The sequence below is a fragment of the Cavia porcellus genome, unplaced genomic scaffold, assembly GCF_034190915.1.
Source record: "Cavia porcellus strain 051 isolate PalLab524CR breed Dunkin Hartley unplaced genomic scaffold, mCavPor4.1 scaffold_24, whole genome shotgun sequence".
NCBI classification, from domain to species: Eukaryota; Metazoa; Chordata; class Mammalia; order Rodentia; family Caviidae; genus Cavia; species Cavia porcellus.
The window spans coordinates 41,039,198-41,111,286 of NW_026947507.1; the positions used below are offsets into that span (position 1 = coordinate 41,039,198).

General features: G+C 41.9%; 2 protein-coding genes and 1 pseudogene across 13 annotated transcripts; all 3 read right to left on the bottom strand.

Annotated features, from left to right (window-relative positions):
* Positions 1–3,105: 3,105 nt before the first annotated feature.
* LOC111754461 (nucleophosmin-like) lies at positions 3,106–15,817 on the bottom strand (annotated as a pseudogene).
* Positions 15,818–19,441: 3,624 nt separating this feature from the next.
* Positions 19,442–44,272, bottom strand: LOC134472736 (beta-defensin 1). 12 transcript variants are annotated; one of them, XM_063234935.1, is made up of 6 exons: positions 43,846–44,272; positions 40,978–41,111; positions 38,488–38,579; positions 24,014–24,266; positions 20,331–20,474; positions 19,442–19,681 (listed from the first exon to the last, which is right to left on the bottom strand). In XM_063234935.1, the coding sequence occupies exons 4-6, from the start codon at positions 24,129–24,131 to the stop codon at positions 19,536–19,538; spliced, it is 408 nt and encodes a 135-aa protein (XP_063091005.1). In that variant the 5' UTR covers positions 24,132–24,266; positions 38,488–38,579; positions 40,978–41,111; positions 43,846–44,272; the 3' UTR covers positions 19,442–19,535. The 12 variants fall into 12 exon arrangements, with proteins under 12 accessions (XP_063091005.1, XP_063091008.1, XP_063091006.1 ...); XM_063234938.1 differs by having other exon boundaries at positions 20,331–22,932; XM_063234936.1 differs by having other exon boundaries at positions 24,014–36,321.
* Positions 44,273–45,955: 1,683 nt separating this feature from the next.
* Positions 45,956–47,492, bottom strand: LOC100713433 (sperm-associated antigen 11A). The gene is made up of 2 exons (XM_003479683.1): positions 47,438–47,492; positions 45,956–46,128 (listed from the first exon to the last, which is right to left on the bottom strand). Exons 1-2 carry the CDS (start codon positions 47,490–47,492, stop codon positions 45,956–45,958), a joined length of 228 nt encoding a protein of 75 aa, XP_003479731.1.
* Between the last annotated feature and the right edge of the window lie 24,597 nt (positions 47,493–72,089).

Sequence of the window (72,089 nt, forward strand, 5' to 3'; positions counted from 1 at the left end):
TTCATGTCTGCGGGGTGCGGGGTGCGATACAAAGAATGTGAACTCCTCACAGAGGAGGGAAAACAAATTAAAAACAAGGATGAAACCTTTCAACCTCTGACTGAGATGTGGAAACCTAAAAAGGTTACATTATCTACCATAAAGTCACCAGAAAGTAAAAGGCACTCTCACTCTGGGAAGCCACAAGGTTGGCAGCTCAGGGCTCCACCTGGGGGACCAATGATTTGAAGCAGAATGGGGAAGCCCAGCGTGGTGCACCCGTGATGCCATCCTCAGGCTCTGCAGTGAGCCCCTCTGCTACTCCAAGGAAGAAGGGGGGGGGGCTTTAGCGGGGGTGGGGCAGAGGGGACGAAACAGGAAGGAGCCTGAGTGGGACCAAAAGGCCCTTGGGCTTCCCTAGATGATCAGGGCCACTCTGAATCCAGCCTAGGCTTTGGTAAAGCACTGTCAGGACCTCACACGTGGAGGAAAGGCTGCTAGGAATCAGCTTCTGAACCGTTACTGTTCCACTCCTAAATCAGCCTCAGTCTGCGCCACCCTTAGCTGTGTTACCCAGCTTGGTTCTTCTTCCTTTCCTCATACTGGCTGAAACCTTTGCCTTGGCCCTGTGGACAGCTGTGCTGGAGGAGTGGACGGTAACCAGTAAGGCTCTTTCCCTCACTCTACCTGATTTTGTTGACTGGATTTGCTGTATAAACTGTCTTCCTCATTTAGATAAAGCCTGGGCTATGAGTGGTAATTAGAAAGTGGTTGTTGTTACAAATAGGCTACCGCTTAATGCTGGGGCTTGGATTCTGGCTCTATTCAATTTAACCATGGGAAGTCAAATTCCCACAACCCAAGCTCTGGCTGAGTTTTGTCTGGTAAATACTGACCTCTGGGAGGTAACTCAGTCCAGCATTTGGAATGGACAAGGCCCAATAACTATCAGATTTGATCTTTGCCAAATTATTAACATCTCAGACACACAGATATCCTCTTTTCAAAAAGGGTCCAGGGGACCCTAAGGAGAACCTTCTCTGGTGGCTCTGAGGACAGGTACAGAAACACAAGGTGCAGATCCAGAGCAGAATATAACCAGCCCTCCTGGGAAAGCATGTCCATAGCCTCCCTTTGGGGGAGGGCAGTATCACTCGATCACTTTGATCCTGAAGTAAGCAGAGGACCAAACGTGTACCAGCCTCATGCAATCTGATGCGTTTCTCTCTCTTACTGACCTCAATGATCCCTCCTGGTATCCTGGTCAGACTTGGGGAATGTGACCATGGTCTACAAGAAAAGATCCAGTGGGTTATTTCAACATCCAGTGATTACCTCTGCCCACAATTTCCAAGATGCTGGGAACAGACTACCTTACGGTCACCCCTCAATGAGCTGAGCAAGATGAAAATGAAATAACAGAGGCCATCTTGATTCCCCCAGACATGACACATAGGCTGCGGTCTGCACACTGTGTCCTGATGAATCTTCTGATGGTTGGGTTCATCTTAAGTCCATTCCTCCATTTCACTATGGAATTCCTACCCAAGCACTTCCTCAAAAAGGCACACATGAACATAAAAACTCAGCTGCTGCTTTAGCTTCTCTACCTGTTTATGGAAAGGTAACTTGTGTCCTCCTACCAAATACCTCTGCTGTGCTTCCAGGCATTCAGGCCATCAGTCACTCGGGTGGGGGCCTGGCCACCCCAACAGTAGCCATGTCTCCTGTCCTGATGGAGTAAAAACGTTACTGGACAGTGCCCCAAAAGACACCTGTGCCCTTGTTATCATCTTACCACATTCCAAGCCTGTAAGGGAGAGGAAGGAGTAAGCGTCCTGGCCTGCTCGCCTCTCACAGGTCTAAGGGACTATCCAGGTTGTTCCAAGCCTGGGTGGGATGAGCCTAGCCAGTTCAGTCCAGCAGGGAACAGCTGCTCTAGTTGCCAGGAGAGACGGCTAAACCAATTAACTCAGGCCACAGATCAGGAACTATGAAGTGTACATGATACAATGCTATTGTTACAGGGCCAAATGGACTCTCTTGCTGAAGTCATTCTCCGATATAGAAGGGGCTTAGATTTTGTCTTTTTACAAGGAGGAGTTTGCAATGCCCTGGGAGAAATCTGCTGTTTCTGTGCTGGTAAGTCTTGCCAGAGAAATTAGATAACTGGGCCCAATGACGAAATGAGGAGCAGGGATGGTTCCAAGGCCTATCTGACTTGAGACCATGGCTAGGGCCCCTTTTGGGACACCTGAATTATTCCGATAAGGCCCTGCCTGATTAATTGAATTATTCATTGATCAACAACATAAGTTTCCAAATGGCCCCAAGAGCTACCCCTTCTTATGCAGCTTTAGGCTGAAGCCCCACTGAAAAAGGTTTTTCTGAGTAACAACAAGAGGGGGAAATGGGAGGGGAAAAAACTGTATCAGGAAAATTGTTCTTAAAAAAATGCAAACTTTGTTCTTTTGAAACCGCCGAGCTCTATAACTGCTTTATCGCTTTGTAATCTTGCTCCCTGTAACCATGAGAGGGAAACCAACATGCAGGATGACTGATTGAACCAGCTTTGTGACCATGAATCTAGCCTGTAACTGATGATCTCACCCTGGGAGCTAAGCAGCACTGCCAGACTGTCCTGTGTCCCCTCCGTCCCTCCCTTGTGCCTCCTGCTTATGCATCATGTGAACGTGCTGCCCACGAAAAAATGCTGCCTGGCTTTGCTGGGAGTAACCCTGGCCAGGACCACTGGCATGAGTAAAACTGTTCACTGCCGCCTGCCCTCCTCGGGTGCCATTCCTTCCCCGACTCAGCATCGCTACAATAGGATGCGAGTGAGAGTGTTATTATCATTGGGTTCTTCCGGGGTAGGAGGTGTACCTCTTTGGAGACAGTGGCTCACTGAGGCCTTGACCTGGAAGGGGGGCTGTATAATTGTCCCCAGCCTTTTTCTCGCCCTTCTTGCTATCCACAGTGACATGAGAAATAGTTCTCTACTTTATATTTCCACTGATGCATTTTTATCTGGGAGCCAAACCATCAGGGACAAAATTTTCTGAAAAATGAGCCAAAATAAATCTTTCTTCCTTTAAGTTACAAGTGTCAAGGTTTTTTGTTACACCATTAGGAAGATAGACTAGTGCTGAAAGTCAGCACCAGTGGGTGGGGGCATTGATACAGTTGAGCTTGGCTTCCACTTTTTGAGAGAAACTCTTTTTCTATACTTGCTTGCATTTTCTCTTTAATGTCTTTTATGGAACTAGATTCTTCAAGTGTTTCAGAAATCTTCCTGTTTTTGAGGATTCCTGGCCTTTTGATCTTGATATTGATGGTGTTGAGTCTTTTTCATTCTGGTTTGATGTTCTGTGCATTTTTGGCAGAAGATTCTCATATCCATGTGTTTACTGGCACCTTCTATTCAGTTTCTTCATCAACAAATCATCATCATCATCTTCATCTTTGTTAGCAGCTAATTTTACTTTTTTCTGTGGAATCTTGCTACCATCTCTAGGAGCAAAGATATACTTAAGAGTTTTTCATCCTCTTCCTCTTCCTCCTCATCGAACTCTGCACCTTCCTCCATAGCTAAGTGCTGTTCACTAATATGCACAGTCTCCAAACTACACTTCAACCTTACAATGACAGGTGCTGCAGTTTTAAAACCCCCAAGCAAAACTGTTGTGCAGACATTTTCACAGTTGCCACTGTTTCTTTACCTGGACTGCCTTTGTAGTTCATAATCTCTCCTTTAATAACAGGCAGGAAAGATGTCTACAATCAAATGTTTTCAAGAAAGGAGCAGTTTCACCCTGAGACACTTTTGCCATCTCCATGGAGAATAAGAATGAATGAAATAATCATAGTAACCACTTTATTTACTGTGATAAACTTCGTTTCTGGGCTACTTAGGCACTTATTTCTAAGTACCAGAAAACAAACTACAGGGGATCAAAGCACATTGATCAGAAAAAGAGCATGATTACTAAAAAGGTTAGCATTGTAAAGTGAACTAAATACTTTACAATGGGAAATAGTTACAATGACTGAAAACATCTCAAGAATTAGTCAGACTTCCCACTTCAGAGCTTAAGGTGTGGAAAAGATAATCCCAGGGTGCCCTGATCATTCAGGGATGCCTATCAAAAGATACTCCTGAGTTCAGCCACATAGCTCACAGTGGTAGCTGCAGCAGTGTCAAGGGAGATGGGGACTGCTTCAGCTTACAGCATGCCTAGAGCCACCCACAATGCAGAAGGAAATAGCTACCAGGTCCTAGTGGCTTCTGTATGTATTTCAAAGGAAGATCTTAAAATCCTGGCAGTGTATGCTCAAGGGCAGGCATGAAGCTGGGTGAGTGGGGAAAAAGTTGCAGTGTTGAACCTAATAGTTTGACCCCCCCCCCCGGAAATGCAAAACCTTTGCACAGGAAACCTTCAGGCCATGAGCCAGCCAATAAGAGAGGCTAGTAATGCCACATAGCAGGGCCCATTTTGACCTTAAGAGCTCAAATCTTGCCATAATTGGCGCCAGGTACTAGACAGGGCACTGCCAAATGTAGTATTTGCCCTTCTGCATTAAGGCCTTGATTTTGGATCATTACTTTTCTTACCCTCACAGAGGGTAAGAAATGTTTCTCATTTGCTGACTCAGAACATTTGTCCTGTGCAACAGTACACTGGAAATGTTTCACTTTCTCTGTTGATATCTGCTGTGGCCTACCACTGAGGTTTCCTTCAGGCTCATGGAAGACATCACACCAGCATTTTCAACAACACTGGAGCTCTTAAGATTATAATACTAATAAACATGGATTAATGCATTTTGCATCATGAAATGGACTTGAGACGTTCGAGGCAAGGGTGAGAAAGTTGTTGTTTCAGTATAAAATGCCTTCTAAAATTCTCACGTGTTTGCAAGGTGTTGGGATATTTTAATCATGGAGGCTCTGCACTGATCAGTGGCTTTGTCCAGTTCTGAGTGCAGTGAGTAGAGGTGCTAGTCAGACATGGGAACCATCTAGAGTTTGGCTGGTGGGAGTGTGACCTGAAGGGTCTGTTCTTATCCCAAGATCACCTGCATGTCCTGCTTTTTAGATGCCATGAGCTAAGTGGCTTTCTTTGCCACCTAAGTATTAACTTGTTGCCAATCAACTGTGGGCTTAATGATATAAAGTAAAACAGACTGCTCTTTCTTTAAGTAGTAAGGGCTAGATACTTTGTCACAGCACCAGAAAACCTGACTACCCCAAAATATTTCTCCAAGAAAGAGCAGTTTCTACTAATGAATCATTTATCATCCTCTAAGAGGGTAGGAATAAAGGAGAGAGCCATAGTATATTAAACGTCATCTCTCTGCTATAAAAACAGCTACTTCTGGGCACTGGAAAACAACCCATCTATTTTGAACTGAAAATGCTTCAGTTACCAAAGATTGGACTTGGATAATCAGTGATGTTGACACTTTTAGGACTGTGGCAATCCTTAGAGATGGCGTAAATGGCTATTGTATAAAGGGAAGCACATGAATCTTTTGGATGGCAAGGAAAAAATGTTATCACCTTTATCTAGATGTTCCCCAAAGTCTCATGCTCTAGATGGGGCTTTTTGGAAGTGGCTGTATTTAGGGTGTGTAAATGTGGATTTAGGTTGTGATATTGGGATTAAGAGTGTAGAAAATGAATACCATCCCTAGGTATGGTTGGCACCAATCTCTGGCTTCCAACCTGGATGGAATACAAAGGAACAGAAAGAAGTCAGGCTGCTGCTGCTGCTTGCTTCTCACTGCCTTCTGCCTGCACTGCCATGGACAATTTTTCCTCTATGATGCCCATCTGCTGTGCCATCCTGCCTAGGAGGCAGCCAACTATGGGCTGAATCCTTTATAAATTGAACTGAAATAAATCTTTTATCCTTTAACTTTGGAGGTCAGGTAGTCCAAAAAAGAAACGGAGACACACATCATTCGTTTATATCCTATGATAAGTGAATTTATGGAATCCTTAATATACCTTCCTTTTGTTATTTAATTTATAATAATTGTGGGGTAAGGTCTCCAATGAATGGTGAATGCATACAGGAATAAGACAAACTCTACTCATTGAGAGCTTCCACCCAAGGAGAAAAATACAATGCATCCATGTGTGGACAAGGTATCACTGAATAAACAGCAGTGGTTGAAGGAAAATGAACAGTTATGAAGCACAGAGGATGAAGAGGTCACTTTCTCTGCTTCTAAGAGGAGGTGACCTTGGAGCTGGAATCCCTGGGAAGAGGAAGAGTGTTCAGAATGGGTAAGGCGATGAAGGGAGATGAAGGAGGGGAAGAAAACCCTCATGTAATAGGAAAGCACCAATATTATCTGGCGAAGCCCATGAGCACAGATGCTCATAAACCTTGGAAAGCACACAAGATCCCAACAGTGGTATTAGAGAGATTAGAGAGGGATTAGAGAGGGATTAGTGGGATTGGAGAGATTAGAGCTGACTCCAAACTTCAGATATTGGCTTGTGTGGATCAAACTACAAGACAATCACACTTACTATAGGCAGGATTTCTTGTTTTCAGCAAAGTGATTTAATTTGCTTTAATTTTACAGGTTGGTTGTAAGGAAGAAGATTTTGGTCCCACATTGTCATTGTGGGCTCTTGTCTTCTTCACTATCATCGACAGCACTTTGTCAGAAGCAAGCCACAAGTGCCGATTTGTGTCTGGAATCTGCCACATTTGAATGTGCATGAGCCTCCATTTTTGTAGCAAGTGAAAGGATTATTTATAGCTTCAATAGAATCTAAAAAGAAAACAAAATCAAACATAACTGAGTTTTGTGCATGAAAAATTATTTCAAAAAATGCAAACCATGTGGTTTGGTCCTCTTTTTACACTAGCATGTTCTTTTTTTTTTTTTTTAATCAAGGCTAGGGTTTATTCTACCAGGAGAGTGCAGTGTGATTCAATCATCATCTACACCCAATTATCAACATGGCCTGACACTGCTGCTTTCCATGATATGATATTCATTTTCTTTGAATCAGATGTCAAAGGTTCTGTTCTGTGGCACCTAGTTCAGGTCAGGTAAGAACTCTGCAAGGCAATTAGACCAGTGAACTTTGCCTGTGAGTGACCCCACTTCTGGTTATGCATGCTAGCAGTTTCCACACTGCAGTGGTCAGCAGTGACCTAATTAACTCTCTGTTTTCCTGCTCATTTGATGCCTTAGTTAGTTGGTCTGAGGTAAGAACAAAAAGAATGCAGCTGCAAATATTGAAATTATTTATTAAGAATTTAGTACCTATATAACTTACAGTTGAATGTATTCATTTATCAGGAAAATCAACTTTAATAATATTATTTCTCACATGTATGTGTGGTTTAATGGCATTGCTCCTTCCTTCCCCTTCCTTGTTGCCCTGTATGATTCCTGGTACAGTTCTAAGTGTTGGCTTAATGCACGGGTTGTGGCATCTCTTGGAGCCTCCTAACACTGGAGCCACACACAAAGCTGACAAGAGGGAGTGAGCCAAGTTGATTCACAAGCTCAGGTTGTAGCCTTTGGTTTTCCTTGGCCTCTTTCTATTCCATTTTCCTCCCACTTTCTCTTTGTTCATTTCTTCCATTTTCTGTTTGCTAATTCTTTACATTCCATTTCCATGATGTCAAGGATTAAATAAAGTTCAGACATGCAGTTTGGAAAGCTGCCCTATTCAGTGAGTCCAGCCAACCTCTGGGGCAAGGGAGTCCACATGATGACCTCTGTAAAGTCCAAGGAAAAATCCACCCCCAAGAATAGATTGGCCTGATTATTCTCTGGGATTCCCCAAGGTGCCACAGTGCTTAGCCCTTTGGAGATTTATAAGATCATATTCCATACTTCTTTGTCTATGTGAAGCTGAAATTTCCAAATATTACTAAAAATGTACACAAAAGGAAAGAAGGAAGTTGCCAGAGCGTTTAGCCAGTGGGCAGTCTTAGGGTGATGAGGAGGAGCAGACAGAAACCTACAGCTGGGCTGAGAAGTAGTTTTGAGTTGTAGGAAATGACACGTGGTTCTCTGAAGTACAATAGATTTGGTCCAAAATGTGCTCAAAGGAGAGAATGACACAAACACAGAAGGAAGTGAGAATAGAACTGATAAAGTAGAGAAAGGAAGAATGAGAGAAGTAGAGAAGATAGGTAGAGAAAGGAATATGAGGGAGAGAGAGAGAGAGAGAGAGAGAGAGAGAGAGAGAGAGAGAACAGACTCCACTGTAAACAGTCTTGTTCCCTATCTTGTGGCTGCCTTACCTGGAATGGTGAGCAGGAATACCAAGAAGACAGTGAAGATGACATGCAGGACCCGCATGGCTGATACCTGCTGATCTTCTCAAGCAGAGACTGGAGACGGTCAGAACCTGTCCCCTTACATAGTTCCAGATGCATGGTTCAATGGTAGATTTCTGTACTGGCTACAATGCTAAGAATTACAGTTATTACAAACAATACTTTCCTGATGTGTCAGAAGAATGGCCCTTAGATAACAGGGAACCCACAACCAGACTTGTGGCAATTTGCTCCTCTTCTTGGGACCTGGAGCTTGTTTCTTCCTTGTTCCTTTGGGTTCTGGTATGAACGGGGTAAGGGTTAAGCTAGACTTGAGGATGACTTCAGACTCACTTCTCTGCCATGGAGACTTTTCATTCTGCTAGATTTATGCTGCTCCTATGGGTCTGGGAACAATTCCTCCCTAGTGGGTCATGTCCAAAGCCATGAAGCTAAACTTTCTAAATCCCAGTGTTCCCAGCTGTGGTCCCAGCGTTGGGATCTGAGGGATAAGACAGGAGCCTCTCTGCCCACATTATCAAAATTTCATAAAATTCATGTGAAAAATCTCAGAATCTAAGCATCCACCTAACAGGGCAGGTGCTGACTCAGTTAGGTCTGCTTTTTCCTTCTGTAAACAAAGAAACTGGAAGGATACCATAGTACCCCAAATGCTTCCCCCCATTTCCATGGAGAGAAATCAAGCAGATTGTCCTATCAGTCTGGCCATGTGTGGCTCTAAGAATCATTCAGACTACAGAGCCACGGTGTCTCAGGTTTACCCAGAGATCAGTGCTGAGGGAATTCTGTGACCCAACTCTGAGAGAGTCCACTATCTCTCAGACGATGTCGTGAGGACCAGTTCTGAGAGGGCTCATGGCTCCGGACCGCAGGAGGCCCATGGTTCCCCAGTCTCCTTTGCTGCATTGTAAGACGGAGAAACCTCACTGGTCATGGCAGTTTGCAGAGTCTGGGCTAGAACTCAGGGGTGAGGATTTCCTGAGAGAAACTCAAAAGTTTCTTTCTCCTTTCATCTAAATGACATTCAGGCAACAATTGCATAGACAGATATCTATAATTTATCATTGGTTTTGATTAGAACAATGATGAAGGTTTCAGCAAATTATTTGGTGGCAGAGAAAGGGGGAAGAACTCTTCCTTTACAGTGTTACACTTTAAGAACTTATGTTTTTCTGTGAGACAGAAACATTTCAGTTTAAATTGATATATACACTGATGAGATGTAAACTCATATACACTATATGGCACTATTTCAATGAATTCCTACCCTGCAGTGATCAAAGCAATAATTTCTTTGTAATGAGAACATTGGAAATCCTCTCTTTCAGCTAATTTGAAATATGTATTGAATTAGTCTCAGTAACCCTAGTGTGCAGCACAACAGAAGACTTAATCCTGCTATTATATGTGGCTTCTGCTATATCCCTTTTCTCTGTACACACACACACACAACCTCTCCTGGCCTCTGGTAACCACTTTTCTCATCTAGGGTCAGCTATTTCTAAAGGACGTTGGCAATGATGCTGTGTGTCAGCAAGATGGATAATAACCAACTGATTCGGAGTTCCCTTTGCAATTTATGGATGAATTCCCACTGGACTAGAGCTATAGTCCATGGGGCACCTCAGCCTTGGTCAGGACCCTGTTTCCCCATATGCTGATCAGGTCAGTACTGAGAAACTTGAACCTCGTGTCCTGAATATAGCAGCATTTCTTCATTGATTGACTTCATTGCTTTTGTTCCTAAACCAAGGCTGAACATTGTGTTGGGGAGCATATGGGAAGATTGTGGAGGAGGGCTACTCACCTTGTGCAGTCAAGAAAGACAGAAGGGATATAGAAAGGGAGAGAGGGAGAGAGGCAGAGAGTGAGACAGAAACAGAGACTCGGGGGTTGGAAGGGGAACAATTACATACAGGACACACAATTTATTGTATTATTTATAATGGTCACTCAAGGAGTCAAGTACAAAGAAAGTGCAGGAAATCTGTCCACAACACCAAAAGACCTAGAAAATCCAGCTGAGGACCTGAATCCAATGGCAAAAACCTGTATGAGTTTAGCTGAAAGCCTAGAGCCCAAGAAGATGACCCATGCAAGTCCATTTCATGGATCCGCTCAGGGGAGGCCCAAAGGTCAGTGGTGGAAGCCTGAAAGTCTATACCAAAGGGGTGAAGAATCTGTGCCCACAGGCTGAGGGTTTTGCACAGGCACCAAGAAGCAATGTTCTAAGTAAGGAGCAGGACTCCCCTGAAAAGTACCACAGCCACTCTCAGTGATAATGAGGTCCAGAGCTCCTCCGATGATGGAAACAACTGAGTACATATCAGGAAGCCAGTATTACAAACTTCTCCTGGAGATTAAACAGCACACATATTTCCCTCTGGAGCCAGGAAGCAATACTTAAAGTAATGACCAAAGTGTCCCCAAAGTGAACCACGGCTTTTCTCAGGAGCAAAGTCCCCAGCTCCTCTGATGATAACAGCAGAGTTCATATCATGGGAACCAGCATGATGAGCTCCTCCAGGAGAACCAATGGCTCCAAATGACAATAAGACTTAGAACCCACAATGCCACTCTTCCTCTGTGGATCTCCTTATTATGCTGGCAACAGTCCTCACGTGTGCCCTCCTTACTGGGCACTACACTGATTCAGTTCAGCTGGTGTTAAGATTGACCACCAGTTACCAATCCACTACACAGGGCCTTGACATTCCTTTCCAGCTTTCAGTGAAGATCCACAATCAGGCTCCAATTCCAGAAGTTTTAATCACCTCTAAACAGCAGCCAAAGGGATGGCAACCAGGCTCATGGCACACGACTTTCAGGGTTCACTGGAGATCTAAAGCACAACACATCACAGCGCTGCACCCTAAATAAAATACCTCAGTGAGCATTGCTTAGTTAGAAGAGGAAATTCCTACGTGAGTAACAGTGACACTCAAGTTAGCATTATTTAGTACGCAATTAGTACTCACATTCCCCTCATCGTTTCAACAGGGGTACTGAAGTACTTAAGTCTCCTTGAGCCCTACCTTGAATTAGGTTATATCTCTTTTTTTTCAGCAATGAATCTTTTTTAAAAATGTACAAAAATTTTTGTACATTTTTGCTATACATAATAACCATATTCATCATAGGGAACTGTAATTGTACATAATAAATTTTAATTCCTTATTTCCCATTTCTCTCTTGTTCCTTTGATCTTTCTTACCCTCCTTACTTACAAAACTTTGTTTCCTTTATTTTCCTACTGTTCCTTTTTTATAAAAAAGAATCCCTATTTGCTGTCCTTCCTTTTCCCTGTTCCCTCCCTTGCTCCCTTTTTGATTTGAACATTTTATTCCTACTTCCCAGTATCTATCATTTCCCCCCCTCATTTACCCTTTGGGTTTCTTGTCTAAGAGAAACAGTTTATACTTCAATATGTGTGTCCAATTTATTTCACTGAAAATTATGTTCTCAAGATGGATCTATTTACTAATAATGTCTCAAGTTTGTCCTTCTTTATGATAAATGTCACTCCATTGTATACAAAAACCACATTTTCTTTACCGGTTCATCACTTATGGGCATATGGCCTATTTCCTAGAGTTAGCTACTACAAATTGTGCTTCTGTAAATACAGATGTGCATATATAGCTGTGGTCTCATGCTTTTAACTCTTTTGTAAAGCTATGTAGAAGGGGAATTGTGGGGGCAAATGGAACTTTGAGTTTTAATTGTTTGAGGAATCTCCATACTGATTTCCATGGTGGTTGTACCAGTTTGTACTCCCACCAGCAATGGAGAAGCATTTTTTTTTCCTTACAGTCACACCAGGATTTGTTTTTGGTTGATTTCTTGATGGTAGCCATTCATTCTGGAGTGATATGGAGTCTCAGTGTTGTTTTAGTTTGCATTTCTCAAATGACTAGTGATGTTGAACATTTTTTCATATATTTATCCCCTGTTTATACTTCTTAATCTTGAGAAGTTTATGTTCATTTCATGTGCTCTTTTTTGGACTGGGTCTTTCATTTTGGGGGCCCTGATTTTTAGAGTTCTTTATATATTCTAAATGTTAGTCCTCTGCCTGAGGAAAATCTGGTAAAATGATTTTCCATTTTGTATGTTGCCACTTCACTCTGTTAGTGGTTTCTTTTGCTGTTCAAAAGCTTTTTAATAAGATGTGATCTCAGTTGTTGATTCTTATAGCAGTGAAGCTTAAAGCAGCATTGTAATCCTCTTCTTGAGAAGGAACTTCCTCGGGTTTTGGCAGTTGAATTAACTGAAGTTAGTAGTTCCTATTAGTTCATCTTGTCATCAATCCTTCCTTAATGACTGATGTGCTTACAATTAACAATGCATTTTCATGTTAAGAGCTACCTACATAAGAAGCCAAATTTGCCCTCCACTCTGTCCTGAGCTCCAAGGATGACCCACTTTTGTCCTGCCTGGATCCCAGGGCACGTTGAAGGCTGGTTGCAGAGTGCTATGGTTTAGGTCCAGAATGTATCAGAGTGCTCCTGTGCTTAGAGGTGGGGCTGGCTGTCAGAAGGCAGGTGCATCACAGGAACCCTACTCATCAGAGGATTAATCTGTTATTGAGTGTGTAGCTTAGTGTGTTTTTAGGAAGGAGGTCCCAGTTGGGGGATGTGGTCACTGAAGGTGTGACCAGGATGCATGCATTTGGGTCACGAGCTCCTTCCCTCATTTGCATCCTGACTGCCATGCTCTGAGCAGCTTTCCTCTGCAAGTCCTCCCCACCTTGCCTTCTTTACCTTGGAGCAACTGATCTGGTGAAACCAAATACACTTCTCCTTTAAGCTGTAGATATCAGGTATGTTGTTATGGTGACAGGAAAGCAGGTTAATAATGCAGAGAAGGAGCCAAAGTTGATCTGAAATGTAAAAAAAGTGCTGAGAAATGCATGCACTTAAGAGGAAGAATACCCAGAGGACTCCTGACCTCAACATGGCTCCGTAAAGTGGCTGGATTGAGTTCTCATCAGGAATTCCTGCATTACAGCTACTGCATTTGGCATTGTTGAGGTGGCTCTTGGTGGCTGGGCTTTGCCCTAACAATGAAGCTCACTGGAGAAACCTGGAAGGGGCACCATTTGTCTCCCAAACCCTAGGTTAGTAACTTGACTGTCATAGATAGCCTCACCATAAACCAGAGAACAGGTATTATAGGATTTGGGGATTTGAAAACCTTAAAGAAAATCTGAAGTAATTGGTTTTCATAAGCTCAAGGCAATGCAAGGTTATGGGTTACGTGGTACCCACTGGCCCTGGGTGGGGAAGGACCTCATGGTCCTATTCCTTCCCAGCAAGGCAAGTGATGTGTCTCCAAGTCTCTCCTTCCCCTTGTGACTGGGGACAGAATGGAGATGGTGTGCCTGTGTCAAAGTGGCTTGGGATACCAGGAAAGAAGGAGAAGTCCCATTCCTACTGAGAGACTTTCAGAAAGCAAGGTTTGTCACAATTTAGCCTTTGGAAACTGGCATTTGTCAGTAGCAAGTCCTCAGTGTCGAGAAAGGCAGTTTCCACGGGTTCTCATTGTGTGGCCATAGTTGTCCTCAGGGTTTGGGGGGTGGTGTCACACAGGGACTTGTGCTTGATGGGGGCAACGCTGGATGGCACATTCTTCTGTCATCATAATGATCTTCTTGATGGTGTTTTCTCCGAGGCAGTGTTTGGTGAGTGGAACCCAATGAGACAGTCATACAGGGTCATGAGGAGAGTGAGCAGCTCAGGGTACAGGGTTCACAGACTCAGGCCCAGGGCTCAGAGGTGAGGTTGGCCTGGCTGCCTAGAGCATCCCAGGAGTGGCCTGGACATCTTAGAAGTAAGGCTGCTGACAGTGATGGCAACAGCAGCAGTGACCTGAACCCTAGGGAGAGAGGAGGGTCTCTATGGAGGGGCCTGGGACTCTGCATCTTTCCATCTCCAGAACCATTTCCAGAACATCTGCAACATCCCTAATTCCTGGCCTGAGCTTTAGGACAAGGACCCAGATGTTCAGGTAGTAAAATGTCAGAAAATATACAAAGCAGATATGGGCCCTGGGGCCAGGCAGTAAAGTGCTTGGGAAAGTTCTAGAGCTCTCCTCAGAAATGGAAATTAAGAGAGCCACATATGATAGCAAAGTGCTATTTCCATGTGAGGCTCCAAAGAAATCAAGGACAATTTTATTTATTTATTTATTTATTTATTTATTTATTTATTTAGTGGTACGGGGGATAGAACTCATGACTTCATGCTTGCCCGGCAGGTACTTATGCCACTGAGCTAAATCCCTGACCCGGACATTTTAAAATTAGATTTTGCTTCTTTTTGAAGACACAACGATTGAATACATCAGTGGCAGTTTTGAATTAATATCAAATCATGAAGGCATTTTGGCTATTTAGAGGACCTCCACGTGTTTCTAGGAAGCACCAGAAAGGTCTAATATCACTTGCACAAAGAGACAATTTAAAATTCAATTTGGGGGGGCTGGGGATTTAGCTCAGCAGCATAAGTGCAGGCAGTTGTGAGTTCGATCCCTGGTACCGGTAAAAAACGAAAAAGACAAAAAAAAATTCAATTTAGTTTTAAGTGAAGCAGATTTTTAAATACTTGTCTTTTAATAATTTTTATTGAAAATTACTAAATCTAGTTATATTACCATTCATTTCAAAGTTGTCTTACTGATGCCATAATTTGTGAAATCCTTTTCCCCACACTCCAGTTAAATGAGCAGAATTTTATAAACAAATTCTGCCCAGTGTTGGAGACCTAATGAATGAATCTGCAATCCTAGTAATCAAATATAATCATTTAAAATAAATATGGTCATCTACTGAAATTAAGACACAAAAACTATCACTTTATAATATGAAAGCTTATGTTATTATTCCGCAATAAATGTCATTTCTGCTAGATTTTATACATTGTAAAATATTTTTGAATAAAAAATACCTCAACTGCCTTTAATATCCTATTTCTTTCTTCCTTCCTTTCTTCCTTTCTTTCTTTTCTTTCTTTCTTTCTTTTTTTTTTTTCAAGCAAACAGCTCCAATGTTTTCATTTTGATTGTAGCTTTGCAAATTCTACAGCCTGCTCTCTTATGGCCACTTCTGTGAGAGTATTTGTTCCTCTCTACAAAATGCCAGGTAGAGTGACTCAGTTTCACAGATGAAGATACTGGGGCCTCCTTCAGAGACAGGTCGAAGGCCACCTTGCTGCTGAGCGGCAGAGACGTCCAGTGAAATCAGCCTCTTTTCCAAGTCCTTGCCACTGTCTTTTCTTCCACAGACGCTATAGTAGTGTTCCCATAACTTCACCCCTTCTTTCCCTCACACCCTCAAAGCTGGAACAGCGCTCTCCACCACCCCCTCCCTCTCTCCGTACTGCTGTCACCCTTCCCCGTCCCGAGGTACCCGCGATGCGGAGCCCGCTGACCCGGTAGGGACGAGAACCTGACTGTAGCGACTGCCACCTTGCGGTAGGTTTCTGTACAGCACTGCGAAATGCGGGCTCTTTCTCTGCCATCCTCTCAAACCAACTTTTGTTTCTAAAAACTTTATTGGGTGTCTGCTTTACTTATCTAGTGCCTTTTCTATTTAGTTTGAATTGAATATTTTTTTCTAGTTTCTAGTAGTTAGAAGTGTCAATTTGTGAATTTTCTTATAGTATAAAAATATTTGTTGCTATTCTCTTTAAAGTAAAAAATTTTTAAAAATGAAAATGTTAACCCTAAGCAATGTTTTAGCCATATTTCTATAAATTTGGTAATACTGTTTTCCTTTTCAATTGCTTCAAATATTTTCTATTTTCTCTTTTGGTTTCTGCTTGAACAAGGAAAAACAAGTTGATTACTTTCCAAATACTTGCGATTTTTTTTACAGGTGTCTTTTATCAATATTTTGTACATAGCACATTTTGTATAATTTTAAAGTGTTTTGGATTTTTATTTTAAAGAGGATAAAACAAAACATAACAAATAGAACAAAGCAGATCAGAACAAAACAATGCAAACAACACAATATTTCAAAATTGGACATCAGGAAATCAGTGGTGACTACCATAACATCTCTCGTTTTCTTCAAAATAGTTGTCCACACAATAAATTTAAACAAAACAAAATAGTATAAAACTGATGAAAACAAAGGAATGAAAGCATTCCAGGCCTTCAAAACCGGACCATAGCAAAGTCAACAATGGCTGCCACACTGTCTCTTGTGTGTTTTGGGTTTTTGAGACTTGTTTTCCAACTCAGTAAAAGAACTGTGTTGAGTAACTGGGTGGAGTACTCCATAAATTTCAGAAGCCCACATTGAATGACACTGTTGTTTACCTCCTTAATTACTTTGGTGTTTTGCCTCATTACCACAAAAAAATGTGCCGACATGTCCATATTAAGGATTTTGAAGTTTTGTTGATACTAAATACAAACAGTACAAATTTAAACTAAATACAAATTTAGTGTTTATTTGTGCTTTTGGTGACTTAAGCACTTTCCATCAGTAAAAATACCCCCCTCGCCACTATCCTTGGAAACATTCTTTACTCTAAAGTCTAATTTGGTTTACAGTCAACTATTCAATACAGTCAATTCTGTCCTCACTAATATATTTATATGCACCTCTATTCATATTTCCCTTTTTCCTTCTTTAACCTACCTTTGTGCTCAAGGTTGACACACTGTGATGTTTTCATAGACAGCCTGCATTTAGGTCTCACTTTACACTGACTGGATGCCTTCCCTGCCTTTCTGGAGCTGCTGGATTGTGGACCGTGCGCTCTCTCTGTCCTACAGGGTCAAACTTCTCACAGATACTTTTCTTACTGCCCGAATGCTGTAGGCAGGTTTCCTGATGAAGCCTTTCTTTAACTTGTCTTTGTTGTTGCTGTCAGAAAAATGTTGTTACCTTCATTTCTGAGATACATTCTTGCTGGAATGGAGTCCCAGGTTGGTGAGCCTTCTTTACACAGATTCTGAGGGGCTTGTTCAACTCCTCCTTCTGGTCTTCCCTGTGCAGTGTGCCTTTTCTCAGCCTGCTTTTTATCACTGATGTTAAGTAGTTTGACTTTATATGCTTGGTGTGGCTTTTGTTTATTTTGTTGGATTAATTTTAGATGTTAAATCTACACCAAATTTGGAAAATAATATGTTTTTATTTCCTTGGCTGTTTCTCCATTTTTCCCTCCTAAGGCTTTCTTTCTTTCCATCCTACACGCACGTGTATGTGAGACTGCTTGAGGTTTCTGTCACTGTTAATTTAGTTTAGACTTTCTTGGGTCTTTCTTTGCTTTATTCATTCCTTTTTGTATTAGTAGAGGCGTGGGTTTGCAGCTCTTCATTAACATCTACTCTGAATCCATTTCAGCCTGTATTTTTCAGATTTTATTTTTCATACCAAGAACTTTCATTAGGTCTTTAAATCCTTCATCTCTTTTCTCATTATGAACAGCCTTTCCTTTCAGCCTTGTGTAAAACTGGTGCTCACTCCTGTGTACCCCTTTTGGCTAACTCTGTTATCTCTGGCTTCCCCAGGTGTTTCGCTGGATGACTTTGACAAGTTATACCTCACTCCCCGCCTCTTCACATGCTGATAGGTTTTTACTGCACTCAGTACCTAGAAAGTCTAAACTGGTGAGTGATGCAATTTCCCCTCGAAGAAAGATCGGCTTTATTCTGGCTCACATTTACATTTTGCACAGTCCACTTTGGTCCATTTAAGAAAGGCTTTCAAAGCCTTGTTAGAGTTCCCAGACAGTTTCCTGCAGACTTAAAGAGCAGCACTGAAATATGGTTTCTCAGAAGACTCTGAGGTCTGTTTTGCTGGCAGGGATGCTCACTTTTCTAGCTCTCTGCATGCTCCTGCACTGGATTTCTAACTTCCTTGGGTGCTTTTATTTCCCTCCAACCTTCGGAAGTTTTACCCCAAGCACACTAAGCTCAGAACTGCGCCCAAGGCTGCAGACCCTCCAGCCCCACAGCACTCAACAGCTCTGTCTCCTCCCAGTGCTGCTCCGTCCCAGGAATTCTGCCCAGGAAACCTGGGTGTCTCATGCTGTCTCCATCTCTTCCCGTCTGCTGCACTGCTGGTTGTGTGACTCCTTTCCCCTATGCCTTGTACTGGCACCTGTCCTGCCACAGGTTGGAGCGGTTGTAAGGCTCACGGCAATGCTTTCCTCCTTTCCGCAGTCACAGTCTTGCCCTTGGCCTCATTTCTGAAAGCAACCATTTCACATCTTCTACTTGGTTCTGTCCCTAAGCACTGTCAGAGGGCAGTTCCCAAACACTGAGCCCTTTTTGATGGAACATAAGGGAGGTCCAGACTATTACTTGGGATTTTTTTCTCCTCTTCCCGAGAGCGCACCTGTACTCTCTCACCTGTGGCCTTTTGTCCTGATGCTGTTGTCAGAGAGCACAGACCCATCTCTCTACTAGATAGTTGAATGGCTGTGCACACAAATGGGACGAATGTTCCTCTTGTCAGCAAAAACCTGTTGAGCACCTTCCATGCTCAGGGCACTTTGCTGAGCAGTCCACAAATGACAAGACAAGATCCTTGCTCATAGGCACCTTGAAACCAGGTATGGAGACTAGCAATGGGCAGAAACAAAGCAAAATCTGGAGACAGAGGACTCAAGTCAGAACCCTGTGGCACATCAGGGAGAAGACTGCTCCCACTGGAACACTAGCCACGTTTCCAAAGGGGGAGACCTGAGGCAGCCGTGGGGGGTGGCATGTTAAACTTCAGGCATGAAATGGGAGGTCAAAGCATATGCCAGCTATGAGACCAAGGAAGCAGAAGTGCAGGAGCCAGGCATGCAAAGGGAATGGGGCAGCTGTAGGCTGGCATTTCTCTAAAGAGTGACATGTTCTGAAGGATTTGGAGGGTCTTGAGGGATGCATTAATGTTTTGGGGATCCACAGAGTTGTGATCTCCAGCAGAAGACTGGAAGGTGCACAGCGAAGGAAAGCAAAGGAAGACTTCAGGAGAAAAGGGTGCAGGTGTAGAGTTACAAGTGAGATGCATCCTGGCAATCCTGGGAAAATAAGCTGGGATTAGTTTTGCAGATTCCTGGCGAGATTCTGCTCCATTTGAATGAAAGGGCAGTGGTCAGAGGAGTCTATTTTGGTAGCAATGACCAGAAGAGCCAGGATTATCTTTTTATCAACTTTTTAATTTTTTAGAAAAAATATTTAGTTCATTTTTATCTTAAGAAGGCATCTCCCACTGTCACGTCCACATTTCTTCTATTTCTTTGTTCGGCAGCATTTCCGGCCCTTGAGAGAGCAACGGCCTATCTGCGTCTCCCGTGGAAGGCAGGAAAGGGCAGCACAGCGGCCGCCCCTCACTCTGCAAAAATATCTTTGTACTGCACTTATGAGCCCTCCTTCACCTGCAGTGAAAACAAAACCACATAAGAACATTCTGGAAACAGTACATGGGCTTTGGAATTCCTCAAATAACTCATCTATTGTTTTTCTTTTATCTATTTTTTTTCCTTTTCAGTAAAAATCAAGAGAACAGTCAAGATATGGGTGAGCAACTAATAGACAACACCTCAGTCTCTATAGCTCCGTTCTCAGCCCATGAATGACGTGGGAAGTGGCCTGACCTCTGCGACCTTCGGCAGGGACAGGAGGGGACCCCAGGACACAGTGCTTCTGCCATGCTGCCTCTAACCACTAAACAGTAAAACAGAAATCTGCTGTTCTCAGAATAAATCATTTTCCTATGGGAGTCAAAATTCCATATCACTTTTGTCATGTCCCCTTCATAGTTGTCCTATGAGAAAGAAGTGAAGAGATGGCACTTTTAAATTATTTAGAACAGGACAAAAAAGACAAGCCTGAGGTGATGCCCAGTTCTTCGAGGTGCCCACACCAGCCCCATCTACAGTCAGACCCTATCCAGACATGGACAGCCCTTGGACTAGTTCTAGCACATCACATCTCCCCCACCGGAGCTCCATGAAGAACACACAGGGACTGACTGGAAGATAACATCATCGCTTCTGCCCATCTCTTACTGTTCAGCCATCTTACCTGGAACAGGCATCAAGAACAACAAGAGCACAGCAAACAGGAGGTAATGGATCCTCATAGCCAGCAGCTTGGCGTCAGGATGAGACTGGACTGAATGGCATGCGGGCATAGCCTTTATAAAGAGCTCAGCCGTGGCTGTGATTCCTGTAATATCACAGTGATGACAACACATGGCTTCCTGCTATGTCACACCACTGTCTGTCTCCACAGTGGGCACACCCACTCATCCAGGAGGTGGCTGCACACCTGAACCTGTGGCTCTGCTCTGCCCTCTGGGCACCAGGGGCTTGTCCATATCTGGTCTAGGTCTGGTTGTGGATATAGTTGGAATTGTTTTGGGTGAGACCTGTCTTCTTGTAGAAACAATTCCAGGACTTGTGGATTGGGCCTGACTTGTCTGCAGTCTTATACTTTTAACCTTTTTGTCTCTTCCTAAAAGCCAGGGAGCATCTGAGATCCTCCTAGGAACCAAAGCAGTCAGGCACTGGATGTATTCAGCATGAGGGACCAGAACCAGCTACTGGCTGCTCTATAGACATTCCTCATTTAACGATCTATCCATTTAGTGACTCTTTGGACTTATGACTGAGCCATGCCATTCAGATGTATGGTCATCTTCTTCTTTTTTGGTACAGTTTTGTACATCTTGTTGATAGAGCCTCAGTGTCTCTTTTGAACAGTGTATCTTGTTTACACAATGCTATAATTTTTGCTGATTGTATTGTACAGGGCTGTAGTTTATGTTCTTGTATACATTACAGATTCATGTATAAGAATTATGCAAATAGAAGCAGAATCACAGGTTGGAGTTTGCTTTGACTATTTCTTTGTTCTGAATGTTGTCATGTACATTCTGTATATAATTCCTTACTTAGCCACCAATTCATTTAACTGCTGTGTCTCAGAACAGAACTCCATCCTTGTCCTGGTTAAGCAAGAAATGTCTGTGTTGAACAGCTCTTGCTGGGAGGTCCTTGACCTAAGGCGAGGTGCCAAAGCTAGAGTGAAATGCAGCGTATATTTGTGACAGCCTGAAAGTTACCCAAACTTAAGAATGAAGATTTTTACTTTGCTTCACTATGACGACACATTTCCTGTACTGTCACCTGTTCCCAGAGGACACTTTCCACACCACAAGGGGCTTTGAAAGGCAATGCTAGGCCTTACAGTAGTGCTCTTGACTTATGAGCTTTCAAGGAAGTCCAGGATTCATGTGAAATTCAATGTTTAAAGCACAAATTGCTTTTCTTATACTATTAGACTTAAATGTTAGGGAATCTAATCAGCGGATCCTATTTATTGATTGGCTAATTGATACTAACATCACCATGATGCTGCCTGGCTATTACACTGAGTCAATGCAATCCTAACGGATCTACTGAAGTTCCGGGTGCGTCACTCCTACAGAGGTGTATTCAGGGACCCTGGGGCGCCTAGTGCTTCAGTAAGCAAAGTGCATACCTCCTATAGGTTGGAAACCCGCTCTGCACTCAATGTGGGCTGGGGACCAATGAGGCAAGATAAGAAGCCGAGGAGTCTTGTTTCTTTCCTCAAGAAGCTTCCAAGTGGGTTTAGCCAGGTGAGCAGGGGAGTCAGGAGATGTAGCTTAGCAGTAGAGTGCTTGCCTAGTATGCAGGAAGCCTTGGTTCAATGCTCAGTCACAAAAAAAAAAAAAAAATACAAGACAACCAAAAAGAAAAACCTGAAAAACAGGTACATATAGGGCAGATACTGACTAAGTAGCGTGGTAAGGGTTTAAGCATAAAGCTGCCGGATTTTGCCAAAAAGATGAGTCATGCTGAAGATTTCAACAGGGATTTAGCTCTGTATGTTTAAGAAAACTTTGGAGTTGTAGACATATTTATCTTCTAAAAGTACATCTTAAAATTTATCCTCAGTTCAGAATTGAAGACCAAGAGAGATTTTTTTTTCCTGGAGAAGGACTGTACAGCTCTGCCTCTGCTGCCCTACCACATTCACACTGGTGGAGCCAGACATGTGAGGCTGGGTGTGGTGCAGATTTAAAACCAGCTCCTTGCTCAAGGTATGGGCTCAGCATCACCAGCCGGCTACAGCGCTGCATATGACTCAGTTTTCCACATGGGAAGACAAAAAGACTCCCCAGTGAATCTTTGGTTTACATCTGTTCTTTATGGTAGGCCCTTCTAAGGCAGCACGGCTCTTCATAAGAGGTTCTTGGGGAAAGAAGCGTACTTCACACTGGGTCCTTTGCAAGCTGTTGTTGGCACTTTGTGCTGTGTTCTCTGCTTCCTGCAGTCCTGTGGATGTGTGTCTCCTGGGGACATATGAACTGTCACTGAGGATCTAGAAGATACTGTCTTCTCCTGACTTCCAGTTTAGAGGGTCGCTTCATAGTGAGTGGGCCAGGAAAAGTGTGGGGTTCACTTGGCTGGGTAATTAAGGAATCTGTCTCCCCAGAACCATACAATGTAGACTAATACATGAAGTCACCTTCAGGCAGCACATTTCCTGGGGTCTTTTGCATTTAGCAGGCAGGAACACCCACACACTGAGGGTGCTTTGGCTTCCTGTAGATCCTGCTGAATTTTGAACAATCTATTTGATATTGTGCTCCTGCTGTCTGACAGAGAGAGAGGGAGAGAAGAGAGAGAGAAAGAGAAAGAGAAAGAGAGAGAGTTAGAGAGGGCAACAGGAAGGAAAGGAGAGGGTGTGGAAAGAAGGGACGAGCGCTGAACACAAGGACTCCTGTCTAACCGTGAGTCACAGGACTCAGGATGCATCAGCCCTGATGCGGTGGCTCATGGCAAGCAAGCACGCTGTAGGGGAGCAAGACCATGGAGGAGGGGAAACAGAGGACCAGTTCTGAAAGCAGTGAATTGTCTAGTCTGTCCAAGGCTATGGGCAGATTTCAGACAAGTTTGCTTTTAAATTACTTAATGTTCTAGCCCCACTAGCTATTCCTTAATAAATACTAAAGAGAAGGCCTGAGAAAGACATGCATAAAATTAAGCCAATGAGCCTGGTGGTTACCTGAAAAGAACAAGACAAAAAACCAAACCAAACCAAAAGACCCCACTTTGTGCCAAGGACATTTATGCAATCCACCTGCATCAGTTCGTTAGTATCTCAGGGGCTAGTAACATCCAGGGACCCAGGGTTCTCAGCCATTCTGCCTCTCCATGGCTCTCAGAGCAGCTCAGCATAACCCAGAGGGAAGAGGCTCTTGGCCCAGGGACTACTAAGGTCCTGATTCAGCAGCAGGTAAGGAGCACAGCAGGGCACAGCTCCTCACACCAAGAGGCCCTGAGGCTGGGCTTTGGTCAGTCTCCCTACACTTCTGTTTCTAGTCTTTTCTCAAGAGATCAATAATGAATTTGTGCTTAACATTCTTTTGGATCCTCCTTGAATGGGTCTCCAGACCTTCCATGGCCCCCTTGCTACAGTCATGCTATTGTTCTGCATCGGACTCTCTACTCTCCCCACCCTCCACTGCTAGTGGATTTCCCTCTGGCTCCCACGCACACAAGCAAACACCCAGACACTGCTTAGCTTTGACAAGGAGGAACAAACTGCCCCAGGTGTTCCTTGTCTGTGTTCTGCACCAAATCTGCACAGAGCACTCCTCTCAGGAACTGTCAGATCACTGTTCAGATCCCCTAGGTTTCCCTACTTTACTTCCCTTCAAGACAGCACTGGATTACCTAATAGGCCTGAGAGAGCACTATAAGATGAACAAGGACCATTAGGAGCAGTTTCATGGGACCTGCAGTGGGACCTGCGGGGCTCCAGGAGAGAGGATCTGAGGACCACTGTCTCCATGGGGAGTCCTCAGGCAGAGCCTGCTGTGTGCAGAGCTGGGAGAGAGGGTACCAGTCTGTAAAGGAAGCCTTCAGAGTCACAGAGTCGGTGTTCACATCATGTTCAGACCAGGGCTGGACTCTGGGTGGACACAAGCTGCAAAAGGAAAAAATTATCTCCTGAATCAATGCAGGTTACTATTATTTTTTGGACTTACACGACATGATGATATTTTTTTCACATAAAGTAGAAAAACAGTTAGTTTAAAGAGCACAAGTGTAAGAAGAGATGAAGGTAAGATACATACAGGCCCTGAAAACCAGTGTTTTCTGTCTGGTCTCTGGTGGCCAGTATGTGACTGAGGTTAAAAGGCAGGTAGGGGCACCGAGGAAGAGAGGAGCTGGGAAGGTCCTGGGAATAAAGATGCGCCCAGCAGCCTCCCTGACACAGCATTTACTGCAGCAACCTCAGAATGAGTGCCCCAGGGGCCGGCTTCCTGCTTGGAGGCCCCACATCCAGCAGACCACTGTGCGGCCAGCGGGCCTGTGCTGTACCTCCTGTTGCAGAGGAAGGAACCAGACTCCACGGGGCGTTCCCCGTGTGTCTGAAGTACACATCTGCCAGAGACTGCTGGAAGACACACACCCAGGCTGGGGCTGGAAGCAGGGAAGCCCTGCTCTGGCTGCTTGGGCTCCCTGGTTGTCAGTGAGAATGGGTATAGTGGTGACCGCCTCTCACTGGGTTCTAACGGAAATAGAAGGGAAGGGGGACCAACTCTTGCTGTCAAGTCTCCATGTTTCAGATGCCTTCCCAAGTGTGTGTATTTTCAGTTTCTGGCTTCTTTCATTCTCATTTTAGAGGAACTCTCTGACCCTGGGAACCCTCTTCTCTCTACCACACATACATTCATCTCAGCTCCCTTCTGCTGGCACCTTCAGCTGCTCCACAATAAATTCCGTTCTTTATTGGGGAATAACCTGTCCATGACTCCTTTTTCAAACCACTCTCCTTTCACCCACTATCAAGTTTCTCAAGACAGTGGTTTCTACTTGTGTGGTGCTCTATATTCATGCATATGCCCTTTTCCCTTCAACCCATTGCCGCTAAACTTACTGCTTCCTGGCATCTGTATCAAACCCATCAAGCTCTTACCCTTTAAACTCAATACCCACTCTTTCATCTCTAATCCAAGATTTTTGACTTTAATCACCTGACTTATCTTTGGCATGCTGCGACTTGTAAGAACACTTACAGTCTTGAAAGCTCTCTCTACCTCCATTCAACATCCACTTAAAGTCGTGAACCTCTGCTGTGTGTTAGGACTTTTGGACCTAGTCCTGTATTGGATACAAAAATAAATGCTATTTAGCCTTTGAGTTTTGTGTCCTTCACTATTTCCAACACAAGTGGTGGAAAATCCATAGACAAGGATTTAGTAAAATAACATGAAAAGTGCATAAATTGTACTTTTTCCTGCCTTTCTGATTGCTGTTTTTTATTTATTATGAACTTTTTCTTCTATACCCAAAGTTCTAAATGAGATCAACTTCAAGAACTTAACATTATCATAAAAATGATAATGATAAAATTTTATCCTTTCTCTTTTTCCTCTTCCTCCTTAGTTCTGTGCCTGACACTGTTAAACAATTTGCATGCATATATTTGATTCGAAATGTATGCCAATCAATTTGATAGGTCCTCCTGCATTTCACAGACAAGGCACGTGCTTAGAGGAGGTAGTGTGTGTCGTGCTCTAAGTTTAATGTGAGAATCTTGCTTAATGCCCCTCTTCTGGTTTCACACAGTCCTTAACTCTGCCTCCACACAGCTGCTTCTATCTTTGTTTCTAGGCTGGATTACTGTCTCCCAATTTTCCTGGACGATAATTACATCTACTTGAGTATCATTATGACTTCTGCCACCTTGACAACATCCCGCCTGTCATAGTCATCTCAGCTTATAACTCAATCTTTCTGTTTTTTGTAGCTATCACCTCCAGTTTCCAAAGTGCTTGATGATAGAGACTGGAAATTTCTCTTTGACTTTTCTGTTTTCCATATTGCACAAATATAATCACTTACTAAATCCAGTTTATTACTCTTAGAGTGGTTTGCATAATCTACACAGCCAAGCCCAAGTACCACGTCCTCATCATCTCCATCAGCTTGGCTGAGGGTGATATGTTTTTACTCTGCACTTATGCAAGGCATAGTATGCATCTTGCAAGTTGGAACTTCTTCCAAGCTCCATAATGAATGCCTAATGCTATCATGATTAGTCACCACAATTTTTAATACATGGTATCTTTTTTCCACTTGTTTTCTTATGTTAACACGAAAGCAAATACTGAGCCCTCTGAATTATAGGATCTGAATTATAGGACCTACTAGAAATATTTTTCTACTATGATACTCAGAGCAATTATGATAAAGAAGAAATAATTTCAGAAGAGTAAGGCACAAGAGAGGTGAATGAAAGGCTATACATTTCCTATGACAGTAGAATAAAAACAGAATGGTTTGAGAAGTCCAGTTATCTAGAAGATGAAGTGAAAAGTTGGCAATGATTGGTCATGAAAAAAGGGACTTGGGTGAGAAGAAGCATACTTTGAAGACTGCCTGGCTCTGTCCCTGGGACAGGGTAAGTGCTGGTACTATTAATAGAATTAAAGGGACAGGAAATATGATCTCAAGGGAGACAAGGCCTGAGATACATCACTTTTGAGCAGGTCAGACAAGTTCAAGGACTTGAAGTCTTGGCAGTGATGTGTGTGATGCACAGTCTCCATAATCACACTCAGATAAGCTAGGTGACTGACACTCCTGACTCCTGGGGTTAAAACATGAGCAAGACAGGTTTGCTAAAAATTCACACAAGACCACCCTAAGGACATCGTCCTACCAATCCAGCAGCAATGGTGCAATTCCAAGTAGCATGAAGGGCACAGTGACAGCTTTCTATTTACATTGCTATTCTCTTAACAGCAGACCTTTGAATGCATTTCACATCCAGCCCAATAAAATCTCACCTTACAGCAGCACTTGCTACCTGTTTACATAACCTCCTGGCTGCATGCTTGGGCAAGAGCTGTGAGATACAGGTAGCTCTTATAAAAGAGTCAGGAGGTAGACGTAGCAATGGCCAGGGAACCAGGGTAGGAGAAATGATATATCCAAGGGCAAGGGGCAGAGCTCGAGAGGCAGTGTTTAATGGTTTCTGCCACTATCATTAAGTCAGAACTGATGACTGCAATGAACCTATTGGCCCTGTCTCAGTAGGCAGTGAGGAACAATTTAAGTGTCTTACACATGGTGTTTGGCCTCGATGGAGCTATTATCATAGCTGTCCCTGTAGTTGAAGCTTAATGCATTTTTCCGACAACAAAAGGCATAAAGTTAGTATTATAATCAGTATTTTAAGAATAAGGAAACTGTGGCCAACAGAAGTGAAAGAAATTTTTGTTATTCATATCTGGATCCTAGGCTTATCTGGCTCCCATGTAATTAAGCTAAATAACCAGCCCACCACTTGAGAATGCTATAATTGTAATTACCTTGTGTGGTCATCTTTTTACCGAAAGTTATATGGATGTGGTGTCTGAGCTGAATGACTATGTGAAGAAGAAAGGATAAGACAGGATCTGGGGAACCAAGTTCACATATGGTCCACTGATCCAGACTTGTAACAGACCAACTTTTAGAGGTATACTCCATGCACTGACAGTGCTGGGGCACAAAGAGGAATTTAGTCAAAAACGGAATTTGATATCATTATCTCAATCCTCTCTTCTGTATGCCTCAAAGGGCCTTATGATTGCACCTACCAGTAACCAGCAAATCGCAAATTTCTCCTATAAAGGGTCTGACAGTAAATAAGTTTTAGGTTTCTTTGGCCATGTGATTTCTGTTGCAGCTACTCAATGCTACAAGATATAGTGCAAAAAGCAGCCATAACCCTACATAAACAAATGGCTACAGCTTCGTTCCAGTAAGACTTTGTTTACAAAACCAGGTAGCAGCTGGAGTTAGCCAGTGGCTGTAGCTTGTAGATTCCTGGTGCCTGTTCATGACACAATGGGAGGCCAAGCATGGCCCTGGAGACCCCTGTCTTCTGCTGTGCATGCTTTTGTGTGAGTTGCTTCTTTGGATCATGGACTGGCTACATTGATTCATACTCAGTGATTATAACTTGGCAGAAGTGATGGAATGCTATTTATCAGGTTAGGTCATAACAAGATTATGGGTTCAGTGAGAGAACCAGATTTTGCTTGTTCTCTCACTCTCACTTGCCTGAAGAAAGCTGCCGTGTATTGACCTGCCCTATGGAGAGGCCCACAGAAAAAGGCACATTGGGAGACTGCTAGCTGGTAGCAAGTCTAGCATCCCAATGGATACTGCTGCCAACAGCCACATGAAAGAGGGTATCGGAGGCTCTGACTTTGTACAGCCTCCAGGTGGAACTGCAGCTTTGGTGGAGACTCAACTGCAGCTTCATGGCAGAGACCTTCAGCCAGGGCGTTTCAAGTATCCATGACCCACAGAATGCATGAGGTAACCCATGCTTATTGTTTTCTGCCGCTAAGCATTGGACTAATTTGTTATGCAGCAGTAAATAATTTATATAGGGGGGTGTCATACATAAAACACTGAAAAATTTGGAGAACTGTCTTCTCATCCTAGTTTTATTTTTATTTATTTATTTTTGACAAATTTGCCATGTGAATTTAGACTGTTGAACCAGTCTGGACCTTCCATTTCCTCATTTTCCTAGCAAGGGGATGGGAATCATGGAATTTATTGTAAATACAGGTCTGAGTCTTCACAGTTTCTAAAGGGAGTCAATCTGATTTCTTCATCTAAATCAGAGTGATTAACTGGAAACTCATAGGTACAGTATAGCAAATCAATATAATTTTGATATTAATTGCTGACATCGAAAAGACAAAAGGTTTTACATAAAAATCTACATTTCTGGATTCTTCTGAAAAAATATGACTTGACCACAGGGTCCATGTTTCTGCATAACACCAACACTTACTAAAAATCTTTTGCCTCCTTACATAAATTATGAATCCTTGAGTCCTGAGGCACAGCATCCTGAGTCTTCATTCTCTCTCCCTAGTCACTTAAAGGATACCTGATTTAACTTGGATATCTTCCCTAAAATGGAAAAATGATGGTCTTTTCCACGTGGTTGTGCCTTGGTTCCAAGACATCAGTGTGGGTCCCTATGCCCTGTATGAAATGCTGCTGTAATGCTGCAAAGACCCAGGACTCCCAGCTCAGAGCCTGGGCTCAGAGCCTGGGGTGTGTTCAGTCTGCTGGCTGCACACATGGGCTTTCCTCTCTCCCCTCTCATGTAGAAGGCCCTTTGTCCCTCCGCTGCCTCCACTGGAAAACACAGTCACTTTGCATAGAGACATGCACATGTGCACATGTATATAAATGAACTCGCACCTATGTGAACTCACCACTGCACCCACATAAACACACCCAGAGTTACACAGTTCACTCCAGCACAGGTAGAACTGTGTCTTTTCTCTCTTCCCAACTCTAAAAACCCTTCCCCATCCCCAGCTCTTGCAGGTCCTCCCTGTCCCTCCTCCCAGTGTGATTTATTTTCTAACACCATTCCTAGGAACCCTAGATTCCTCTTCCTTTTCTTTTATCTTCCTTTCTGTTCCCCATCTCTTCCTACAGTAGTGTTGTATACATTTTCCCTATTAAATCATGTTTGTGTTAGGATCTTTATTCTTTTGAGTGCTGTAAATTATTAGCTCCTAAGAATATAGTTTACGTAATGTTCATGGGTACACACACATCTATGTATGTAAGTTGCCATGACTTAAAATTCTTGTTTAGGGAATATTTGTGTTTTGTTACAAGCTTTTCACAAGACAGGTATGGTTTAGAAACTGGACTAGGTGCAAGTTTGTTTCTCTGCTCTAGGAAATGCACTTAGCTCTTCCCATAGAGGGCTACTTATTGTCTACCAGAAAACCACCTGTGAAATTCGGGAAAAAGGAAACCTCTCTCTCTCTCACCAATTATATTTAAGAATATCTTGCCAACAGTCTGAGTTTCAAACCCGCCCCCCCCCCCAGAGGCTGTGTGTCTTAGTCTGTTACATACACCACACCTTCCCCTGAGAAGCTGGGGCTCTAGGATTTCTGGAGCAGGCTCTACTTCTGTGGGATTGGTTTCCTGAGTCCCTCTAATTCCCTGAGTTGTGTCAAGCTGAGTCCTGCATCTAACCAAGAATCATTACCTGGACACTCCTGGGTGAAATCGTCTTCGAATACCGATTTTAACTTTGAAATGACAGGGTTTTGCCTACAAACTTAGCTTTCTTGCATCTGCAAACAGATGTAAGGGTTCAGGGTGCTTCTTCAGCCTGGCACCTTTGCAAGTTAGCAGTGCTCAATTTCCCAGGCTGTTGCTCTGTGTTCCCTGACTGCTCGGGTTCTCCTCGGCCTCACTGTCCTGCTTCTTTTGATGTGGGCCTCTTCTCTTGTGGCACCTGGAGGGCAGCTCCAGACCTCAGCCTGTGCACCACTATGAGCCTCACACAATTGTCCAACAAGGAAATAGGTCTGTAACCCATTAAGTATGCACAAATATTTATTTTTTCCACATTTCAGTCTCCCTTGCGATTTCTCTATTTCCTATTGATACCCCTTTGTGGCTCTCCCCTATCTGTCTCTTTCTCCTCTTTCCATTGATCAGGCTTAGTCCTCTGTGTGGTTTTTATTTTCTCTCTGCTTTGATTTTCTCTTTGTCTCTGTGCTAATGTGTTTTTCATCTCTTGCCCAGTTCTATCTCTGTCTCTCTCCATGTGTGTGTGTGTGTGTGTGTGTGTGTGTGTGTGTGTGTGTGTGTGTTTATGCGTCTGAGTCCTGCTTGCTGGCATCTGAACATTGCCTTCTTCTCCCAGTGGCTCCATGTCACCGGCCTCTCCCTGACTGTCCTCAGTGTCTTGGATCCGCCTGCTGGTGTTCGTGGAGAACGTTTGCCTGCAGGGCACTCTTTCTTTTCTGCCTTGCAGGTGCCACCCCATGATCTTGGGGGCTGATGATGAGACAACAAAGCTGCAAGTGTTTTCTTCAAGGTCAGGAATAAGACAGTTAGGTTGCTCCTATTTTTTGACTATTGTCAAAAATGCTACAGTGAACACAAGTGCAGTTAACCTTTTGAGATAAAGATTTCCGTTCCTTTGATAAATAAAAACCTGATTGCTGAATTACATGTAACACTGTTTCTGATTTGAGGAGAATCATCATACTGCTTTCCACAGTGGCTACAACAAATGTTCCCTCCAACAGAATACCAGGCTTCCTTTCCTGCTACATTCCTGCACACGCGCACACACACACCACGCAAACAGGAGTGAAACAATAGCTAATTGTGTTTTTAGGGAGTTTATTTTTCATTAGTCATGTTTACAGTAAATGCCGATTACTTTTGTCGTGGGCAGTTAGTACACTCAGATAACACACCTTCACTCTATTTTCATTCCCTTTCTCTCCCTCTGCCCTCCGTCTTTCTCTTCATTCCCTTCCTTTCTGAAAAGATCAACCTTTCCACTTCCTATGATCTATATTGTATTGTCATACTTTAGATTTTGGGGTTTCATATAAGCAAAACCACACAATATTTAGGCTTGTGTGTCTGGCTTATTTTATTCAGCATTATGTTCTCAAGGGATATCAATTTTCCTACAAATCACTCAAGTTAATTCTTCTTTATAGCCAAGTAGTACTCCATGGTGCATAACCACATTTTCTTTATCCATTCATCTGTGGATCAATAGATAGTATCTTTGAAATATATGGCCATTATGAACTGTTCTGTTACAAACAACTCAGCTATTCTCCCCTGGTATCTCTTGAAGCAGTTGAAGACATTATGTTACAGTCCTATGCACAGACCACTGTAGTTTTGATTTGTATATCTTTCATGATTATTAACGTTATGTATCTTTTTAAAAATTTACTTGTTGGACATTGTTGTTTCTCCTTTGGAAAAATGCCCTTTCCCTATGTTTTGAAATTTTGCTTGTTCCTTTTTGTTTTGCTGTTGAGTTGTGTGACTTTCTTACATACTTTATGGACATGTGGTTCATGAAAGTTTCTGCCACTCTGTAAGGTGATTTTGTTTCATTTTATTATTACTATTATTATTATTATTATTACAGATTGGCTCATTTTTCTTTTTGCTTCCTGTGCCTTTGGTATCACAGCAAAAGAATCACTGCCAAAACCAGCCCCAAGAAGCTTTCTCCTGTTCTAGGACTTTGTGCTTTCAAGTTGTATTTGTAAGCCATTTGTTTTTGTGTTTATTATTTATGTACATTGAATGGTAAGTGATGAATTTCCTTCTGTACTATGTGGATATGTGATTTTCCTAATGGAATTTATTAAAGAACTTCTCTTTTCTCTATTGTGTGTCCCTAGCACATTGACTAGAGACAAGTTGATGTATAGTGTAGGTTTATTTCTGGACTTTCTAGTTTTTTACATTGATCTAGGTGACATTTTAAAATGCTAATATCCTACAGTTTCATTACTATAGCCTTTTAAAGTGTTTTGATACTGATAGTATAATATCTAGTTTTATTCAACTTTTATTGCTCTAACTATATGGGATTTGGTTTGGTTTCATACAAATTTGAGGATTTATTCCCTATTTCTGTGAAGATTTTAGGGAATTTTGTACAGACTGTATTGAATCTGTGTATTATATTGGGTTCTGTGGAGACTTTTAACAATATGATATTCTAATGTGCATATACAGAGTATATTTCCATGTATTCATCTCATACATTTTTTCATCAATGCTTAATTATTTTTATATTTTTTCCCTCCAGTCTAAATTTATCCCTATTTTGAAAAAAAATTGTGATTAATTTAATGTGATTATTTTCTTGATGTGTTTTAGGATAATTTTTAAACACAACTGAACAGTTCTGTGTTGATCTTGCATCTTGCAACTAATTTTACTTAATTCATGCATTGGATTTTGGCTAGAGTTCTTTGAATTTCATATCTATAAAATCATGTCATTTGCAAACAGAAAACATTTTACATTTTCCTTTATGATTCATGTGACATTAATGTTCATTATCTAAATGTCCTGGCTAGGATTTCCAGGGCTACACTGATAGGTGTCTGAGAGTGCAGTTTTTCACTACTGAATATGATGTCAGGTGTGTGGCCTTTATTCTATTGAGGTATATGCCTTCTCTACTTAATTTGGTGAAATGTTTAAATGGAAGGATATTGAAACCTGTCAATTGATTTTTCTGCTCTTTTTTATGCTTCATCCTGTTACTGTGGAATATTGGATTTATTGATTTACATATGTTGTATCATTGTTGCATCCCAGAAAGAAACAAACATCTCTTGATCACAGTGGTTGATTAGTTTTGTGTGCCATCAGACTCATTTGCTTATATTTTAATGAGGAGCTGTACATCCATGTTGATTAAGGATTCTGGACTGTAATTTTCTTTTCTTCTGTTGTCTTTATCTGACTTTGCTTTCAGGGTAGGGCTTATGTTGGTCTCTTAAGTGACTTTGGAAGCATAATGTGTTTTCATTTTTTTTGGAAGAATTTGAGTAAGATTGACTAGAATTCTTCTGTAAATATTTGGTAGAATTCACCTATGAATCTATCTGCTCTTCCTTTTTTTCTTGAGGGGAGATTTTTTTATCACTCATTAAATGTCTCTACTTTTATATTCAGATTTTTTTTATCATCCAGTTTGGACACATGGTATGACTCTAGGAATTTACCCATTTTTTTCTAGGTTATGCATTATTTTGGTATGATCAAAGGATCATACCAAAGGTGTGTTGGAGGCATTAATGGTAATATCTCCTCTCTCATTTCTGATTTTATTGATGTGAGTCTTCTATTTTTCCCTCATATTGTCTAGTGAAACTTTTTTCAGTTTTATCTTTTCAAAAAATTCTTATTTTTATTCATTTTTTCCTACCATTTCTGTAGATTCCATTTCATCTATTCTGGTTTATACTTCATTACTTTTATCCTGATGATTTTAGGCTTAATTTTTTCTAGTTTGTTTAAAGTTAGGGTACTTATTTGAGGTTTTTTTTTTAATTCTATGAATTTCTTAGTATATTTTTTGCTCCATCCCATAAGTTTTGATATGCTGCTTCCACTTTCATTTGTCTCAAGATATTTTTTTGATTTCTTTTTTGATCTATTGGTTATTCCAGGATGTATTGTTTAATTTCCATGCATTTGTGAAGTTTCCTATTTTGTTCCTGCTATGATTTTTCAGTTTCATACCATTCACTTGGGACAACATAAATAATTTCAATATTAAATTTGTTGAGACTTTTTGGGATCCCATACATGGTCTCTTTTCAGGTATTTAGATGAAAGTGTAGCTTATGTTGTGAATGTGATTTTCTACATATATTTGTTAGGTCTACTTGGTTTATAGTGTAGCTAATGTCTGTTCTGTCTGTTCTTTAGCTTTTTGATCTGATCTATCTAATGTTAAGAGCAGCATTAAGTTCTCCTCCTTTCAGTTTGTTAATATTTGCTTTCTATATTTACAATTGTTACATCAAGGAATCCCTACTGAGAGTATTTGTGTTTTATCAGTACACAGATACCCTCTATGCTTCTTGTTTTTACTTAAAATCCATGTAATCCATGAATTCCCTCCCCCCAATCTTCTCCGTTTAACCTTATCTATCTCTCACAGGCAACATACAATTGAACCTTGTATTTTATCTTCTCAGCCACTTTCTATCTTTTGCTTGAAAAACTTAATCCATTTACATTCTATACAATTATCGATAAGAAAGGACTTTTTCCTGTTATTTTAACTGCTTTTCTTATCTTTTATAGTTCCTTTGTGTTATAGTCTAAAGGTGTCCTCCAATTTCTGTGTGTTGGAAACTTGGACACCATGCAACAACCCTGGGGCTTAGGAGGTCACAGAAGCTCATGAATGGTTTAATGCTGATTGTAGGAGTGGGCTCCTTGTAAAGGGGTGAGTTACACCACCTCTTGCTTTCTTTCTCTTGCCTTCTGTTTAGTCTCCTACCATAGGATGATGCAATAAGAAGACTCCGGCCAGATGTTGATCCCTGGATCTAGAATTTCCAGCTTTCAGAAAGATGAGTCAAATATCTTTGTCCTCCTCATAAACTGTTTTACCTTATCGCAAGTGCAAAATGGAATAAGTTAACTTGATTATAAAGTTAAAGTCCTGAAGAGATGATGATGAATCTGACTTGGAAGTCTTATCTTTGCCCATGAGGCCTTGTGTTCTACATTCTAACATTTAGATCTCTGGGTCTACAGGATAACATCACACCATGGAAAACTTACTCATTAATAGTGACTCAACCTTGATACTAGATATCTTCAAATCAGGTTATCAGTCCTTTAGGGCACTTTATGCATCAATAAGATTTTATTAAATGATATCAGAATATGTTACTTTGGAGGTAGAATGTTATGGGACTAGAAATCTATATCCCTCTACTCCCTCTTTGAAATCCTATTTTTTACATAAGAACAGACAGTGCTATCAGGATTCCTCTGTTATGGAGACAAACTCTTCCAGGAGAAAAACACTGTTCGCTCTGTTTTGAAGGTTCAGATTTCCTCTGCTTGTATCTTTTCATTTCCTAAGGACAACACAGTCATTTAACTATATCCTAATTGGAAGAATGGAGCTTCACACCTTCTGAGACACAAAGAGAGCATGACAATGGGCCCTAATTATCCCAGCAGACCTGAAGTGGGATAAGGAAGAAACAGATGGCACATTATTGAATTATGAGTTGGTAACATACAGGGAAGGGAGGAGTATCTTAGTAATTAGGGAAATACTTCCTCTCTCACTGTGGGGTAAGATTGGGCAATTTTTTCAATCAAACACCTGTCTTGGGGAGTAGCAGGATATTCATCTCACAGGATACGGGCTAAGGAATCACAGCGTGTGCTCATGCTGGTGAGCACAGGTGAAGAAAGTCTCTACCATTCTACACAAAGTGCCTTGGAGGGTTAGACCCTTGGTGTGATATTCTCTGCAGTGAGGTGTCTCTGGACACTCACCACTGTCCTCCTACTGTGCTTGGAAGCTTCTCCAGCCTGTTCAGTTGAGTGCTGTGCCAGGACTGTAGACAGGGACCTCTCAGTGTTGGCATGAGTAAGGCTACCAAGAGCTAGGTGAGAAGAACAAGACATCAGATGGCAGAGAAAGACACTTTGGGGAAGGAAACTGAGGCTGGAGCAAGTAAGACACACTGGGGAAAATGGCTGCTTAAAGGGATTCAGCAAAGAGAGTTTTCTTTTTAGGGGAAATCATAAATTTGCTTAAGTTTGTGCTGCCCTCTGAACAAAAGCAGAAAAATTTCAGTAACATTCTGTTTATACGGGGGTGGTTTAGGGCAGGAGTATTAAGGAGCTTGTGAACATAAGGAAAGAGAGAGGGCTGTCACTATCTTCTGTCAGCTGCTTTGAGGGGGATGTCACCTACTACATATAGGTGACAACAGCAGAGTGCCACAGCCCACAACAGAGGTGCAGTGCTGGGCTGGGCTCAGTGCACACTGCTCAGGAGGGAATGTGACTCTGCTTCAGGTGACTCTGCTTCAGGTGATGTTCTCAGAGCCAATTACACAACAATTACTGTCAGCCATCTTAGTAAGAATAGCTAAGGACCCACACCACCCAGTCTGGCCCCTATAGGGGAATCATGGTGTTTTAGTAATTTTGAAAGCTGCCAAGAAGGTATTAAGAACCACAGGATTAGCGGAAGTGGATTCCTTGAGGGTGAGGGCATTAGTCTGGCTGGAGACACAAAGCTTCATGGACACTGGCCGGAAGAATCTGGGCACCTTTAGGCTCCTCCCAACAACAATACAATGGCAGCAACAGTGAAATGTGAAGATTTTCTAGTTCCTTTGTGTGTGCTCACCTGTGACATGCACCACACCTGAACACACTGTCCTGTGAGTCATCATGATTTGTTATTAGTGGATGGACAAAGGTGGTTTCCAGGAAGACCTGTGCTAGCTCATTTCCTCACTTCCCTCTGCTGGGAAAGCACCAAGCCCACCTCAACCTCATGGGTAACTCTGCCTCATTCCCTGGTTGCCCTTGCACCTTTTGGTCCATTCATAATGAAGTGGTGGTATTTTCCTCACCTGAGCAAAGATAGTCTCTCTAATAGATGCTGTTAGGAAAATTGGCTATGCAGAAGACTGAAACTGGACCCATATCTCTCGCCTATAATAAACTAACATCAAAGTGGACCAAAGAAATGAAACAGAAACAGTTAAAACAAGTCAAACTGGCAAGTAAAATAGGGCAAAATTCTTGAAGTGATAGGCATAGGCAAGGACTTTCTGAACAGCACTCAAACTTCATAGGGAAAATTACTGAGAATCAACAAATGGGATCATATCAGATCACTGGACTTTTCACAACAACAACCAGCAGAGTGAAAAGAAAAATCTACAGAATAGGAGAAATATTTTGCCAGCTATTTTCAGACAGAGGACCAAAATCTACAGTATATGGAGGGCTCTGAAAACTAGGACCCCCAAAGTAAAAAACCCAGTAAAAAACCAGACACTTCACAAAACTACCAATAGCCAATAAATGCATGAAGAAATGCTCAATGTTGCTGGCCATGAGAGAAAGGCAAATTAAAAAAACACTGAGATTTCATCTTACCCCACATCACTAAGAAATCAAATACTAACAAAGGCTAGCAGTGATGCAGGAAAAAGGGAACTTTCTACACTGTTGGTGGGAATGTAAACTACAATAGCCACTATAGTAAGCACAGTGGAGATTCTTCCAAAAATTAAAACTAGAAACTCTATTTAACTCACCAATTCTTTTAGGTATTTTCCTCGAAGAATAGAAGACATCATTTTACAATCACACACACACACACACACAGAGACAGACAGACAGAGACACAGAGAGAGACAGAGACAGGGACAGAGACAGAGACAGAGGCAGAGACAGAGATAATAATAGAGGGAAGGTAGATTGAAAAGAATTGAAATGCGTGGTGTATATGTACCAATTCCAGAACACATAATGTAAACATTAAATACTACTGGTACACACAAACAAAGCCTGTAGCTTCCAGGGTTTCTCCAGCTTGAACAATTTCCCTCATGCCCACATAACACGGCTCTATGATGAATCTGTGGGTCAGCTGTGGCTCCTGTCCCTCTGGAGCCCCTGCTTAGCCTAGCAGTCGGTGCTGCCCTCTTTCTTCACCCCTCATTCCAGGGCTGGGCCAGCTGGAATCCAGGCAGGAAGGACAAGTGCCTCCCTGTACTATGGTGGGGCAGGGTTAATCGTCTTACCAGATGCCAGCCACTGGGCTGGCTCTTAACTTCCAGGCTTCCTTCCTTCTTCCTGCTTCCCTTCCTCTCCTTTCTGTCTTCTTTCTGCAAGTCTAAGACAGGCATGGAGCTAAGTGGTCAAGAGAGAATGACGCATGCAATATAGCTCTGAGTGCTTCAGGAGTCTCCTGAGGGCAGGGCATAGGGGCAGCAGTCATGGGGCTAGGTGGGAGCTGCTGCTCTAAGTGCCAGCTGCTATAGGAGCACAAGAGGGCACCCAACCTGCACAGGGGGCCTCAATGCCAGCTTCCCAGGGAAATTATAGACAAGGGGAATGGGAGGATGCAGCTAAAGGGCGGATGGGACAATGTTCTAGGTACAGGAAAGAGTTTCTTGGAAATAGAAGATAGCATGGAGTTCAGAAATAATTAGGATACTTTGTGCTGACTCACGCTTAACAAGTCAGCAGCTCCAGCAGGGGAGATTTATCAGGAAGTTTCCTGGCACAGGCCTCGGAGCCAAGTCAAGGAGTTCTGTCTAACCACAGGACATCGAGCGACTGCTGTGAGTTTCAGATACCAGTGAGGTGGTCCTCACCTCACTGAGTGCCTGTCGTGCCCAGGGGACTGCTAAGGAAGGACTCGGGAACCCAAGCCTGCATGGCCTGCTGCCTGCTCCGGGCCACAGACCCTGGTCCTGCTTCTTGGTCTTGCTCTTACAGCAAGGCTCTTAGCGCACAGGCAGTTCCTGCCTCTCAAGCTGAGCGCTCCGCTTATCTTGTCCTCTGCAGACCTCCTAGTACCTACTGGCCAGGGGACTCTGCGCTTTTCACCATTTTCCGGTGGGGGGCTCCACCCACTTTGGGACACGCTCTGTGGAGGCTGCTGAGCAGGGCCTGGCCCAGCGGCCTTTCGGTTTTCCTGTCTTCCTCTCCCATCACAGTCACCTCACACCTCCTGTGTCTGCCGCTGTCCACAGAATAATTCTGACCTCGCTCCCTCTCTGCTGCTGCAGTACGCTGCAGACACTTAACACTTTAGGGGGCCCACAGCAGACTTGTCAAAGCGTTTGTGCCTCCACTCCTTTCAGTTTTCAAGTACACAAACGTGTACAACCGTTTCAAACCTCTCCTTGAAAGTTCAAATGACAGAGGAGAGCCTGCTCATATGAATATGGAACGATTTAAACTTAAAATCACTCAGCATCAGCTCCCAATACCCAGGCAATGCTATGGGTGGACTCCCACCCCATCTGGTCAGCTGCCTGTCCACCTCCTCTCTTGCAAGAGAGGGCAAAAGTTCATCTCTTGGTCTTAGGCTGACTCAAAGCAGTAGAAGTCCAACAGCTTTTTTTTTTAGAAATCTAGGAATACTTGAGTCTTGTTAGAAATCCCAAAGCCCTTTCAAGTATTTCCACCAAAAGGAGGAAAAGAATTTCAATCCTTATGTGCTACTTTATTAGCTATGTTGTCTTGAGCTGGATTAACAGTCCATTTCCTCACCTCTGAAATCTAGGTAGTGATACACACCTTGCTGAAGATCACATGTGTAAGGTGAGCAGCACCGTCACTAACATGGCTATGACCACCGTGAGTCACACAATCACTTACTAAGACAGGGAGAGCTGGAAGTCACATTATGTGCCAATGTCTGTATATTATGAGATAGAGAATGTAGCAAAAGGGAAAGAGGGTGAGCCTGGCAGCCCAGCTGGTCTTCCATTGCCTTGCAATGCAATCATATGCAAGTTTCGGGTATGTATACTGTCACACTCAGGGTCTCTTCTGACTCCCTGCAGATTGGAAGAAGCTTCCTCATTCAAAAGCTGTGTCCCTCTGGGGAAGTGACTTTGCATCTCTGAACCTCGGCTGTCTCATGTCTGTGATGAGCATATTCATGCCTCTCCATATAGGTGAGGTAAACACTGGGAGTCTTGAGCACAGTCTCTAGGGCAGACAAAGCGTTTGGTCTGCACTTCTGAGCTAGTACTGTACTCTGCATCTTCAATGTCCCTCCAAGGCCTAAGCATTCAAGGCTTAGATCCCAGGGAGCACTGTGTGAGTGTATGTGTGGGTGGTGGTCTGAGGTCAATGGAGGCCTTCCCAAAAGAACAGGGTCATCTGACAGTGGACTGAAACTTCCCAAAGCCTGGGTTAAAATACACATTTATCTTCTCAGGTATGCTGCTACAGCTATAATAAGCTGACTAACATGGGGCAAAGTTGGGGGTGCCACAAGTGTGCCTGCTCTCCTAGGTCTGCTCTAGAATTCTGTGCCTACACGCTGGACAGACCATGTCTGAGTGCTGTATCACTTGGGCCCAGCTACCATGATGGTCTACGGATCCTCCAGACAGTCCAGTGGGTAGCTGTGGAGTCCACCAAGCCCTGACTGGCCCGTGTATGGGGCAGGTCACTCCTCTGTGAATTCCTGTAACAGCCTCCAGCAGAGTCACACAATAACCACAGGTGACCTCACACAGACACTTAGCATCACTCTGGAGTCAGCCTACCTGGGATCCAGCTGCTCCAGGACTGTCCGGACCTTTGAGGCTGAGTCAGTCTTGCCAGTGTGGTGAGTGCTTGCTCAGGAGTGGCTGAGGGCCATGGCTGAACTTCCTAAATCCAGGGATATTCGTCTCCATGGCTGAGAAATCAATGACCATTTTCACTGAGGTTCTGACAGGAGAATGACTTCGCAATTTCATAGGAAGAATTTTAATATTTGGAGCTGGTCCAGCATCACAGCTAATGTATATGGATGGCCTACGGTCCTCTAAGAGGTTGTTACCAGGGCTTTCTCATTTTCATTTTCTTACCTGCTTATTGCTGCAGAGCCTGAAGAGACAACATGACCTCCAGGTGGGAGATGCCCCACATATGTCTGCTCCTGCCCAGGCCAAAAGGTGAGGAGATAAGAGTTTGGCTTGGAAAGCTTCCCATAGTGTTACCATGCACACCTCCTGCAGAGTACTTCATGTGGATGAGGTAGGAACAAACCACCCTGAGACAGGAGATGGGGCAGTCCGTGCCCCTTCTGTACTGTTTGCCCACATGTGAGGATTCTTTTTTTTTTTTTTTTTCATACTTTTTTTTTTTGTCTTTTTCCTTTTTATCGGTACCAGGGATCGAACTCACGACCACCTGCTTGCAAGGCAGGTGCTTATGCCGCTGAGCTAAACCCCCAGCCCCGAGGATTCTAAGCTGTGGCCACCGTTGTCTGGAGAAGCAGCTGAGTTCCTGGAGTCTGGAGACACTGAGGCTGAATGAGGGATCGATCGGTTCAGGTAGGGGTGGTGAGAAACCTATGCAGGCTCAACTGCAGTGAATCACCATGAATAAACGTGTACTTGTATGGATACGTGTGTATTTGATCAATGAATTACTCTAGACACGGTATTCATTCAAGAGATTCAAGATCACTGAAAACACTCTCCAATCACTTTTATGAGGTCTTATTTGAATTAACATGAGTCAAACATTAGACAACAAAATGCATCACAGTCCACTTCATACTCCTATCATTCGCAGAGGCTTCTATGCATGTGTTATCATCTCAAATTAACCAAGTTTGTGCCCAGACTTCAAGGAGGCATCAGAGGCTGCCTGGGGCTCAGAACTGACGTTTGATTCCCAGTCCCCAATCTTTCCACAGTGCTGTACTTTCTCTGAGGATTGTTTTGTGAAAGCAGGGCTTCATCTCTTTCTCCTCTTCCCTTCCAGAAGCACTTGAGAGGCTAGAGCCCTTGGGTGATAAGGAGATGGACAGGAAGAGGAAGGTGAGGCAGAAAATCACAAAATAAAAAGAGAGGAATTTGGGCTTTTGCTGGTGACAAGCAAAGGACTAAGTTCTGAGGTCCCCTGATGACATCCACTCCTACAGTCAGATTGCAAAGGAGGGCAGCTATGCACTAGATCTGGCCTGGGTTGGTTCATTTACTCTGTCATGTAATTTGTACTTTCTGGTTCACCAGGAAAAGTGTAAATATGACTATTTATGAGAAGCAGACCCTGTCCCTGAGGTTCAAAGTCCAATCTGCATATACGCAATGGCAGCAGAAGGACAAGCCCTATCACAGGGGCACAGCTCTGAGAGAGCAACTGATTCAGCCAAGCAGGGACTGGGTCCCTCAGCAGAGGAAGCAGGCTCCCTGGAGGTGCAGTGAGGCTAATCATACTCACAAGAAACAGCCAGGGGCAGATACCATCATTTGTTCTTAGTATGTGTGGAGTGGATGCAGTCACTCCAATGCTGTGGTTCCTAAGACTGCGTCTTTGCTTTTACTGTCCTCAGATGATGAGTTAAAACAAAACTTACCAGATCAGTTTCTACCTTTTAAAAAACCAGTTTCTCAGGACAGCACAGTGGGTCACCACAAGACCAACCTGGGTCCCTGCCCTTATCTGTGAATTTCCTCCCAGCCACAGGGGTATCTTGGAGCAAGGAAGGGTTGGTAAATTGAGGAGCTGGGCTGAAAACAGAGCCTGGTCACACAAAGCTCAAATAAAGAACAAAGCAAAAGACACAAATAAGCAGGGAGATAAGAGCATTTGAAAACGGGAAGGCGTTCAAGAGATGGGGGTAAAGGGACGTGAAATGATTTAAGGTGTGTGGTGTGCACAGACCAAACACCCACCAAGGGGAAAACAGCATGCTGTGAACACAACTAATAAATAAGCAAGCAAGAAAGAAAGAAAGAGGATCTGGAGACCGAGGGAGGGAGGCAGATGAGGGGAGAAGAGGATTAAAAAAAAAAAAATCAAGCTACATTAAGTACACAACCCACTCATTAGGGTGAATGCAAACTTCACGTAGTGTCTATTAATGAACTATGCATTGGAAAGGCAGTGGCGATGTCGCTCAGTGGAACAGCACTTGCTAACATGTTTGAGACCCAGGGTTCAGTCCCCAGTACTGCCCAATACATCCAAAAAAGAAAACTAAATAAAGCCCCAGGTGTTCCCAAGTTCTGGATCCAGGCACGATGGGTTCAGAATCCAGTCCACCTGGACTGCACCCAGGCTCCAAGCAGACCTAGCCGCGCGCTGCTGCTGGCTGCGTCCGGGCCCCCAGCAAGCAACGCAGCCGAGGCGGTTAGGTCCTGAGAGACACCCTCAAGCGCAGGGAGAGGGTAGGGACGCAGGGATCTGGGAAGAGCCGGGATGCGGAAGGAGTTCGCCGCGGGCGTCCAGGAAGTGAAATTCCGCCCGCGTGCGCCACCTGGCGGTGCCTCCGAGGTCCACGCGCTGCCGCTGGGCCTCGCTTGGGCCTTAGGGGTTCGCTGAGCAGAGCACCACAGGTCCTTTCGGGCCAAGGTCGGGGAGCAGCAGCTGGGGGCTCCCTCATATATCTGGAGAGGGGCCAGGGCCGTAGGACTCACCCGCAAGTTTGGCGGACGCACCTCCTCGGGCGGAATGGCGGCGGAGTCCGGCCGCAGAGAACCCCGCGCGCGCGCGCCCTGGCCGGGCCGCACCGCTGGCCGCGGGAAAAGCTCCGTGGACGCGCCCGCGCTCGGGCCTCAGCGCCCCCACTTTCTACCCGGGATCCGCGCACGCACCCGGGAGCACGGGAGCGCCCCGGCCTGGCCCAGCAGCGTGGACCCGCGGGCACCGCAGAGTGGAACCTGAAGGGCCAGGGATTTTCCTTTTAGAGAGGAACGGCTTCTCCCAACCTCCTTCTGTGAGCGCTAAACACCACCCTCTCCTTCTAGCCTCAGGGAAGCCACAGGACATTGGGTGCAGGCCACAGGGCTAAAGGAGCCCTCCTTTCCAGAAGACTGGGGGGCGGGGGGCGCTGGGAAGCCGGAAGTGACGGAACCGGAAGTAATAGAGCAGGAAGTGACGATGATCCAGAAGTAATACAGCCGGAAGTGCTAAAACCCAGCTGTCTCTTTGTGCCTGTCTTCCCTCTGTTCCTTTCTAAAAACCACCCTTGCCCTTTTGCAAGGGAGATGGTGATTTGAGGCAAATAGGCCCTCGTTGTTCTCTGAGCTGGCTTCGAATACATTCTTCCTCCTTTTTACCCACATACATGCCCTCCTTTGATTTGGTTGGTGGCAACTAGAAGAGCCTGAGTGGCCATTAACAGCCCTGGGGCTGGACTTGGACTCTGCACTTCCTTTCCAGGCCCTTACCAGGTGGGATGGGGCCTCTTCACTTTGCTTCATGGAAATTCCCCCCAGGACCACAGATGGTATGACCGCACCTAGACTGAGATCTGAGCCCTGCCCCTGCTCTTTACTTTGAGCAACAGAAGGCCCAGACCAGGGGCTTCTGTCTATGTCTTGGGAACAGAATCTAATCTGCAGCCATGGCCTTGGGCAGGGAACAAGTAATACCTACATTCACTGAGAACAAAAGAGAGGGCTTGGTGGAGCCATGTGTTCCCACAGGAAATTGCACGCTGCACAAGCCCAGGTGTCTGTCTTGTACCACACTCAGAACATAACCAGGAGTGGGTTTAGAAGAGACTGGGTAGAGGCCCACAGTCTTATGCCAAATAATCACTGCAACTGGAGGAGGGAATACCAAAATTATATTTTCTCTAGGCGATTTTTAGAGTAGGTTCAGCTGACTCACAAACAAATAATTGAGGCAGTGAACAGAAATATTGAGATGGGACATCTTATAAAGCTGTTTCTTAATCTAGAGATGTCTTGGCACATGGTCTGTTATATGTTAGCACATTTGTATTAATTTTCTTCATATTCTTTAATAGTAATTAACATTCACTGCTCTTGAGATGTCTAGAGGAAAGGCAGGGTGTACACAACAAATCTGAGCAGGAATCAGGAAAACAAACAGCAAAGACCAGGTGAGTGTTCCAGAGTCTTCATGGACAAACCCCTTCTTGATCTAACTCTTCAAAAATCTGGACTTTAGAAGAAATGTAAAAGCAGACCTGATTGATTAACAAATCAAGAACTGGGTGACTTGGGGGCAGTTAGCTTAGCCTTATAATATTCTTTTTCCTTCGATCCCTAAAATGAAGTACTTTTGCCTTGTTTCATACTCATAAAATTGTTGCAGCAGCTGGTTTAGATAACATAAAAGTGAATGTTTGAAAGCAACAAAATCCTATTTCAATAGAATTGGTATTATTACTTGAGGGCTGTGATAGAACTAAGGTGAGTAAGTCAGAGGAAATTAATGTTGGGTGAGAACAACAACAGTAGACTGGCTGTGTTTCTGTCTCTCCAAAGATGACTTGGAGCTTGGTTTCTATTCTACCCACACCTCTGGTTAGGTAAGAAAGTATTGCCTGGAATAAGGAAAGAAGAGGTAGACAGAGAAGCTGTAATATTGCAAAATCTGAAATTAATTTTTTTAAGGTAAAGAAGCTCTCAAGAAAATTCTTTCATCAGACTTTCTCCTTTGGTGGTAGATTTACTGAACAGTTGTTTATTGTACATCTGGTACCAACCATGATTCTTTTGAGCCTCTGGGATGCTTCAAGATCTCTATGATTCAGGAGCCTGAAGTTTAGATTCATTATTTGCTATCCTCTGTTGGTATCTCTCTTTCTTCAATATTTGGTACGCAGCATTTATTCCAAGGATCAGAACACATGTTACTTTTTTTCTCACCAGCATGGCAGAAAAAAAGTCTACAATTCCCATGTTGAATGAGGCAGATTGTGTTTTTAATTCCCGGTGGAATATCCCCTGTGGATTCAACAGAACAGAGCACATATTGAGTTCTTACTGTGCAGATAGTAAAGGACAACCCCAGACTGATGCCAGTGGCTTGCCATATTCTTATAAAAGTCCCTGTCTTTGAACAAGACCCAAATTCTAAGCTTTGGTTTCTTAGTCTTAAAGCAGGAGCAACAATTTGTAGCTGATAGTGTTGCCCGAAGTATCAAACAGCCAGGGGGATTATATAGCATGTTGTGTGAAGGTCATCTGGCTTGCAGAAGGCCCTACAAAAAGGCTCTTCAACCAGGCTTGTCCAGTTGTACTTTGATCTGTAGTTTTATTTCCACAATAAAGTCAAGTATAAGCACCTCACTTCTTGTAAGGAAGGCACTTTGGGAAGGAAATAGTTGTGAGAAGGAGCTTTCTTATGTCTACAAATGCTAACTATCACCATTATTAAAAACAACTGCCAGGGTGATAGCTAATTCCTGTGATCCTAGCACACTAGAAGGCTATGGCAAGAGCATTGCAAGTTTGAGCCTAGTCTGGGGAACATAGTGAGACCCTGTCTCAGAACAATAAAAAGACAGTGGGAATATAGCTTCGTGTGCAGGCCTTATATTTTCTCTCCACTACCACAACCTTGCTTGGTCTTGCTTGATTATGAAAATAGTCCTCATAATATCCACTTCAATATCCACAGGAGGCTACTATGTGGCCCTGTATCACTTTAGCCTGTAGCGGCTGGGAGGGACAGGAGTGAAGATGAGGGTTCCACCTTTGATAGAGCAGCCAACATCTAAGGGATTTGGGGATCTGGACTTTAATTTTATCCCAATAACTTATCATCTCTCCTTGAACAATTCATTTAAAGGCCACTGCTTTATTTTCCCAAAGGCTATCTCAAAAACTTGAGGAAATTACTCTATATGAGATCATCTGTTACTGTCATTATTCACTGTGCCACAGTAAGTTAACTCTTCTTCTGCATCTTGGCTTTCTGTCTATGACCCTTGGGTCTGCAGTGGAGGATCTTTGGTTCCCTTCCATCTCTGACACTTGTACAATCACAATTTGCTCAAAATATCTCTAAGACTGCAAGGAATACTTTCCATATCAGAGTAAAGAGATTATTTTGTCTCATGTTATAAACCTTATTTGAGTGTTAAATTATATTTCCTAAAAGAGAGAACAAAGTGGTCCAAGACTGAGCCCCAGAAGACTCCACCTGCAGCCCCACCGACACAGGGCCACCCCACTGCTCACATATAACTCCACACACCCGTGCTTTTCCTGCACCCAGTTCCATCACCAGGGTTGCCCAGGAAACATTTACCTGTGTTCCTTTGGACCAAACAGAAGCAAACTGCAAAAAGAAAGATGCCCCTCATGTTTTACAATCCCCTCGGACCACCCTGCCGTTCTGTGCAGGAAAGCAGCTCTGAGAAACAGTGAGGTGGAATGGGGCAGCGAAGGGAAAAAATGGGAGCTTTATAGGTTTTTGAGAACACTAATCAGGAATGAGCATATTTATGTGCTCTACTGAGTAAGGCTGTGGGCAGAAGGTACTGGATAGTCTCCTCTTTCTGCCTAAAAATAGACAGGCGTTCCCTGGAAACAAGGTTTGACAGCCAACCAGTGGTTATTTGCTGTCAGGTGTGATGGCAAGAGATACACACAGAGCTGCACAGAGATGTATTTTGTGCTTTCAGAAACCTTTGGGATGCACAGCACCCACCGTGTTGAACACACACAGGTGGTGATCCCGGAGCACACTGTTGTGTGTGTGCAGCAGAAACAAAGGCCCTGAATGTTCCCACTGCACTGTTCATCACAGCCAGCAGAACACACCTGAAATAGCATAGCATGGCAGTGATGAAACAAGGTATTGCCACTCAGCATTTCAAATAGCAAAGTACAGCGACAGCAACAGATGGCCTCGCAGACACAAAGTGCAAAGCAGAGATAAGACGCTGCACCCCAAATTATTTTGGCCATTTAGAAAACTCAACTATTTAAGCCAGAATGTTGTCTTCTTTGGGAGAAGAGGACAGATGCTCCTCTGGGATGACAAAGGTCTCCTCGGTTGGGAGGTGTTCATCTTGTGGAGGCTGGGGAGCCCCAAGGCTTACCTATGCCTGCTGAGCTGTGCAGGACCCATGAGTGCAGTCGTATCTTTGGTGTGCAGCCCAAAGTTCCGAGAGAGAAAAAAGCCAGTGAGCAGGGCTCACAAGGACAATTTCTCATGTGGGACTGTGTAGCAGTGCTATACTGCTCACCTGTGATAGTTTCATATTCTCCCTGTGCTTGATTTTAGTCTGAAAATCCTTTGGGTTCATGTCTCTTGGAATTCTCTTAATGAAAAGTGAAGGTGGAAAGCAATTGTCACGTCCCCTTCTCAGACTCTGGGGCCATGGACAGTAGTTTCTTATTGATCCTTCCAGGGTTTTTATGCATTCACAGGCATATTTGAATCTGTTCTTACATAAATGTTAGCAGGATGTATGGATTATTCTGAATTTACCTTATTTGTTTAGTATTTGGGAGCTTTTATGTGGGTACATGGAAATCGTTCTTATTCTTGTCATGATATTTCTTGTAGGCTGTCTTTCGCCTTATTTAACCAGTGTAAAACAAACATATTTGACCCTGAGTCACAAGTAGAAAATATGTCTTGAAAAACAGACATCAAGCAAGGCCACTAGCCTCCTGCAGGGGTAAGCAATGCAGTCATCTAACAGTGGAGAGACTCTGATTTTGAACAAAGTATAAGTTCAAGAATTCTTGTTGGACAAAAATACAAGCATATAAATTTCAAAGATGAATCACTGTTTAGAAGTCAAATTTGTAGATCAGACAATAAAATGATGTTTTGCATTTTCATAATTATTCTTTTTATTTATAGTTGCCTTATTTGGACATGTGATTTTGTTTTGCTTTGTTGTGATTAATGTTTTGGTGCTCGGAACTGAACCCAGGTCTTGCACAAGCAAAAACAAGTGCTCTGCTATTGACTACATGCTCAACTCTAGAAAAAGATTAAGGCAGAGTTTGATTGCATGTTTTTCTATGACATATCCCACTAGTAAATTAATTATGAAATTAAATTATTTGGGATTTTCTGTATAGTCTGGAAAATTAAAAGCTATTTTGGAAAGTCCATTCATTTAAGGAAAAGTGAGTTGATAGTACTAAGTTTTTTCATTCAGCATCTCATCCAGTCTTAAATCTATTTCCACATTAGAAACTCAGTCAATTCTCAAGGAAGAATTGCATCAATATTGTGCAGAATCAGATGCCCCAATCCTAGCATGGCAAACTAGAAAGTCCAGCTCTTTGATCAGTTGCATTAATATCTGGTCAGAGGCTCTTAGGTTCGTAGGAGTGCAAGGCTGGACAGAAATGCAGCCCAGTGTTTCCCAGCATACAAGACAATCACTAAGTCTGATGTACATGAGACTCAGGAGTGGAAAGCACAGCATAAGGGGGAGATAAAAAATACACCGGAGATTGCAAGCAACATAAAAATATATAGTCAGATAAGTGGATACAATATATATGCAATATCTATATTATCTGTAGATATAAAAACTTTTATATAATTCCCAATTTTAAAATGGGATGAATTTGGGTCATTTGCAGGAAAATGGATGTACCTTTTAAACCATAGTGCTAAAAAATCAGACATAGAAGCTTAAGTTTCACATTGTTTTCCATATACGAGTAACCCAAATTATAAATAAGGTGCAGAATAAAAGGTAGATAACAGGAAACAGATGAACCTTTCTCAAAGGGGAAGGAGCTCAGTCAGCATAGGGAGGGGACAAACGGGGGGGGGCAGGGCATGAGAAAGAATGAGGATGTGCTCTGTGCATGTGCTACATGAATGTAAAAATTATGCAGCAAAAACTTAATAAAGGAAATAAAGGTAATATTTGAGGAAAAAATCCAAGATTTTGAAATGGCCAAAGAAGCATATGAACATTTTCTCAGTACCATTAGTCATTAGAGAAATACAAATCAAAACCATAATGAGGTAGCACATTGTATTCAACTGTATGGTCATGAGAAATTTAAGAACTTTGGAAATAGCAGCAGTTGATGAAGATACACAGAAATTGCATTATTTAAACATTGCTGGTAAAAATGCAAAACCATGCAGCAGTTGTGAGAGAGTATTTTTTGGTGCCTCAAAAAGCTAAAAATAGCTATTGATATGACTTAGTAATTCTACTCCTTGGTTTGCACATATCAGCAATGAAAATGATGCACCTGAATGTTCATGACAGCATTATTTTCTTAGGCAAAGTAGAAACACACAAATGAGTGGGGAAATGAGCTGTGGTATAGTTCACAATGGAATATTATTCTTCCATAATAAGAAATGAATTTCCAGTACATGCGACAACATGGATTAACCTTTAAAAATTGAGATTAAAAGAAGTAAACCAGACAAAAGGGTCACATATTGTAGGACTTCCCTTATGTGAAATTTGCAAAACTGGAAAATCTTTAGGGACAGAAAGTAGATAAGTGGCTGCTGGCAGGTGGGGATAGAGGAATGAATGTCTACTTAATGGGGATGGTCTCTTTTTGGGTTAATGAATTAAGTAATGGGGTGAACTAATTAATGGTGATGGTTATACAACATTTTTATGTACTGATACTTAATTGTATACATTAAAATGGTTAAATAGTAAATTTTGTGTTATGTATACTTTGCAAAAAAAACCCTCAAGAATTTCTAGTATCCTGTTATATCAGTATAGGAAGGAGCCATTAACAATTCTGTTGTCAAAATCTCTCTAAACTTAAGGAAACTGACTTCTCTAAAGACATAGGGGAAGTTAGTTTTTACTGTCCTTATAATTCAGATACACACACAGGAAAAACTAGTGAGCAAATGCTTTTCCCTCTGCCAATATCATACTTAGCACACTCACACATGCATCTACAGGAAGCACTCCACCCACCACATGAAACAGAATATGGTCTGAAATCGAAATTAAAATATTTTCAATTCTACTTTTATGTCTACAGGTGGCAATACATGATTATTACAGGGCTTGTAGTCAAACGTCTTTGGGATACAGTAGTTTGAAAATCAACAGACAGGGGCTGGGGATTTAGCTTAGCGGCATAAGTGCCTGCCTTGCAAGCAGGGAGTCGTGAGTTCGATCCTGGTACCGATAAAAAAGAAAAAAACAAACAAAAAAAATCAACAGACAGAGAAGACTGGATTGAGGCACAATGTTTTCAAATAAAGTTGAGATTGTATTAGGACAGGTCCAATCATATCTAAATCACCTATAAACTCAGATGGCCTCTGAGACTAGACTCTCCATCTTTCTAAGACTCAATTCTCTTAGCAGCAGCATGCAGAACTATGATTTGAAGTTATAGAATTTCAAAGTTTCTGAAGTCTTTACCTCTTTTCCTGAAACTCGCTAATAATAAATTGTACTATACAGAAATGAAAATGAGCTCTGATGAGCTCCACAAGCATTTCTGCTGGACAGAAAACTCTGCAGTGAAGAGTCCCATGGATGGGAAGCAGGGGTCCAGGGTGACTGTGCTTTGTTGGGGGCTTGGTGAGAACTATGGGGCAATGGAAACTTAGGTGACAAACAGAAACATCTGTGTTTTCTACTTTATGGAAAGCTGTTTTATAGAATATAGGATTTTACATTTTAGAATTACTTATAATAGTTACATTTGTATACTTTGAAATGTGGAAAATTAATTTTTACAACTTTGTCTTTGCTTTAGCACTTCCGTGACCTAGGCTGTGTAGCTACTCCAGACTTGAGCCTGAAGGAAGCGGAGACACAGGCCTGGCTTAGGGTTTACGTATCACCCAGCTCCAGCTGTGGCATGGGGTGCTCTGACCCTCTGTGAACTCCTTTGGTTGTACTGGTGACAGGGTGCATTAATGTGTATTGTTATGACTAATTGCTCTGCGCTGCCCCTTAACTCACAGCCCCTTCTAACACATCAAGGACGGCTTGGAAGGAAGATGTAACCCTAGCTTATGGATGCCAGTTTCTGCACTTCATAAAGATGTGATGTGTAATTGTTGTGACAGATTTTGAGAAAGAACGATCTTCTACTCCTGTGTGTGTGTGTGTGCGCGCATGTGTTTGTGTGTGTGTGTGGCGCAATGGGGGCTCTCACACTGAGCTACATCCCCAGCCCTTTGTTTATATCTGTTTTGAGACAATCTTGCTAAGTTATCCAGGCTGGGCTTGGCTTTGTGATCTTCCTGCTTCAGCCACAGAGGCTGCTGGGGTTACATGTGTGCAGCACCATGCCCAGGTCCCCCTGCCCCAGCCTTAACAATCTAAATTCAGCCTTTTTTCTATTACTTTAGAATTTTTAATGGAGGTTCTCATTCATCAAGTAACCACACATTGATTTATCTGTTACTGTTTGTCTTACTTTCTGTATCTGGATTATAAGGACAGTAAAAATAACCTCATGTGATTATTCAGTACCAAGCACCATATTTGCAATAAAGCGTGTTCCATAAATGAATCCATCTGTGGGGAAGCCTTGCTAGAGCCTCATCCTTGTGTCCTGAGGGAATGTGCTTTTGCTTTCTGGCAGACCCAGATGGAGACACACTGGGGACCAAGTGTGCTAAACCTTGCCCCACTCTGACACACCCAGCAGGAGAGTGTCTCTGTCCAGGGTTTGATCTATTTGAAGAATTCTGAATTTGTACTGTTGCTACTCAAATATCAAATAAAGTTTTATTTATAATTTTAGAATGAACGGTTTTAAATGAACGGTAAGGGGAGAACTTGGAATAGCACCCACTTCTCGTAGAATTCTAAGGTAAGATTCTTCCAGTCTCAAATGAGATAAAAGTGAAGTCATTGTATCTTTCTCTTTTATTTATGCTTCGCCACAGCAAGCTTCATGTGGCCAGAAATTTTGGGTTCTTGGCTCTTTACTGCAGTACTAGCACACAGTATAGTAGGCGGCATGCTGTAGGTCCTCAGTTACAGTGGTCAATTGAACTACTTCATTTGCCAGTAGAGACAGGACTCAGCTCAACCCGGAGTATATGACTAAACACTGCAAAGTAAAAGTAAGAGAACATCATTGGGAACCCTCAGTAAAAGATCATTCCTGGAAAAAGATCCGTGGGAGGAAATAAGATGAGTTTTCCTCTATGTAAAAATACTGCTAATTGGAAGCAAGTATCCTTAAGGACAAAATAAGGTGAAACCAAAGAAGAGGATGCTGAGAAGGAAATGAACTGGAAGAGTAAAAGTGACTTTTCTATGGTGAGGAAAAGTTGAAACTTCCCAAATGGAATCAAAGAGTTGAGAATCAAGCTAGCTCCCAGAGAGAGGCAGAAGGAGACAACCTGACACAGCCACCAGGCCAGCTGGTACCACAAGTCAGAAGGAAATTAGTGGAGCTGAGGGCTTCAGAACCTCTGAGTGCAGTGAAGATTTTCAAGGGGGGAATGAAGATGAGACACAATTGTTACCATCATTTACTAATTTTAAAAATTGTAGGGACTGAGCTCCATACTTTCCAGATAAAATCAATAAAGTGACAGAAAACTTTTGGTGTATAAACAAGAAGAAAAGTACCTACAAACTGAGGTTTTCTAGAAAAGAACAAAAACAGCACAGCCTCCACAGCACTGGGGCAGATGGCAGGATGGCTAGATGGTTAGCCTCCCACTGGCTAGATGAAGGACGGCGTGTTTGAGTTCTAAGGAAGAAATTGTGTTGCAAAGCTTTAGCTTCATGGATGATTACTTTTTAGAGGTAAAAGAGAAAATCATTCTGAAATACTCAAGCCATCAGGGCATACCTCATCAAAATAGTATTTGAAATAGAATAGTATTTTAAAATACTACCTTGTTTTTGTGGGAAACAGAAATGCAGATGTTAATTTCTTCTGTTAAACTTATCCCTGTCACACCCATTTTCTTGTGTCCCCCCTCACAAAAATTCCAAATTATTCAGATGATGAAAGGCAGGGCTGTGTTAGAGCTTTATGTGTTTGACATTCTGTTCCTTCCTGGAGTCAGATCTTTCAGGGAAAAGCTTATATGGTTGGATAAATTATTTCTTTCTTCCTCAAAATCTGTTCATCAGACTGAGAGGGCCTTCGCTGAGGCAGCTCCCTTTCCATCTTCCTTCCCAAGTGCAGAAGCAGAACTTTCTGCTTTAGCTATCCCAGGAAATTACCTCATATTCTCCTGAAGAAAACCATAAGGGAGCATCTTTGCTGCATGCAACAAGACCATTTGCTGTGGTCGTCAGAGGTGCATGCTACGTGCGTGGCTCTTAGCTATGTGAATGCCATTAACACGGCCTCTGTGTGGGATCAAGTGACTGGAGCTGACACCAGCTGGCTTAACATGGCACCCCCAAGTCCTATCCCAGCATCACCTGGACAGCTCTTCCCACTGATTTCCTCTTATCTCAGAAGCCACACAAGGTCATTCTCTGTGTCTTTAGACATCACACACATGCACACACACACAGGCCCAAAAGCAGCTAACCAGGACAGCCAGCCTCTCATCCTTTAGCTTGCAGAATGCCTTAGATGTGTCCTTTCCACCACGCAAACTCAATTCTGGAATTACTTCATGTGGTTGTCTGTATCGTGACAGCCCCCAGAGCTAATGATTGCACTCCATGCCTTTGAAGAAACCGATGAGAAGATTGAGTCAACTGTGTCAATTTCCCACAGTTCAACACCAAGTTCCTACTATTCGCCTCACAGATCTTTCACTTCCACGCTCCACTGTTGCTTATCACCAGAGTACACTGCGTCCCTGCCTCCACATTCTCTTTGTCTTGGGCAGTGCCTGAGTAGTCTTATTCCTGTTTTACTCCACCAGCAGAGGACATGCCATTCATGACCAACTCATGCATTTCCTCATTGCTACAAACAAATTCGCTGATTGTCATAAGTAGCTTTGGGTTCAAAGGACATGTTTTGTCCATCATGGTTATCTGGAATTAAGTAAAGCATCATTGACACAAGTATTATTGGAGTTCTTTGACTCTTTGCCCTTATTTCACTTTACAGTAAACTAGAAGCAGTAACTGGCCTACAAACTTTTGCGTTTGGTAGGAAGACAAAGGCAGTGTGGGTGCAGTAACCGAGAGCAAAGCACTCATTGCAAAACTGAGGTGTCCACAGGAGACAGATGGAGGAGCAGGATGGATCCTTCTATGACTTTTCTCTCCAGAAAGCTTGAAAGAACAGGTCAGATGCTTCAGCTAAGCACCATCCAAAGCCCTTATACTCCCCAGAGCTATTGATCAGAGTTCTCTGAGGTATCTATCTGCTCCTGCCCCATCATGGGACTGTCTTCTGTTTTCCTGTCCCAGCACCAGTTCCCAGCTCTCTTGTCCTCAGGAGTAAAATGGCTGCTACTAAGCTTGCTCTGGAGAATTTGGTCTTTCATTGAAAGGGGCAGACACTGTACTAATCAACATGGTCTCTTTCACTGGAAGATACTGCCTTTTATTTTGCCGTTAATATTAAGGTGATTCCTTAAAAGAAGTCAGTCATTTCCTATAACTCAAGAAATAAGGGCTAGCTGTAGGCCAGGCTGCAGGGCTGCAGGATCCCTGCCTGTGTGGGTAGGGAGGAAAGGTTACGTGTGGTCATCTGGAAGCCAGGTGAACAGAGGACTGAGTGAACCTGCCCTTCCCGCCCTTGCCCCACGGGTCTGGGAATAAAGAAGAAATGGATATCCTGATGAGCAGGAAACTCAGAGGGGTAGATGTGCTAGAGAGATCAAAGCCCCAGGAGGCTTTGAAGGTTGCAGTGGGAGGGAGGACATTGTGTGCAGGTGGGCGGAGGGCCAGAAGATAAGGCCATCTGCTCTTTCATCTTAGCTCTGTAATGCCCTGAGGCGACTGCCCTGCTGGCTGTAGGCTCTTTCCTCCTGGGTACAGCTGGTGTCCATAAGGCAGCATCACAGCTGAGGTCCCTAACTACACAGTCTGTGAGGAGCACATAGCACTGGGACTAATGGGGTCCTGGCTCAGGTCTGACCTTGAGAATCCACTGTGCTGACTTTCAGCTCTCCAAGCAGAAATGCAAGAATTACCGATAGGGGCAAAATGTTTTTTAATAAGTCCAGCAGTGTCTCCCTACCCTCTTTGGGGAACAAGTTTTAATGCTGTAGTTTTTCTTTGGTTAGGACATGTTTGCAGAGCACGCATTTGCACTCATCTTGGGGAGTGGTCTGGGAACATAATACAACTTATTCTTTTTTCAGTTCCTTTCCCCTTCCTGCCGCCTCCCTCCCTCTACCTCCATACACCTCCCCCCCCATTTGCATTTTTGTCATATTGTCTAATGCCCAAAAGTTCTTTCTTGGGTTAAATTTACAACTTTTGTTGTGCCTTAAATCTACTACAGAATAACTGTATGCCCTAAGAGTGTCTCTATGGACACATATATGTTTATCCCCAAGGACATTATTTTGTTTTTTACACCCTATTTAAAGAAAAGAACCATACACTAACTTGCACTTTAAAAACCATAAATTTAAAATAACCAGTAATATCAACATCAGAGTCTTAATGATTTTGGACACATTTGAAAATTAATTTAGTAAATTAATTTAATTCACATCATTTAATTTCTAGGACAGAAAACTATCTTGTAATTTTCATCTTATGCACTTCTATGGGTTTTTAATTGCATTTGTATTATTGACCCTCAGTGATATATAATACTCTTTTATAAAATTATTCCTCTATTTTGAACAATTACATGTTTTTCAAAAAGTTCTCAAAATGTTTTTATGATTTTCTTACAATAATTTCTGAGAAGCAGAATGACTGACACATTGGGACCAAGTAATTTATTTCTCACATATATATCAACAGATCGATTCCCAAAGAGGTTGCCTAAACTGCTAGTGCTTCTTGTTCTATGGGAAATGGTAGTGTCCACCTGCCTCCATTGTCCCTGGAATTAGTGTCTTGTGAGGATGCTTGTGTGCAAGCTCAACAGCAGACACTTTTATTCTGAAGGGAGCAGAGAGAGGTGGCATTTTGAAGAGGGTTAAAAGTCAGTGACAAGCTCACAGTGTTGTAAGATGAGTTATAAATGGTTTATTAATACATTAAGTGTAGAAAAAAATTAATCACCATTTATAAACCTTTCATAGAAAGTTTTAAAAAATATTTCATTATTTCCTTGCCATGAATTATGAAATGTATTCATAAAATTTCTTTGGAGTCGAGGCATTCTACATAACATTATAATGCAAACTCCTTCATGATGTCCCACTCCTTTTTTCTCACTGCTTGTTCACCCTAACAGTGAGACCAGCGGAGCAGAACTGCTCAGGTGATTGAGGGGCACATTAGGACTAAACTACTCAAGGTGAAGTGTCACAGGTGTGATAACTTGGACCCTGGTATAAAATCCAAGGAAGCAAGAAATTAAAATTTGGGAAGCAAAGGCTTTGTTTTCAGGCCTGGTGACACAGCCTCCAGGAGCCAATTTGGAGACTGAGCACCTCACAGCTAAAAGTCAGGTCTTTTATCGTGTAAATCCACAAAACAGCTGCTGGTCACACAATGTAAGGAAGGGGATGGGGGTGTGATGCACTACAAAGCAGAAACGGCAGTTGAAAGTCTCCCTGCATACTAGCAAGTTTAGATAAGAAGAAATCTTGTTTTTCTTAGCAAAGAATAGAGAAGTCTAAAAGCAATTAACAACCTTAGTTACCTTACTTTAGCACCACAACTGTTCTATTTGTAGAGGGCAACAATGGTTAACATATCAATTAGGTAAGATTTTACAATTCTTTACAGAGGAGAGCATTGATTAACATATCAATCCTTTACTCAGAGGGAAAAGGAAAACACATATACTGTAAGGCCAAGTTATAGGTATTACTATGATATTTTTGTGAAGAATAGTACAATCTAATACAATCTAATGCAATTAACACAATTTGTGACGGGCTCAGGAGCTATTACCTCAGGCCTTTGTTTTGTGGCCTTTTAGGAAGTTAAAACTTTACCTACTTAGATGGGAAGGGGGAAGGGGAGGGAAAGCAGCAGGTGGCGCTTATACAGAACAGACTTCGGCTCGATAGTTAGGGGGCCTTAGGTTATAACAACAGGCACACCGAAAAGTGGGAGAGACTAAGTCAAACCAAGATACTACATCAGGGGAGAAAATACAGAGGGTTTTTTTAAAGTGCATTTATTCTGCATGTGAAAATGAGAAGCTTGGCTTAGTCAATACAACTAGAACAAGATTCCATCAGAAAGGGCTAGTTAAGAAGGAAAAATAACACTATTTGCAAAAAAAAAAATAAACTGAAATTTAACATACCAATTTAAAAATTCAAAAACATACAATGCTAGAATGCTACAGAAAGAAAAACTGGTGATCTAAAAAGTATCTGAGAAGTAAAAAGAAAAAGACTTGGAAATTATGATGGAAAGAGAACATTTAGGGAAGGCAATTCCAGGATACCAAGCTGTAAACTACAGATATTCCATAAAAAGATAAAGCAAAGTTAGATATGAGGAGAGCACATAGACACACATGGAAATAAAGTAGTACTCCAAAGAAAAAAAACAAAAGAAAAATAAAATCCAAAACTGTGAAAGCTTAAATGAGAGAAAAAAATGTTCAATAAAAAAGTAAAAAAAAAAAGAATGAAAAAATGCTCAAGAATACAATCTTGAAGGAATCAAGGATGTACCAGGCATTAGGAAACAGAATAAGAGGCTCCTGACTTTCCTTTTTCTGACATGGTACTAACAAACACACACAAATCAGCCCCTCCAGGAGAGTAGAGTCCAGCTCAAAAACTCCTTTACGTGGAGCAACTATGAAAATAACCGCACTGAGGTGGGAAAGGTAGAGACACAGTCCTGCCACAAGCCCCACTGCAGGCCTGGTGCCTTACAATAGAGAGGGATTCCTAGGTCCTGGCGTCTGCTTAGTGGGGAGGATTCAGCCTGCACTGTGGTTTCCTGGCCTTGGCACTTCCCACCCCAGAGACTGGCTTTGAAGTCAGCTGTGTCTGTGAGTGATGAGACTGAACTTTCTGAGATCTCCCTGAAGCAGAGACCAAAGATGTGGTTTTAAACAGGCTTACAAACACTCCCAGAGCCATCCACTTTCTCTTGATCTAGGGAGGAGAACACAGGCAAAATGCCCAGCCTGCAGCTCCTGCCCAGAAGGGGTTTGCTGGCAAACTCAAAGCAGCCTGTGTGTGTGAACCCAGGGCACAAGGAAACAGGAGGTCTCCAGAAGCTCAAATGCCAGTGTAGGGAGCGCATGTGTGTTCTCATGGGGCTTGCTTCATAGATAAAACCAGAGCTCTGACTTTCCCTGGAGGGAGTCTGTCTAGGTGTCAAGAACTCAACTTTCAGAGCTCCCAGCTGGTCTATGAGTCACCTCACCTGGCTTTGAAAATGGATAGGATGCTGAATTCCTGAGTCTTCTGAGACCACAGAGAACTAAGAGGTGGTTTTAAAGGGGCAACGTGATACTTCTAGTGGGTCTTCCCTTTAGCATATCACAGAGTGAGCAGGCAATAACTACCCAGTTCTCAGACCCTTCATACTTGACTGGTTGCTGCTGGAGCCCTGGGCCTCTATCTGATCTGCATTTAGTTACTGGTGAGCAGAGGGACGACAGACCACTGTGGCCTGAATGGAAGACCGATGCCTCCTCCGGTGTTCCTGTCTCTCTCTCTCTCTATATATATATATACCCCCACCTCCCTCCCTCTCCCTGTTTCCCCCTCTCCTTCACCATCTCTCTCTCTGTCCCTCTTCCTCTCCCTCTTTTTCTTTCCCCAGTGAAAAACCAAATGTCTAATTCTTCCTGGAAGAGATTTGTCCTTATTGAGTGTCCTGGCTTTCATGGCTTTATCCTGAGGAACTGGTCCCAAATGACTTTAGCTTGAATAGGATGGAATTCTGTGTTTGCAAATCCTGTGGACTTCAAGGAACAAGCAGGTGATTTCAAATAAGTGCATGATTACTTCCAGTGGCTATCCCCACCCTTGACCCAGGGCAGAGTGAACAGGCAAAAATTCCCAATCCCGGTTTCTCCCTGGACAATTTTGACTGCACACCTCGCAGCCTGACATTCCTAGCTGCTGCCAGTAGACCAGAGATTTGATTACCCTATACTGGGAGCTGAAAAGCGGGCAATGAAACATCCTCTGGGACCTGAACAGGCTGGTGATATCCATCAGGACTTGTACTGTTTCCCTCCAAAGATAGTCAGGTCTCCAGGCAACCTTCCTGAGTCTGGTAGCAAATGAAGGAGGAGGCAGATTAGGGCTGTAAAGGTGACAAAGAGCGAAGCAAGAGGACAAAAGGATGTGCAGTCTAGACAGAGAGTCTGGAAACTCCTCTGAGCTTTTGTGATGAAATGATTCAAAATTAGACAAAGGAAAGAATTTTGAAAGCAAAAAGAAAATAGGCATTTCTTAAACATACAGAGACCTCTATAATACTCTCAGCAAAGTTTTCAGCAGAAATACTGCATAACAGAAAGCAATGGGGTAATACAAAATGTTAAAAGAAAAATAAAAAAGACTGCCTACCAAGCTGTAGGATTTGAAAGCTTTAACACTAAGATTCAGTAAAAGATATTAATGCCCACTGTTGCCAGTTATACCCAACATAGCTCTGAAAGTATTAACAAGAGGAGACAAGGAAAAGAAGTAAAAAGTATTTACAAACAATCTGGGCATGGTGGCACACACCTTTAATCCCAGCACTCTGGGAGACTGAGGCAGAAGGATTACAAGTTTGAGCCCAGCCTGGGCAATTTAGCAACATAGTGAGATCCTGTCTCAGAAAAATAAAATAAAAAGGACTAAGGATGTGGTTCAGTGTTAAAGCCCTGGGTTAAATCCTAAGTACCACAACAAGTAAACCAACCCACAAGCAAAACAGATATATAGGCCAGTAAAATAAAACAGAAAGCCCAGAAATAAATTCATGAATTTGTGTTTGAGTGATTTTCTACAGAGTTCCAATGAAGTACATTAGAAAAAGGATTGTATTTATAATAATTTTTGGGGAAATTGAATCTCTGCATGTAAAGCAGTGAAATTGAAGCCTTATGTCCAACAATCTACTCCGAATGTTAACCGTGAAATAATAGAATTGACCACAATATAAATAAAATGTTCCTTAACATTGGCTATTCTCACGGTGCTTTGATACCACCCCAAAAGTGAGGGAAGAAAGCCAAATAGACACAGAACTGCATCAAACTAAAAAAAATTCCACAGAGCAAGAAACAATAAAAACTGAAAAGGTCCATAAAGTGAGATAAAATATTTGTAAAATATGCATCTAATATATGGTTAATGTTCAAACTATATAGGAAACTCACAGCACTTAACAGCCAAAAATGAATGACTGAATTTTAAATGGGCCAAACACTCAGATAGACATTTCTCTAGAGAAGACATACAAATAGACAAAAGATGCACGAGAAGATGCCGACATCAGGACTATCACAGAAACCTCAGTGGGAGCCACAGGAGGGCTCAGCTTCCGTGCCTGGAGGCTACTGTCAACCAGACAAGTCCTCAGTACTGGGGAGGATGTGGGGAAAGGTACCTCGTAAACTGTCAAAGGAAAATTAAATTTGTTATACTCCTGCTGAAAAATGGAATGAGGGCCCTCAACAAATCAAAAATAAACCTACCATATGATACAGTAATCCCTCTTCTGGATTCAGATCCAGAAGACATGAAGTCAGCAACCCACAGGCATTGTCTTCTTTCCCACATTCCTCACAGGGACAGGTAAACACAGACACAGGTAAACAATGTGTCTATTGACAGGTGAAAGAACTGTGATACATGTACATACATACACCAAGCCTGTCCAAAAATGTATGCATCAGGTAAGCAAACTTGTATGAATATTTTGGTAATAAGTTTATTGAGACATCATGAGTTTAACATAGTTTATCTTTGGTCTCTGTATTTATTAGAGATGCTCAAAGTGGTGGCTGTCAGTTTCCAGATTATTAATACAGCAAACTCCTGAAGTATGTGTACATGTTTTTGGCGTGTGTATGCCAGTTGTGTGTGTGTGTGTGTGTGTGTGTGTGTGTGTGTGTATTTATCTCAGATTTAAACTCCATCCCAACCCATTCCTCCCTGTCTACTACAGAGGACTGGCTGTTGATGTTTTGAGGGCTGAGCTGCCCAGCTTCTATTGGTGTCTTGGTTGGTTCCATTGCTGAGACAAAATACCAGCCATCCAAAGTTAAAGGCAGAAAGGTTTATTTAGCTTAAGTTTGTGGAGGTTTCAGTCCATACTCAGATGGCTCTAAGGCAGGGTGTTGTGGCAGAGGAGTAACAATTCACAGAGGTGGAAGAGAGGAAAATCATTAAGAGCAAAGAAATGAGGGGAGAGAAATCCTCTTGTCCTCCCTTATATTATATGCAGGTCACCTGCTCTGGGACAAGTGTAGCACTCATACCATCTCAGTGCCCCCCTCTTGCACAGGCTCAGGATGTACACAAAGCAAGGACCTTGGCACCCTGCTGGGTCACTTAGTTAAGCTTCCAAAGCTCTCAAGTTGACACAATGTATCAACCATTGCAATCCCTTTCTCACTTCTAACCTGCTTCCTGTTACAGAGGAAGCCATTGTCCTCCAAGTCACAAAGAACAAAAAACTAATGCTACAAATAAGGCCATTATCAGAAGGCAAAGGACAAGGTATATACAAAGTCTAGGGTCTGGCCAAGGCCAGAAACAGGTCTTGGAGACACCAGTAACAGTCAATAGATGGCACCAGGCCAAAATACCTCTAAAAAATGAGCAGAAAGTTCAGCTAATGTAAAAGTTACTATATAAACTAGTAGACACTCTGAAAAACACACCTATATGTGCACCTGAGTCCAGCCCCCAGTCTGAGCTGGATACTGAGCCATTAAAGGCTTGAATTTGTTTTACTAAATTTCTACTTACCAGTTTATGCTTTATTGTTTTTTTTTCTCTTAATTACTGATTCACACAACAGCACTGGGGTAAATAGCAATTATAGAAAAATAAAGACAGCTGTGGACAGTGCTCCTACTTGTTATCTCTTATGATAGCAAGATTCAGAAACAAAGCTAAGTGTCTGTCACCACATCAGTAAATAGAGAATAATGGAATATTCTTCACATGTATGAGGGAGGAAGTTTTGGCTTTTATGATAAGGGTGAAGCTGAGAAATGAAATTAGCTGCAGAAGAAAGGAAAAATATTGCATGAACTTATGTGTGGAATTAAAGAGTCAAATATATAGAAACAATGAACAGAAAAGACGGTCATGGAGTGGGTAGAGGTGGGAAAAGATAGACCAAAGGATAAAGGCACAGTGTGTAGCCAATATAAGCCTAGAGTTTGAGTGTAGAACATAAGGATTTTACTTAATAATGCTATAACATATACAATGTATATGTTAAATTAGTAGAGTTTAGGTGTTCTTGTCACACATTGAAAAAATTATATGAGATGATAGATATATTACTTTTTTGACTAGTACATCATTTATATGTATATGCATTACACTGTACATTACACATCTCAAACATATGCAATAAGGCAAAAATGACATGCTACTAAAGTAAAGAGTAGCTGCCCAGCTTTCTGAACCCAGGAGGTGGCACTGGAGGTTCTTCTGGCCTAACTGGACCATGCCTAGTGAATTTCTTTCAATCCATAGAGTCGAGGTCACATGAGGTGAGTTCCAGCATGCCTGTGCTGGCTCAGGGAGAACTTCAGATCATCACTCTCAGCTGATAGGTTCCACCCAGCTTCCTGAAACACCAGAGGTGGGATCAGAGGTTCCGAGAGCTTCACTTGACCAGGCTTAGTGGCCTTTTTTCAATGTGGGGAGCTGAGGCTGTGTGAATTCCAGGAGCCAAGGGCACATGAGGTGATTTCCAACACACCTGGGGGAAACTTAGGAACATTGCTTGAAACCTGGAAATACAGGAAAATGACAAGACAAAAGCCAACATGCAATCTCAAACCTCCAGCCCATCCCAACAGAAGCTAGGAGACATGTAGAAAGCATAAGCCATACACCTGGTATGCCTGAAATGATATCAATTGAAATAAAGAAACAACTCTTAGAAGCTATAAAAGAATTCAAATCAGAAATAAACTCCCAGGGAAAAAATGATAAAGGTAATTAAATTACTGCTGAACACATCTGAAGAAGACACAGATAAAAAATTAGAGGAACAACGCAAAAAGATGGAAACCCCAAATGAACAATATAAGAAACAAACAGAATGCATGAAGCAGATTCAGAGAGATACACAGAAAATCAAAACTTCCATTGAAAGTTGGCCAAACCACCTCAGCGAAAGTGAAGATATAATTGCAGACCTCAAAGACATGATTGCAGTTTGTGAACAGGAAAGGAAAGATCTTTTAAAAATAACAAGGAATCAAGAAATAGCAATTCAACAGTTGCAAGATGATGCAAAGAAAAAAAAACATAAGATTGATAGGGATTAATGAAAAAGAAGGGGACAACTCAAATGATATCAAGAGGCTACTTACAGAAGTAATAGCTGAAAATTTTCAAAACATGAGAATGGAAAAAGACATTCAGATCACTGAAGCATATAGAACTCCAAATAGCCATAACCAAAATAAAACTATACCCAGACACATAATAATCACCATCTCAAACGTCAAACATAAGAACAGAATATTACAAGCTGTTAGAAAAGACAGATCACCTATAAAGGAAAACCTATCAGAATCACACCAGACTTCTCGACACAAACAATGAAGTCAAGAAGACCATGGAGTGAAGTATTTCAGATCCTAAAGGAAAATGACTTCCACCCCAGAGTGATGTACCCCGAAAAACCGTTCTTCAAAATAGATGGAGAAATAAGATACTTCCACAACAAAGAACAGCTGAAGAACTTCATGACCACCAAAAGAACCCTGCAAAGAATACTGAAAGACATTCTGTATAGACATAGGAAAAAACCACTAAGCATAGCAGACAATTAAATAGCGTGGAAAGCTAGAGATACAACAGCAGAAAGATAATGTCAACAATAAACCACTATATAGCAGTTATAACCATTAATATAAATGGTATCCATTCACCAATTAAAAGAAACAGAGTGAATCAAGGAACAACATGCAAACATATGCTGTCTACAAGAAACCCATCTAACCCAAAAGGAAACTCATAGACTGAAAGTCAAAGGATGGCAAACAATTCTTCATGCAACAGGAACCCCCTAAAAAGCAAGTGTAGCTATTCTGTTTGTAGACAATGTGAAATTCAAATCAAGAATAATCTGAAGAGATGAAGATCACTACATACTAGTTAGGGGAAAACTTCAAGAGGAAGATATAACAATCTTAAACATGTATGCACCAAATTCTGGAGCATATAGCTATACAAAACAAATATTAAAAGAAGTGAAAAATCAAATAAGTTATAACACAATTATAACAAGAGACCTTAACATGCCATTAACACAAAGGAACAGATCAATCAGATAGTAAATCAGCAAAGAAGTAACAGAACTGAATCACATCTGTGAACAAATGGACTTGATAGACATAATAGAGTGTTCCATCCAAAAGAATCAAAATATACATTCATCTCAGCAGTACATGAGACATTCTCTAAAATAGACCATATAATAGCCCACAGAATATACTTAAGTAAATGCAAAAGAATTGAAATTATCCCATGCATGTTATCAGATGATAGTGTCATAAAACTAGAAATTAAGGGTAAAAGAAACTTCAAAAACCCCACAAATACATGGAAACTGAATAATATACTCTTGAGCAATCAGAGGGTCACAGAAGAAATTAAAGAAGAAATTAAACAATATTTTCAGACAAACAAAATTACAAATATATCTTACTGGGACACAATGAAAGAAGTCCTCAGAGGAAAATTTTTTGCAGTGAATGTCCACATCAGGAAAACAGAATGAACACAAATAAACCACCTGATGCTATGCCTATCACATCTATACGGAGAAGTGAAAGTCGAACTGAAAGCCAAAAGAAGGGAGGAAATTACAAAGATCAGAGCAGAAGTTAAGGCAACAGAGAGACTACGAAAACAACCTAAAGAGTCAATGAATCAAAGAGTTGGTTCTTGGAAAGAATAAGTAAAATTGATAAGCCCCTAGCCAACAATATTTTAAAAAGAAAAGAAAAATCACAAATTCATGCAATAAGGAATGAAAAAGATGTAGTTACTACAGACACTGTGTAAATACAGAAGATCATCAATACCTATTTCAAAAATCTCTACTCTCATAGGTTCAATAACACAGAAGAAAGGGACAAATTCTAAGAAACATATGAAGTACCAAAGCTTGATCAAGAAGATGTAAAACTGCTGAATAAACCAATTTCTATTAATGAAATTAAACATTTAATTAAGCCCTTACCAACAAAGAAGATCCCAGGCCCAAATGGATTCACTGCAGAATTCTACAAGAAATTCAAGAAGACTTAAGGCCGACACTCCTCAAAATCTTCAATGAAATCGAAAGGGAAGCAATCCTTCCTAAGTCATTCCTGGAAGCAAATATTACTCTAGTACCAAAACCAGAGAAAGACCCAACTAAAAAAGAGAACTACAGGCCAATCTCCCTAATGGACACAGATGCAAAAATCCTCAATAAAATATTGGCAAACAGGATGCAGCAAATCATCAAGAAGATTACACACCACAACCAAGTGGGATTCATCCAGGTATGCAGAGATGGTTCAACATACATAAATCAATAAATGTAATCCACCATATCAAAAGAACCAAAAAGAAGAATCACATGATCCTCTCTATAGATGCAGAAAAATCATTTGATAAGGTCCAACACTCACTCATGATAAGAACCTTACAGAAAATTGGAATAGATGGTCTTTACCTCAATACGATAAAGGCCATTTATGACAAACCAACAGCCAGCATCATATTAAATGACCAAAAACTGAATGGCTTTACCTTAAAATCAGGCACAAGAGAAGAATGTCCCTTATCATCACTCCTATTTAGCATATTACTGGAAATACTAGCTAGGGCAATTAAAAAGAAGAGAGAAATAAAAGAGGTAAAGATAGGAAAAGAGGAAGTTAAATTATCATTAACAGATGGCATGATACATAGAAGACTCTCAAAATTCCATTGAATCACTCCTACATATAATAAATAAATTTAGTAAATATAGCTGGATACAGTCAATAGTCAAAAATCAATAGCATTCCTATACACTAACAACTAAATCACTAAGAAATAAGGGAAGCCACACCCTTCATGATAGAATCAAAAAAATTGAAATACTTAGGAATTAATCTAACCAAAGAAGTAAAAGATCTATCCAGGGAAAATTATAATACCCTGAAAAAAGAAATCGAAGAGGACCTCAGAAAATGGAAAGACATCCTTTGTTCATGGATAGGAAGAATAAATCTTGTGAGAATGGCCATTCTCCCAAAATTGTTATACAGATTCAATGCAGTCTCAATCAAAATACCACTGGCATACTTCATAGATCTAGAGAAATCATTCCTAAAATTCATCTGGAACCAGACTAGACCTAGAATAGCAAAGACAATTCTAAGCAGCAAAAGCAAGACAGGAGGCATCAGAATCCCTGACCTGAAATTATACCACAAAGCTACTGTAATGAAATCAACATGGTACTTGAATAAAAACAGACCTGAAGATCAATGGAATAGATTAGAAGACACAACTACAACTACAAACACAGTCAACCACCTTATTTGTGATAAATGGGCCAAACATGTTCACTGGAAAAATGATAGTCTCTTTAATAAATGGTGCTGGAAAAATTGGCTCTCCATATGCTGAAAACTAAAACTAAACCCATGCCTATCACCATGTACTAAAGTCTAAATGGATCAAAGATCTAAATACTAAAACAGAAATACAATATCTGTTGGAAGACAAATTAGGTAAAAATCTTGAAGACATAAGGGTAGGCAGAGAATTCATGAACAAGAATCAAACCACAAGGCCAATACTTCCCCAAATCAATAACTGGGATCATGTCTTACTAAAAAATTTCTGCATGTCAAAAGAAATCTCCAGCATAGTGTAAAGAAATCCCACAAATTGGGAAAAAGTCTTAGTGAACTCTCCCTCAGACAAAGGACTTATGTCAGTAACATGTAAAGAATTAAAAAATATCAGACCACCAAAATTCCAAAAATGGGCATCTGAGATGAATACACAGTTCTCAGATGAAGAAATATAAATGGCAAATAAATACATGAAAAACTGTTCATCATCATTACTCATTAGGGAAATGCAAATTAAAACTACACTGAGATTCCATCTCACTCCAAAAAGGTTCAAGAAAACTACCAACAACAAATGCTGGAGAGGCTGTGGGGAAAAAGGAACTCTCCTGCACTGTTGGTGGGAGTGTAGACTGGTGCAACCGTTGTGGTGGTCAGTCTGGAGATTTCTCAAAAAGCTGAGATTGGAAGTCCCATTTGTTCCAGCTATTCCACTTCTAGGCATATTCCCGGAAGAACTGAAAGCATCATACCACAGTGATATATGTGCACCCATGTTTATAGCAGCACAATTTGTAATAGCCAGATCTTGGAAACAACCTAAGTGTCCATCAACTGAGATTAAAAAAAAATGTGGTGTTTTTATGCAATTACATACTACTCAACTATAAAGAATGATCACATTGAGATATTTATAAATAAATGGACACAACTTGAGACTATACTCATAAGTGAAATACATCAAACTCACATGTATAAATACCGAATAGTGTCCCTAGTGTAATAAATGGTAAGAATACATAAAAGTATGTGGTAATCATGATTCTTCATTATATTGCTTTGAAGCCTTATAATGTTTTCGTTCATTGATTGGAATGGTTTTATCCTGCGTTGTTTGATTTTATTGTCTGTGATTGTATGAACAGTTATTTTGAAGAAAACAAGACAATATAATAGCTAGTGCTGATTTAACATCATTTTGCTTTGAAGTCCTACCATGCTTTTGTTCTTCTATTTCCATTGGTTCTATCATGTTGTGTCTTTTTAGATTTTAATGTATGTGATAGTATAAACATGGAAAATGAGATATTATAGTAGCCATTGTTCATTTTCTGTTATTTGGTTTTGAATGCCCTGTATTACTTTTAATCTCTTGAATGATTTTATTCTATTTTGTTATATTTGATAATATTGTATGTGAAGGTACGCTCAACTATTTCAAAGTAAGAGACATTATGGTAGTGGCCTTTAATATCTGGTTTTTTTGTTGTGAACTGCTGTGTTGTTTACATTGTTCTGTTCTGATTTGCTTTGTTCTGTCCTCTTTTGTTTTATTCTCTTTAAAATAAAAAAGTAAAGTAATGAGTTAATGTTTTTCAACAGAATGAAAAAATATTTGTTTTAATTATATTAAGAGTTATAAAAGGTGCATGTAGTTAGATATTTTAAAACAGTGTTGGAGAAAAATAGAAATTGTTTTCTTGGAGAGCTTTATATATATATATATATATATATATATATATATGTTTATAAAGATTTTAATGAAGTGCATTCTATAACAATATCAATTCTCACTATCTCATACATTTTCTTAAAGGTGATTGAAGGAAAACGTTTACTTCATTAGTGTTTTTACATCAAAGATGGTAGCAACCTATATATCAAAAGAGGAGGACTAAAATAAACTATGACACATGCATACAATGATATTTGTGTGGCCACTGAAATAAAAAATGCTGAACTACACACTACAGGTGAAGATCTCGTAGGTATAGGTTTAAAAGATTGCTGTTAAGTTGTTTTCCTGTTTACTGGTGAGCAGAATTTCCCTCCAGGTGCTGAATGCTCTTTGAGCTATGAGTCATGAGAATGAAGCCTCTACTGCAAAAGCTGAGGTACACATTAATCACATTTCAGAACCAGGGTGAGTGTGCAGCCCCACGATCTCATCCCAATGCATCTTCCCTGCCCTATTAATCCAGTCTCTAGAGGTCTGTGGAGCCTGTTAAGAGGCAGCAGATTAGCAACAGGGAGGAGGAGCAGGCCAGTGGGGACTTGCTGTCCGAGGCTGCCTTAGTTCTTCCCGTAATCAAAGAAGCTCTGACCCAGCAGGAATGCTGTGCCATCCTAAATCCTCAAGGGAGGGAATTCTTTATTCTACAGTGTCACCTCCACTGGACCCATAAGTCCGTTTGGGGTCCTCCTAGCCATCTCCCACGTTGATTTTCTTTGCTGTACCTCTTTTTATTCTTCCAGAAATGCAGAAAACACATGTATTTCTTGGAGAATTTACAGGAGCAGTTACCCGCTTTGGAATGCCCATGGCCCCTGCAGATGCGGGCAGCTCACTAATATTTGTCAACTCCTCCCGTGATAGCTATTTGCTCAGTACTGCCTCTGATGTCTCAATCCGCTGCCTGAAGATTTACATTCACTTTCATTAGTCTCCTCTTCCATATCCCTGGTTCTTTGTAACACGGCATATATATCTTGCTCACGGTCTGTTTACATGGTTAGACTGTAAGCTACATGCTGGCAACAGCTTTATTTATTATTGAATTCCTTGCTGGAGTAGTAGCAGGGATATAAAGGTTGTTTATTAGATATGTGCTCAATTGATGAATGAAAGATAACAATGATAAGATTTAAGGATACCAGTGGCTATCTTTTTACAAGAAAGTTTGTGGATTTTCTCTGTTAGTCATCTTGACTTTATTCCTCCTTTTAGTATTTCTCCTGCAGAAACACACTCCCTCACTCTACTTTCATGCTTCATCATTATTTTAACTCTTCACCTTGCAAATGAGCCAGAAGCTACCATGAATAAATTGCTGTTCGCATCCCTTAAGGGACACTCACATTCTAAGACCAAATACCCAAAAGCTATATTGACAGTGAAAATCAGTCTAGAAGGCAGATGGCCAGATACTTAAGGAAATGTGGCTCAGAAAAGATGGAGACAGATGAGACATGCTTCACTAATGCCAGCACCACATCCTGTGTTCTCAGGTGCCACTCTTTCTTGGATCACTTTCCAGTCACAAAGCATGTTCCATGTCTTCACAACAGTACTGTTTCAGGTATTTCACTTCCAGCCCCTCTTCCCTCTTTCCATCCTCTTCCATGTTTTCCTGTTTTTTATGCTTCCATGGACCTTAGCATTCTCTTTGCTCTCCGGAAAGCCCATCTGGATTGTAGATTCCTTTTCCAGTAGAAAGCTGTCTCTAATTATACATTTGACCACATCTTCTAGAAAATGACTTCTGTGTGATTTTTTCATATTCCTCTTTCTTGTGGGATTTACATAATAATTTCACTCAAGTCCTGAACAAACATCTTTGAATGTTCAACTCAAACGTGTCCACAGGCACTCTGCCTCTCTCTGCTTGCCCCTGTCCTGGTGGGCAGCCCGGGTTACCATAACTATCTTCTGTTCCATTGCTACGTCTTCTTCCCTGCCATCAGACCTGTACACTCTTTCTTTTTAGAACCCTGGGGAGTTTTCTTCCTTGAATCTGTTATCTTCCTTTAGCTGTCCTTGAACTTTGATTATGGCAACCAACTCTTATTCCTTCTGTCTCTAATCTCATACAATTCCAGTCTATTTCTAATGTTAATGTCGAATGAACATTCAAAAACTGAATATTTTATCATGTTACTATCTTTAGCACCTATTAACCTCTTCTTATATGGCTTCCTAAATTATTTTATGTAATCTGTTTGCCTTCACACACCTAAACAGCCTCACCTGCTACTGCAGAATAACTTCTCTTTTTTCTGAAGCTATGGTGGATTTCTCCCTCTTCCTCTGCCAGCTAAGCTTTTGTGTCTCAAAACTGTCTATAAACTGAACCTTCTGAAATCTTTACCCATGCTTCCACTTCAACAAATTCCTAGTCATCCTATAAAGTCCTTACCAGATTTTTCTAGGAATGGTTTAA

Coding starts and splice junctions, on each gene's coding strand:
- LOC134472736 (XM_063234937.1), bottom strand. CDS start 24,131: ATGGAGACAGTGGTCCTCAGATCCTCTCTCCTGGAGCCCCGCAGGTCC. Junction 20,475..24,013: donor TGCTCTCTCAGGCCTATTAG/GTAATCCAGTGC, acceptor GTGATATTACAG/GAATCACAGCCACGGCTGAG. Junction 19,682..20,330: donor GTTCTTGATGCCTGTTCCAG/GTAAGATGGCTG, acceptor TTTTCACTGCAG/GTGAAGGAGGGCTCATAAGT.
- LOC100713433 (XM_003479683.1), bottom strand. CDS start 47,492: ATGAGGGGCATCTTTCTTTTTGCAGTTTGCTTCTGTTTGGTCCAAAGG. Junction 46,129..47,437: donor TTTGGTCCAAAGGAACACAG/GTAAATGTTTCC, acceptor TTGAATCCACAG/GGGATATTCCACCGGGAATT.